The 72089-nt window shown below is 38.2% G+C and overlaps 1 long non-coding RNA gene across 1 annotated transcript; it reads right to left on the bottom strand.

Annotated features, from left to right (window-relative positions):
• Window positions 1-50590: 50590 nt before the first annotated feature.
• LOC107776923 (uncharacterized) lies at window positions 50591-53182 on the bottom strand. The gene is made up of 3 exons (XR_001646089.2): window positions 52916-53182; window positions 51968-52023; window positions 50591-51037 (listed from the first exon to the last, which is right to left on the bottom strand). It is a non-coding gene; the product is annotated as an uncharacterized LOC107776923 (long non-coding RNA).
• Window positions 53183-72089: the final 18907 nt, after the last annotated feature.

Genomic DNA, 72089 nt, shown 5'->3' with positions numbered 1-72089 from the left:
AGCTTTAAAGATGGGGATTTCCACCTAGCTAATTGAGGTAAGTAATTTCTATGCAATGTGAGTTTAATACATAGATTATGGGTAGAGTTTAACATGAAAATTGTTGAAAATTATGGGTTTAGATTAAAAAACTAGGTTTTGATAAAAATGGGGTTTAACCACGGAAATGGTTATAGAATTGAGTGAAAATTATATATTTGAGTTCGTGAGTTTATGGGTAGCAACTTTCTTTGAATAATTCCGGAATTCGAGCACGTGGGCCCGTGGACGAAATTTAGGAATCTTTCAATTGGGGTTGGGTAATAACTCTAATAGTTAAAATATGAACGTTTGAACATATATTGATTGATTGTTACAACATTTGACTAGTTTTGGATTGTTCGGCACCGAGTTGAGGCTTTGGAGTGAATTTGAGGCCGGAAAGTGAGCTTTGAGACGAGGTAAGTCTCTTGTCTAACCTTGTAAGAGGGAATCTACCCCATAGGTGCTTTAAATTTAATGTTTGCCTCTAATTATGGGGGCTACATACGTAAGAGGTGACGGGAGTCCGTGTATAGCTACTATTTATGCTATGTCCGGGTAGTTTAGGATCCAAATCATGAATTATTTCAAATGTCGCACCCTATTTGTAATTTAAGTGCCTAAATTATATTAGAACTTATAGAGGAATTGTTAAAGACTGTTAATGGAATTTGTACTACATTGTGTGTTAGCCTTTAATAACGTTTAAGTCAAATGCTTATAAAGTATTCTCTCTTCTTGTGGAGCGGGCCGAACGCCTCGGCAGTATATAGATGCATCTATGGTTCGTGCTGCTCGACCCTCGGCAGTGTACACATTATTATAGATCGGACCATACGACCTCGGCATAATCGTACGTGTTAACACTCAGAGTTTAATTATATATCTGATATCATTTCATGGCTTGAGAGGTTAAAAGTATACATGATGGAATTAATTTGGGACTTACCATGTGTGAAAGAATTCTTTACTTCCTGCTTGTTATTTAGTTATTATTTTGATTACATAACTCATGCTTATTTAGAACTTCTGTACTTTATTGGTAGCCCATAGTAAGTGTCGATGTCGACCCCTTGTCACTACTTCTTCGAGGTTAGACTTGATATTTATTGGGTATATGTTGTTTATGTACTCACGCTACACTTATGCACTAACTATGCAGGATCTGAGGCAAGTGCATCTGGTGGACATACCGGCGCACATCCTCATTACCCAGAGGCCTAGTGGTGAGCTGCATCCTGAGTCGTTCTGCAGCACCTAGAGCCTTTCTTTTGTTCTTATTTTTCTGTCGATGTTATTTCAGACAGTAGTTAGAGTTTTCTATATTCTTCTACTGCTCATACACTTGTGACACCTGATCTTGGCACACACTTTAGTAGACTTTATGGTTTTGGAGTATTTACATATTTATGTGTGCATTCAGATGCTTTCATTTTATCCATTTTACTCTCTATTTCATAAATTTCTAAATAAATGGAACTTAATTACTTGTAAGCCTATTAAAAGAAGTAATTACGTAGTAAATTCATTGTAGGCTTGCCTAGCGGCGACGTTAGGCGCCATCATGGCCTATAGGAGAAATTGGGTCGTGACAACTATGCTCACATCATCAATTCATAGTCACTCTCCACTACCATTACTTGAATCTACTGAAACCTTAAGGCTCAACGGCCACTATAAATAGGGGCCTTAAATGATATCACCTAACACACCAAGTATACCTAACATCTAAGAAATTAAGAGACGGTAAAGTATTATTTAGGAATTTTCTATTGAAGTTCAAGTTTTATTCAATCTCTACTTCTCCCTTTCTTTATGGTTCTGAGTTTGTTGATGATTGAAAGCTTGAGCTTTTGGCTTCCTAAACGGCTAATTTGAGTACTCGTTTGGTTTACTGCCCTAAAGGAGGTCAGTAAAACTTCAACCCCAATTTTCATTGTTCGTTTGAATTAGTAAGTATGAATTGTTCTGTTACTGAGTGATGTTGTTAATAAGTATTAATGTTCGACTGTTTATATGCTTGTTAATGACATATGGTTGTTAAATAGGTTCTGAGATTATGAATTTCGTTTAGTTATTGAAATTAGAGTTATGTATTGATTCCAATGAACATTTGATGACCTATCTCTATTGTTAAGTTTTGAAAACAACCTAATAACTCTCAAGTTATCTTGATATTTGGTTTCTTTTGGATTTCCATGATGTTCTGTTAGTATTATCATGACTGTTGTACAAGTCTGCCTTGGGTACTATTTGCATTCTATAATGATTCACCTGATAACCTAAACTTAAATGAAAACATGCACTTGCTAGTGATAAAACAAGAGTGTCATCTTAGTTTTGTAACATCAGTTCATGACATTGAACCTATCTCTTCTTTCTAGCATGCCTCTGTAATTTTGTTAACTCTTTGAAGGTTATTAGTCATCTAATTAGATTCATGGTTGTTTGAATCATACTATGTAAGTATGTTTTGAGCTGACTAGATTCCTACATCATCTTTATGTGTATTTTGAAGGCTATCATATGCTTGACTTAAGCCATGAGGTTTGTGTATGTTCTGACATTCTATTTGTTAAACTAAAGTGCTGAAACTAAGTTCTGACATTGTGCTGTGTTTGCGCTCATCAACAATCCCAAAGATCGGGTGTGTCAACGAGTACATGAGCACTACGAAATATCAAAATACAAGGACAAATACTCAATACAACTGTGTGAACAATAGAACAGTAAAAATAGGAATAAAAAGAGAACTTCAAGGTCAGCGAATGACATAGAATCTACCTCGTAGTCTCCCAAAAGCCGGTACCAACACAATTCTAGCATACACCGCGTCCGAAAGTACCTGGATCTGCACACGAAGTGTAGAGTATATTGTGAGTATAACCGACCCCATGTACTCAATAAGTAACAAACCTAACCTTGGGCAGAAAGCAGTGATAAGCTCGGAATGAGGGTCTCCAACATCAATAATCGATAACAACTCAGGATATAATGAAAACAATATAAGTAAATAACTCAAAGATATCACGTTCAGCTCGTTCACAAGTACCGAAAATTTAGACATGCTTTCCAAGTGTACTGTCAAAGACCAACACGAATAAAATATTTCATTTACCAATTAGCATGAAGAAAGTACATCTCTATGCCTACATGTCAAATATACATGTCAAGTCAATATCATCACGGTGAAATCATCAAGAGTAACCACACTCAGCACACTCACGGTGCCTGGCACAATGCCCCTCACCATCACGCATAATTACTCTCACCAATGTACGGGTGCCTGGCATAATGCCCCTCACCAAAGAACGTATATATCATTGTACCTCCGCTCACTGTAGTATCAGACTCTTGAAGGGCGGATCCTGGCCCAAGAGCTAATCAATATCATATAGCCCAATAGTGGGGCCTGATGCATGCATCGCCCCTAATCAGTACTAATTAGTCCAATATGAGCCTGGCGCATGCGTCACCTCAAAATCAATAACACATCGGCTCTATGGACTAACTCAGTCATCAAGCGCTCAAGTCTTAGTTAACCACATCTCACAGTACTCAATTCAACAGTGTTATACATATGAGACATCTACAACATGTGAGAAATCAAAATAAGAAAAATATTGAGACAGAGATATCATACATGGATATTGCATCACGACTGAGAGTATGTGTACAATTAAGACAAATAGCTCAAAACAACAAGACTAGACCTATCATGTCTCAAATAAATAAGCACATAGTCTAGACATGATTTCTAACATGAATCAGATCTAAAATAATCATACAGGTATAGAAAACATGAAAGTAACAAGGCATGATAGCAAAACAAGTCTCATGATAGATTAAAATCCACACATATCACGAATACCCCGGTTCACCCACACACGTGTGTCACCTCCAAAATATCTCAATTATATAGTTCTCAGGGATAATTACCCTCATATCCAAGTTTAGATATTTTACTTACCTCAAAACATGCGAATCAATACTCCATAAACATAGAGAAATAGTCTAAAACATATATGAAACACACCTGAGGCCCTCAGGACCCCGTCCAATCACACCAACCAATCCAAAAAAAAATACGGACCTAATCAAGGCCTCAAATCACATCAAACAAAAAAACCATGAATCACACCTCAATTCAAGGCTAAGGAACTAAACTAAATTTCCGAATTCAAATCTTACGTCGTACAAGTCTAAATAACTCGGAATTACCTTAAATTTTGCATGCAAGTCCAAAATGACGTAGCGGACCTATTCCAACTCCTGAAACCATAATCTGAACCCGATATCATCAAAGTGAACTCTCGGTCAAACCCATCAACCTTCCAAACCTTTAACTTTCCAACGTTTTCCAAAAAGTACCAAACCAACCTACAGACCTCCAAATCCGATTTCGTACACACACCTAAGTCCAAAATCACCATACAAAGATATTGGAACCATCAAAACATCGTTCCAGAGTTCTCTACACAAAAGCCAAACTTTAATCAACTCTTACAACTTAAGCTTCAATCTTGGCACTAAGTGTCCCAATTCACTCCAAAACCTCCCCGAAATCAAAACAATCCCCCCGACAAGTCACGTAACCACAAATACTCATATGTCAAGCATTAAATAAGGGAACCGGGGATAAAATATTCAAAACGACCGGCCAGGTCATTACATTCTCCCCCTCTTAAACAAACGTTCATCCTTGAACGGGTCTAGAATCATACCTGGAGTCTCAAAAAGGTGAGGATATCTACTTCGCACCTCTTGCTCGGTCTACCAAGTAGCCTACTCGACCGGCTGACCTCTCCAATGAACTTTCACAGATGCTATATTTTTCGACCTCAACTTTCGAACCTGCCAATCCAAAATGCCACCGGCTCCATATCATAAGTCAAATTCTTGTCTAGTTGTACCGTGCTGAAGTCCAGAACATGTGATGGATCACCATAATACTTCTAGAGCATAGAAACATGAAATATTTGATGAACCCTCGATAGAATAGGTGGCAAGGAAAGTCTGTAAGCCACCTCCCAACTCTATCAAGTACCTCAAAAGGACCAATATACCTAGGGCTCAACTTGCCCTTCTTCCCGAATCTCATCACACCCTTCATGGGCGAAACTCTGAGTAGAACCTTCTCACCCACCATATATGTAAAATTACGAGCCTTTTTGTCTGCATAACTCTTCCTCCTAGACTGTGCTTCAGCTTTACTTCTCTAAAGCATCACAGACCAAATCAGTGCCTAATAACCTAGCCTCCCCAAGCTCAAACCAACCAGCTAGAGAACGACATTGCCTTCCATATAAGTCCTCATAAGGAGCCATCTGGATACTTGATTGATAGATGTTGTTGTAGGAGAACTTTTCTAATGGAAGAAACTAATCCCATAAACCCCCGAAATTAATAACATAGGCACGTAACATGTCCTCCAAAATTGGGATAGTGTGCTCGGACTGCCCGTCCGTTTGGGAATGAAATATTGTACTCAGTTCAACCTATGTGCCCCACTCTCGCTGCACTACTCTCCAAAAATGTGATATAAATTATGTGCCTCGATCCGAGATAATAGACACGGGCACACCATAATGACGAACAATCTCACAAATGTAAATTCGAGCCAGCTGCTCTTAGAGTAGGTAGTCATGACTTGAATGAAGTGTGCAGACTTTGTTAGTTTGTCCACAATGACCCACACTGCATCAAATCTCCTCAAGGTTCGTGGAAGCCCAACTACAAAATAGTGATACGCTCCCATTTCCGTTCCAGAATATCAAGCCTCTGAAGCAAACCACATGGTCTCTGATGCCCGTACTTCCCCTGTTGATAGTTCAAATACCAAGCAAAATACTCAACAATATCCTTCTTCATCCTCCGCCACCAATAGTGCTGCCTCAAATCCCAGTACATCTTCGTGGCACCCGGATGACTGGAATACCGTGAACTATGGGCCTCCTCAAGAATCAACTCACGCAACCCATCCACATTCGGAACACATATCCGACCATGCATCCTTAACACCCCGTCATCACCAATAGTAACCTCCTTGGCATTACTATTTGCATCATGGCCTTTAGGACAAGCAAATGAGGATCATCATACCAACGCGCCCTGATGCGCTTAAACAAGGATGACTGTGATACAACACAAGCAAGAACTATGCTGGACTCCAAAATATCCAACCTCACAAACCGATTGGCCAAAGCCTGAACATCCAATGCTAATGGTCTCTCCCCAACTAGAATGTAAGCAAGACTCCCCATACTCTCAGCCTTCCTACTCAAGGCATTGGCCACCACATTGTCTTTCCCCAGATGATAAAGAATGGTGGTATCATAGTCCTTTAGTAGATATAACCACCTTTGTAGCCTCAAGTTCAGACCTTTTTTCTTGAATAAGTGTTGTAGACTCCTATGATCCGTGAACACCTCACATTTTATGCCATAAAGACTCCAAATCTTAAGTGCATGAACAATGGCTACCAAATCCAAATCATGTACATGGTAGTTCTTCTCATGGGGCTTCAACTGATGTGAAGCATAAGCAATAACTCTACCCTCCTGCATCAACATGCACCCAATGCCAATCTGAGAAGTATCACAATAGACCGTATAAGAACCCGATCCCGAAGGAAAAACAAGAACTGGAGATATAGTCAAGGCAGTCTTGAGCTTCTGAAAGCTCTCCTCACACTTATCAGACCACCTAAATGGGGCACCCTTCTGCGTCAATCTAGTCAATGGGGCTTCTATAAATGAAAACCCCTCCACAAAATGGCGATAATACCCAGCCAACCTAAGGAAACTTCGGATCTCAGTAGCAGAAGATGGTCTGGGCCAACTCTGAACTGCCTCAATCTTCTTCGGATCAACCTTAATCCCCTCATTGGATACTATATGACCCAAGAATGCCACTGAGTTAAGCCAAAACTCACACTTGGAGAATTTAGGATATATCTTTTTCTCCCTTAAAGTCTGGAGCACAATCCTCAAGTGCTGCTCATGATCTTCCCGGCTGCGATAATACACCAATATATCATTAATGAAAATTATGACAAAAGAATCAAGATAGGGATGGAATACCTTATTCATCAAGTTCATAAATGTTGTTGCGCATTAGTCAGCCCAAAAAACATCATTAGAAACTCACAGTGACCACAGCGAGTCCTAAAAGCCGTCTTCGGAATATCTGAAGCCCAAATCTTTAGCTGATTATACTTCGATCTCTGATCAATCTTCGAGAATACCCTAGAACCCTGAAGTTGATCAAACAAATCATCAATACGTGGTAGTGGGTACTTGTTCTTGACTGTAACCTTGTTCAGTTGCCTGTAGTCAATACATATCCTCACAGAACCATCTTTCTTCTTCACAAATAGAACCAGTGCACCCCAAGGAGGCATGCTAGGCCTAACGAAACCCTTATCGAGTAACTCCTGCAACTGTTCCTTGAACTCATTCAACTCTGCTGGTGCTATGTGATATGGTGGAATAGATATGCGTTGAATGCCCGAGCACCAAGTCACTACCAAAATCAATATCCTTGTCGGGTGGCATGCCCGGCACGTCTGCAGGAAGCACATTTGGGAAATCCCACACTACCAGAACTGACTCAACGGTATGAATATCAGCACTAATGTCCCTCACAAAGGCCAAATACGCTAAACACCCATTCTCAACCATCCATTGAGCCTTCAAATATGAGATCACCCTACTAGGAACATGATCTAGGGAACCTCTCCACTCTACCCCAGGCAACCCCGGTATCGCCAACATCATGGTCTTAGTGTGACAATCAAGGATAGCGTGACATGGTGACAACTAATCCATACCTAAAATTACATCAAAATCAACTATGCTAAGCAGTAAAATATCAACTCTAGTCTCATAACCCCCAATGGTGACCACAAAAGACCAATATACACGGTCTACCATAATAGAATCAATTACCGGTGTAGATACATGAACATGCATCTCTAAAGAATCATGAGGCGTATCTAGATATTGAGCAAAGTATGATGACACATATGAATAAGTTAAACTATGATCAAATAACACTAAATCATCTATGTGGCACACGAAAACAATACTTGTGATGACGGTGTCAGAAGCAATTGCCTCTGGCCTAGTAGGAAATGCATACAAACGAGCCTGACCACCGCCTGACTGACCCTCCCCCTCCGGGGGAACACGACCCATATGACCTCCACCCCGAACTGGCTGAGCTGGCGGTGTAGCAACTAGTGCGGGAGTCATAGTCTAGCCTCCTGGCTATACTGGACCTCTATAATCGCGGGGGCAATACTTCCCCACATACCCCAACTCCCCTCACACATAGAAACCTTGACTCAAAGATGGCCGTGAGGCCTGAATCAGATTTCGTGAAGTGGAATAACCACTGGAAGAAGCCGGTATTGACAAACTCTAAACTGATGGAGTACTATACGATATCTGAACTGGGAGTGCACTAAGTGATGACTGAACTAGATGAGCATTGTATGAACTGTTGTTAACTGACAAAACATGAGGAATCTGACAGGTTGCCTGAGCGGGCCTAAAAGGCCAACCCTTGTTGTGATGTGACTGACCTCCAAACGAGGTACAACCAAAACCACCTGAACCACAGGGCCTCTTGCCCTCCCGCTCCTCTTGCTCAAGCCTACAAACCTGCTCCAGGCGCCTAGCAATCTCAACCACGTGGTCAAACCTAGCATCCATCTCGGCCTCTCGAGCCAAACTGTAACGAGGCCATCAGTGAACCTCCTGATCCTCTCTGTTTCACTGGGAACCAACCATCTCATACTGAGTCACATTCATATCTCTCTGGTGTAGCTACGCACACTCCCTATGCAACCCCTCTCTGCGAGTTTGTGGAACAAATATTTTGAAGAAGAGAACTAAGAACTCCTTCCATGTAAGCGGTGCCTGCCTGACTCATAGGTCTGCCACCATCTGTAGGCTGCCCCTGTTAGCTGAAAGGTAGTAAAGGCAACTCCACTGGTGTCCTCAATACGCGTTGTGCGAAGAATTCAATAACACCTATCAAGAAAACCCTGGGCATCCTCTGACTCTGCTCCATTAAACTCATGAGGGTTAAGCCTCTTAAACCGCTCCAACCTCTTCTGCTCCTCATCAGACATATGTGGACCAACCTCGACCCAAGCAGCAATAACTGGCTGAAATGGTAACACCCCTGGTGTCTGATAACCCTAAGTTGGCTGCTCCGATATACGGGCAGCGGGAGTCTTGGCTCCTCGGGCCTGTGAGGTAGCTGGTGTAATTGGTATCGTGCCCGCCTGAGCGAAGCCCGTGCACACACTCAAGATCTGAGCCAATGTCTCTTGAAAACCAGGTATAACAATAGGTACCGCTGGTGTCTGAGCTAAATCCACTGGCTCAACTGTATCTAGAACTTGCTCCTCAACTGGAGCAACTGGTGGCTCCACAGTTACTGCTCTAGCTGTAGTACGAGTCTCACCTCGACCTCTACCTCGGCCCCAACCTTTAGCAGCCCTGACTGGTGGTATTGGTGCCTGCCCACCTGACCCAGCTGCACCGGTCCTCACCATCTGAGAGAGAATAGAAGAGCAAAGGTTCAAACTCCTAAAATAACAAATTCTCATGACAAGAATGCAACAAAGTGAAATTTCCTCGTAGTTCGGTAGCCTCTCGAAGATAAGTACAGACTTGTCCGTAGCGATCCGCAAAACTCTACTAAACTTGGTCATGACTCGTGAGACCTAGGCAACCTAGAGCTCTGATATCAACTTGTCACGATCCAACTCCCACCGGAGCCACGACGGCGCCTAACACTACTTGCTAGGCAAGCTAACAGTTTCACAAAAATAATGAGCTCAATAAAACAGAACTTAATAAATCTCAACAACAAAAATAACATGAAATAACTGAGAAAGAGCATTGTAATACTACTACAACCATCCTAAAGATCTAGTGTCAATGAGTACATGAGCACTACGAAATATAAAATTACAAGGCCAAAAGTACTACAACCATCAAGGTCTGCGAACAACATAGCAGCTACTTCGTAGTTTACCAAAAGCTGGTACCAACAAAACTCTAGCAATCACTACGTCCGAAAGTACCTTGATCTGCACATGAAGTGCAGAATGTAGTATAAGTACAATCAACCCCATGTACTGAATAAGTAACAAACCTAATCGTGGGCTGAAAGCAGTGATGAGCTCGGAAGAAAGGTCAGTGTCTAACATCAATAACATAGATAAGACATTTTATTTACCAATAAGCATGAGGAAAGTATATATCTATGCCTATATGTCAAATATACATGTCAAGTCAATATCATCACAGTGAAACCATCATGAGTAACCACACTCAACACGCTCATGGTGGTTGGCATAATGCCCTTCACCATCATAGACAACTATTCTCGACACTGTACGGGTGCCTGGCATAATGCCCCTCACCAAAGCACGTATATATCACTTTATTTGCGCTCATTGTAGTATCAGACTTCGGAGGGGCGGATGCTGGCCCATGTGCTAATCAATATCATATAACTCAATAGTGGGGTCCGGTGCACGCGTTGCCCCTAATCAGTAATAATGAGCCCAATATAAGCCTGATGTATGCGTCACCTCAAAATCAATACCAAATTATCTCTATGGCCCAAGCTCAGTCATCAACCGCTCAAGTCTCAGTTAACCACATCTCACAGTAGTCAATTCAACAGTGTTATACATATGAGGCATCTACAACATGTGAGAAATCAAAATAAGAAAAACACTGAAAAGGAGATATCGTACACAGATATAGCATCATGACTGAGAGTATGTGTACAATTAATGCAAATAGCTCAAAACAAAAAGAATAGCCCTATCATGTCTCAAACAAATAAGCACATAGCCTAGACATGATTTCTAACATGAATCATATCTCAAGGTATAGAAAACACGAGTGTAACGAGGCATGAGAGCAAAACAAGTCTCATGATAGACAAACATCCACCCATATTACGAATACCCCGGTGTACGCATACGCACTTGTCACCTAGCATGTGCGTTACCCCCTAGAACATCTCCATTGTATAGTTCTCAGGGATAATTACCCTCAAATCCAAGTTTAGATATGTTACTACCTCAAAATGCGCGGATCAATACTCCAAAAAGCCCTTCCCACGTGAATGGACCCCAAATAACTCGAATCTAGTAATAATGCCGTAGAAAATAACCCCAAACAGTAAAGCTTTGATCTTTATCAATATATAAAAGTCAACCCAAAAAATTAACCTCAGTCCCGCACCCCGAAACATGACAAAACTCACAAATTCTGAACACTCAACAAATACGAGTTCAACCATATAATTTTCATCCAATTCCGACCTCAAATTGACCTTCAAATCATCAAATTTCATTTAGAAAAGTTTTTACTAAAATCCCCAACTTCTTCACTTAAATTCATCAATTAAATGCTAAAAATAAGGGTGGAATCATGGATAATGGACAAATCTGAGTTAAAAATACTTACCCCAATCTAAATTGTAAAACTTTCCTCCAAGATCACCCAAATCCGAGTTCTCTAACTCAAAATGTGATAAAATAACCAAAACCCTCGAAACAGAGTACTTAAAATTCTGCTCAGGCATATGCATCGCGATCGCAGAACTATCCCTGCGATCGCGAAGAACAAACTTCCAGCTCCTCCAAAGACCCAACGTGAATGCGAGGCCAAGGACGTGAACATGAAGCATAACTTACTCCTGACCCTATGCAAACATGGGAAACACATAGCGATCGCGAAGGCTTACAACCAGACGCCCCAACCGGCCTCGCTTCTACGTGAACGCATCGACCCCTGCGCGATCGCGAAAGCCACTGCCCCCAAAGCATAAAAAATTACCCTACGCGATCACGACTACATTTCCTCGATTGCGAAGAAGCAAACCAGACATCAGAAATCAGCAATGCCAAAACATGAAGAACTGGATCTACACCCATATGAAACACATCCGAGGCCCCTGGGACCCTGTCCAATCACACCAACCAGTTCCAAATATAACAGGGACCTACTCGATGTCTTAAATCACAACAAACAACAGCAAAACCACGAATCATACCTCAATTCAAGCCTAAGGAACTAAACCAAAATTTTGAATTCAAAACGTATGACCTTAATTTTGCATGCAAGTCCCTAATGAAGTAGCGGACCTATTCCAACACCCGAAACCACAATCTAAACCCGATATCATCAAAGACAACTCTCGGTCTAACCTATCAACCTCCCAAACCTTCAACTTCCCAACTTTTGCCAAAAAGCACAAAACCAACCTACGGGCCTCCAAATCCAATTCTGGACACACGCCTAAGTCCAAAATTATCATACGAAGCTATTGGAATCATCAAAACACTATTCCGGAGTCATCTGTACAAAAGTCAAACTCTGGTCAACTCTTACAACTTAAGCTTCCAACCTTGGGACTAAGTGTCCCAATTCACTCCAAAACCTCTTCGAAACCAAACCAATCCCCACGGAAAGTCACGCAACCACAAATACACATGTGTAAAGCATCAAATAGGGAAAACATGGCCAAAATACTCAAAACGATCTGTTGGGTGATTACATAATGTTAATTCAAAAAAATAAAATGTATCTCATTAAATCTAAACAAAAGAAAGTACTAATCAAAAACATTAATGTCGTAGTAACTTAAAAAATAAACTTATATTGTTTGAACTAAATGAGTAATGTCATTATATAACTAATGCAGACGAATGATGGTCTTCAAATAATTTTCGCAAATTTTCATTATTTTGAAATCTTTCACCCGCTAAATTATCGAAACACCATTCCGGAGTCGTCTGCTCAAAAGTCAAACTCTGGTCAACTCTCTGTTAGCCAACTCCATCCACTAACATCTATAAACAGAAACAACCAGAACTCAAAAGCAGTAAATAGAAAACCCAACAGATAGAAGTAAGTTACCATCCAATACGTTAGGAGGAACTGAGACATGCCATTACAATTAGCATGTAATGACCCCGCCGATTGTTATGAGTATTACAACCTTGTTCCCCCATTTACTGCTCAATTTATGCTTTACAGTTGTTATGTGACTTGCCGGGGTGATTAGTTTGGATCCGGTGAGGTTTTGGAATGACTTGGAACACTTCGTTCCAAGATTTAGAACTTAAGTTGAAAAGGTTAACCGGATGTTGACTTATTTATAACGACTCTAGAGAATTGTTGCTAAGAAAATTAAGGTTTAATGGTGCCGAGGTAGATCAATTAGTACAAAGGTTGTAAAAAAGCACCAAACCAACCTATGGGCCTCCAAATTCAATTCTGGACACACTCCTAAGTCCAAAATTACCATACGAAGCTACTGGAATCATCAAAACTGCATTCTAGAGTCGTTTGCACAAAAGTCAAACTCTGGTCAACTCTTACAACTTAAGATTCCAACCTTGGAACTAAGTGTCTCAATTCACTCCAAAACCTCCTCGAAACCAAACCAATCCCCACGGAAAGTCACGCAACCACAAATACATATATGTAAACCATCAAATAGGGGAAACATGGCTAAAATACTCAAAATGATCCGTCAGGTCATTACATAATATTAATTCAAAAAAACATAAGGTATCTCATTAAATCTTAACAAAAAAAGTACTAAATCAAAAATATTAATGTCATAGTAACTTAAAAAATAAACTTATATTTTTTGAACTAAATGAGTAATGTCATTATATAACTAATGCAGACGAATGATGGACTTCAAATAAGTTTCGCAACTTTTTATTATTTTGAAATCATTCACCTGCTAAATTATCTAACATTAGACTGTATGATCTGAAGTTATAAAATAACTATGTCAAAAGATAGAATGTAATATGAAAAAATATTCTTTGTCAGCCAACTCCCTCACCTAACATCTATAAGCAGAAACAACCAGAACTCAAAAGCAGTACATAGAAAACCCAACAGATAGAAGTAAGTTACCATCCAATAAGTTAGGAGGAACTGAGACATGCCATTACATTTAGCCTGTAATGACCCGGCCGGTTGTTTTGAGTAATACAACCTCGTTCCCCCATTTACTGCTCAATTTATGCTTTATAGTTATTATGTAACTTGGCGGGGTGATTAGTTCGGGTCCGGTGAGGTTTTGGAATGACTTGCAACACTTAGTTCCAAGGTTTAGAACTTAAGTTGAAAAGGTTGACAAGATGTTAACTTATGTGTAACGACTCCGGAGAATTTTTGCTAAGAAAATTAAGGTTTTGTGGTGACGAGGTAGATCAATTAGTACAAAGGTTGTAGAAAAGCACCAAACCAACCTACGGGCCTCGAAATCCAATTCCGGACACACGCCTAAGTCCAAAATTACCAAACAAAACTATTGAAATCATCAAAATACCATTCCGAAGTTGTCTGCCAAAAGTCAAACTCTGGTCAACTCTTAGAACTTAAGCTTCCAACCTTGGGACTAAGTGTCCCAATTCACTCCAAAACCTCCTCGAAACTAAACCAATCCCCACGGAAAGTCGCGCAACTACAAATACACATATGTAAATCATCAAATAGGGGAAACATGGCTAAAATAGTCAAAATGATCGGTTGGGTCATTACATAATATTAATTCAAAAAATATATAATGTATCTCGTTAAATCTTAACAATAGAAAGTACTAATTAAAAATATTAATGTCGTAGTAACTTAAAAAATAAACCTATATTGTTTGAACTAAATGGGTAATGTCATTATATAACTAATGCATACGAATGATGGTCTTCAAATAATTTTTGCAACTTTTCATTATTTTGAATCTTTCACCCGCTACATTATCGAATATTAGACTGTATAACCTGAAATTATAAAATAAGTATGTCAAAAGATGGAATATAATATGAAAAAACATTCTTTGTCAGCCAACTCCCTCACTTAACATCTATAAGGAGAAACAACCAGAACTCAAAAGCAGTATATAGAAAACCCAACAGATAGAAGTAAGTTACCATCCAATACGTTAGGAGGAACTGAGACATGCCATTACAATTAGCATGTAACGAACCCGCCGATCGTTATGAGTATTACAACCTTGTTCCCCCATTTACTTCTCAATTTATGCTTTACAGTTGTTATATGACTTGCCGGGGTGATTAGTTTGGGTCCGGTGAGGTTTTTGGAATGATTTGGAACACTTCGTTCCAAGATTTAGAACTTAAGTTGAAAAGGTTAACCAGATGTTAACTTATGTATAATGACTCTAGAAAATTTTTGCTAAGAAAATTAAGGTTTTATGGTGCCAAGGTAGATCAATTAGTACAAAGGTTGTAAAAAATCACCAAACCAACCTATGGGCCTCCAAATCCAATTCTGGACACACGCCTAAGTCCAAAATTACCACACGAAGCTACTGAAATGATCAAAAATCCATTCTGGAGTCGTCTGCACAAAAGTCAAACTCTGGTCAACACTTACAACTTAAGATTCCAACCTTGGAACTAAGTGTCCCAATTCACTCCAAAACCTCCTCGAAACCAAACCAATCCCCACGGAAAGTCACGCAACCACAAATACACATATATAAACCATCAAATAGGGGAAACATGGCTAAAATACTCAAAACGATCGGTCGGGTCATTACATAATATTAATTCAAAAAAACATAATGTATCTCATTAAATCTTAACAAAAAAAAGTACTAAATCAAAATTATTAATGTCATAGTAACATAAAAAATAAACTTATATTTTTTGAACTATATGAGTAATGTCATTATATAACTAATGCAGACGAATGATGGTCTTCAAATAATTTTTGCAACTTTTCATTATTTTGAAATCATTCACCCGCTAAATTATCTAATATTAGGCTGTATGATCTGAAGTTATAAAATAACTATGTCAAAAGATAGAATATAATATGAAAAAATATTCTTTGTCAGCCAACTCCCTCACCTAACATCTATAAGCAGAAACAACCAGAACTCAAAAGCAGTAAATAGAAAACCCAACAGATAGAAGTAAGTTACCATCCAATAAGTTAGGAGGAACTGAGACATGCCATTACAATTAGCCTGTAATGATCCAACTGGTCGTTTTGAGTATTACAACCTCGTTCTCCCATTTACTGCTCAATTTATGCTTTACAGTTGTTATGTGACTTGCCGGGGTGATTAGTTTGGGTCCGGTGAGGTTTTGGAATGATTTGGAACACTTAGTTCCAAGGTTTAGAACTTAAGTTGAAAAGGTTGACCGGATGTTGACTTATATGTAACGACTCCGGAGAATTTTGCTAAGGAAATTAAGGTTTTGTGGTGTCGAGATAGACCAATTAGTACAAACGTTGTAGAAAAGCACCAAATCAACCTACGGGCCTCCAAATCCAATTCCAGACACACGCCTAAGTCCAAAATTACCATACAAAACTATTGGAATCATCAAAATACCATCCCGAAGTTGTCTGCACAAAAGTCAAACTCTGGTCAACTCTTACAACTTAAGCTTCCAACCTTGGGACTAAGTGTCCCAATTCACTTCAAAACCTCCTCGAAACCAAACCAATCCCCACAGAAAGTCACGCAACTACAAATACACATGTGTAAATCATCTAATAGGGGAAACATGGCTAAAATAGTCAAAACGATTTGTCGGGTCATTACATAATATTAATTCAAAGAAAAGATAATATATCTCGTTAAATTTTAACAATAAAAAGTACTAATTAAAAATATTAATGTCGTAGTAACTTAAAAAATAAACTTATATTATTTGAACTAAATGAGTAATGTCATTATATAACTAATGCATACGAATGATGGTCTTCAAATAATTTTTGCAACTTTTCATTATTTTGAAATCATTCACCCGCTAAATTATCTAATATTAGACTGTATGATCTGAAATTATAAAATAACTATGTCAAAAGATGGAATATAAAATGAAAAAACATTCTTTGTTAGCAACTCCCTCACTTAACATCTATAAGCAGAAACAACTAGAACTCAAAAGCAGTTAGTAGAAAACCAAACAAATAGAAGTAAGTTACCATCCAATATGTTAGGAGGAACTGAGACATGCCATTACATTTAGCCTGTAACGACCCGGCCGGTTGTTTTGAGTATTACAACCTCGTTCCCCCATTTACTGCTCAATTTATGATTTATAGTTATTATATAACTTGGCGGGGTGATTAGTTCGGGTCCGGTGAGGTTTTAGAATAATTTGAAACACTTAGTTCCAAGGTTTAGAACTTAAGTTGAAAAGGTTGACCGGATGTTAACTTATATGTAACGACTCCGGAGAATTGTTGCTAAGAAAATTAAGGTTTTGTGGTGCCGAGGTTAATCAATTAGTACAAAGGTTGTAGAAAAGCACCAAACCAACCTAGGGGCCTCCAAATCCAATTCTGGACACATGCCTAAGTCCAAAATTACCATACTGTAACGACCCAACCGATTGTTTTGAGCATTTGCACTTCGCTCGGTAGTTTATGGGTATGAGTAGCTCCGTATGAATGGATTTCATTATTGAATCGAATTATAAGAATGGATTTCATTGTTGAATCTTTAAATTGGGAGAGTTGACCAAGTTTGAATTTTTTGTGAATTTGAACCCGGAACGGAGTTTTGATGGTTCAGGTAGGTTCGTTGGGTGATTTTGGACTTAGGAGTGTGTCCAAAAAAGTATTTGGAGATCCGTAGTGGAATTAAGCATGAAATGGCGAAAGTTAAATTTTTGGGAAGCTTGACCGGGGGGTTGACTTTTGATATCGTGGTCGAAATTTGATTCTGGAAATTGAAATAGGTCTATAATGTGAAATGTGATGTGTGTGCAAAATTTAAGGTCAATTGGACGCAATTTGGTAGGTTTCGGCATTGGTTGTGGAAGTTGAAGTTTCAAAGTTCATTGATTTTGAATTTAGGTGTGATTTTTCATTTTGATGTTGTTAGGTGGGATTTGAGGCCTCGAGAAGGTCTGTATTATGTTATGGGACTTGTTAGTATATTTGGCTGATGTCCCGGGGGCCTCGGGTGAGTTTCCGACGAGGTTCGGATCAATTTCGTTGCATATTGCATTGTTGAAGGCTGTTGGTTCTGGTGTTTTCGCACATGCAGAAATGGGCTCGCGGGTGCAAAGGTCGTAGAAGCGGCTGGAGAGGAAAAAGGCAGAGGTCGCAGGTGCGATGTTATTTTTCCGCAACTGATTGATCGCAAATACGAAGATTTAGGTGCAGAAGCAAGATGGCTGGAAGCTGAGGATTTTCTCATCTGCGATGTCTTTCCCACAGATGCGGCCTCGCAAATGCGATGGTGTCCTCGCAGATGCACAAACTGGGCAGGCAAGTAAAGTACGCAAATACAACGTTTTGCTCGCACAAGCGAAGGCGCAGGTGCGCAAATATTGTCCGTACATGCGGAAGACCTGGGCAGAACCTATAATTCGAGTTCTTTGGTTTCTATCTTAATTTTCGGATTTTGGAGCTTGGATTGGGCGACTTTGGAGAGGAAAGTTTCCACACAACTTGGGGTAAGTGTTCTCTACTCATTTTTTATCTTATATCACGAATCTACCTTCGTTTTTGATAATTGAATTGTGAATTTTGTAGAGGAAATTGGGGGTTTTGCCCTAAAGTTTCATAATGTGAATTTTTGAGTTTTGAACATCAAATTAGAGTCGGATTTGAGTGAAACTAGTATGGTTGGACTCGTAATTGAATGGATTGTTGGATTTTGTAATATTTTTTCGGGTTCTGAGGTGCGGTCCCGAGTTGGGCTTTTGGCCGATTTTGGGCTTTTGATTCAAGATTTGATCTTTTTCGATCGGGATTGGTTCCTTTAGCATTGTTTGATGTACTTGAGTTGTTTTTGGTTAGTTTCGGGCCGTTCGGAGACCAGAACGTGCGGGATGGCATCTTTGAAGCATCATTTGGCTTGCTCGGCATTTGTATTGGCTTGTTCGAGGTAAGTAACATCTCTAATCTTGGAGATGAGAGTATGAATCCTGATTATACGTATTATGTGAATTGTTTGTAGGTGAAGCACATGCTAGGTGACGGGCGTGTGGGCGTGCACCGTAGAAATTAAGACTTGGTTGATTCCGTTGAGTTGTATAGTCAATTAACTTGTATTTTTCCATGTATTTTTATGTGTTGGAGAAACTGAGTTGTGACCCGTGTTAGAAATCATGCTTAGGCAAATGTTGGTATTATTGGGACCCACTGAGGTCATTTCTATTGTCGAATTATATGTTTAAACTGTAATTTCATACTCAGTCATATTCATTCATTGCATATCATATCTCACTCTCTGTTGTTATCTATTGATACATCATATCATTATTTTGTGCTAATTTCATGACATTGTGAGCCCAAGAGACTGGAAAGATTGATAACTGAGTGAGGCCGACGGCCTGATTGTGAGGATAATTATGTGATCGGGATGCACGCCGTAGCAGGCCAGATTGCGTTATTATAGCACGTGAGTTATCCATGCAGCACGTGAGTTGTCCGTGAGGATCTAGATATTGATACTATAGCATGTGAGTTATCTGTAAAACACGTGAGTTGTCCGTGCGGATCCAGATATTCATACTATAGCACTTGAGTTGTCCATGCGGATCCAGATATTGATACTATAGCACGTTGTTGTCCCTGAAATATGTGAGTTGTCCATGCATATTATAGTGCTTGGGCTGAAGGAGCCCCTCCGGAGTTTATACACACCCCCAGTGAGCACAGGTACCTACTGAGTGTGAGTGTCGAATGCTGAGTCACTGTAAGGACTGAGTGACTAGGAGGACCGAGTGAAATGATACTATAAGAGTATGCATATGGTTTTATTACTGAGTTGCATCGCAATTACATGCATACTTGACATACAAGCATAGAGATGCATTTTTCCTCATGCTATACGATATTGCGTCATTAATGACTTCACATACTCATGGACATGTAGGCATAGAGATGTATTTTTCTCATGCCATTTGAAAATGAAACATCCTATCTGTTGTTGAAAAGGTTTTGGGAAAAATCATAGTTTTACAAAACGTACTCATATTTTGGTAATTTCGGTAAAAGATTTGGATTTTCGCTGATATACTTAAAAAGAAGGCCTATTTTTCTGGAACTGTGAACGAGCTGAGCATTTTATCTCTGAGCTACTTTTTTTATTACGTCCATTATGTTATTATGAACTGTTGTTGGCTATTGGTGTTGGACCCCGACTTGTGTTCCAGCTCATCACTACTTTCAACCTAAGGTTAGGTTTGTTACTTATTGAGTACATGGGGTAGGTTGTACTCATACTACACTTTTGCACCTTGCGTGCAGATATTGGATGTTGATGTTGTTGTGATAGACGGGAGCTGGATTTTAAGGCATACCTATGTTCCGGTCGTAGCTTCCTCTTGTTCATGGTAGCCTTAGATTTATAAAAATATGTTTATGTACATTTTGAACGGATGATGTATTTATTTTATACCGGCTTTGTAAATTCCAATCTTAGAAGCTCATGATTTGTACTACTAGCCCTTGGGAAATTTTTGTATAAAAGCAGTGTATTATCATTTCTTATCTAAATAAATCTCATTAAATTGGATAGTTGTTAATTGGCTTACTTGACGGGTTGGGTTAGGTACCATCACGGTTAGGTGGATTTTGGGTCATGACAAGTTGGTATCAGAGCTCTAGATTCATAGGTTTTACAAGTCATGAGCAAGTGTCTAGTAGAGTCTTGCGGATCAATATGATGACGTCCATACCTATCTTCGAGAGGCTACAGGACATTTAGGATATACTTTCCATCTTTCTTTCCTTATCGTGCGGCATTGATTCAGCTTGAAGCGTAACTCTTTGAATTCCTTCCATGCATCCGTATGCGCATGTGAGCGCTCGGTATCAGATGTGCATCACCGGCTTGTGATTCTATGAACGAGGTTCGAGATGTGTATTCTGTGTTTTGTTGATGGGCCAGTCTGGAGGACTTGGGGCCATGGTTAGACCACAGCTTATGCTCCATAGCTTCAGTTGTAACTTTTACATTTGGATTCATATGTCCGGTAATGTCCCTACAAGTGGAATTTGTGACTCGATGAGCGATGGAATGGCTTTGTGATGAGTATGATGTGACTGCGGGATGTGTTAAGACGATTTGAATGCGACGAGAAGTGTTTCCTTGAAATGTAAATGAGGGGCCATTGGGTGTTTGATTTTCGTTTTGATGTGACGTACAGTCTGAAGTATGAGTGCATTGAAGGTTCCTTTATGTTGCTTAATGCTGGAATGAAGTAGGTTCTCATGTATTATTGTCGAGATCAGACTAAGGGAGATTAAGTGATTGCTTAGTAGTTGTGGCTATGAAAGGGTATAAAGAGATGTCAGTTTGAGGTAATCTATGGATGTATGGTCTTTATAACGTTGTGTGGGGGCTTTCTTTCAGTGGGGTATATTTGTGCGATTTGAGTTTGGATCGGTTGTAACAGTTGACCTGATTATCACGAGGATGAATGCGAGATTTGCAGATGATTTGAGGTATTATATGGTTTGTGTTACATGAGCTTACGAAGGATTTAGTTGAATTTCAGTGCGGGATTCTGGCAGTAATAGTGTATGGGTATTGTGATGTAATCAGATGTTTTATTCCATGGCTTTGAGCCAAGTGGAGGAGTCTTCTATCGACGAGTTGATTGCACGATTATGTGTTGTATTGGTTTTGGTTCGGGGTATATTAGTGAATCAGTTATGACTTGTAGAGGTTGAGATCGAGGATGACTCAGGTAAAGGAAATTCGAGATACAAGTAATATTACACTCTATGGGTATATGGGAATCATAAAATAATTGAGTGGTTATTCATGAAGGGTGTAGTGTACATGGAGTAGGAATCTACTCAGTTGCTTAGGAGTGTGGGTTACTCCCTTGGGTGTTGGTATGCTAATGGGGCACGGATCGTTCGGTCCGTTTGGTCGGTTTAATTGAGATTTGAGTAGAGTGGATGACTCTCGAGAATGGTTCTGATGGATTCAAGATTTATATGTAGCGATTTGGAATTTTCAAGATTTGTATATGGCTAGAAACTGAGAGTTACATTGGATGATGTAGGGACTTGTGGCATTTTTATACCATTGTGGATTATGCATTTCAACATCAAGAAGGTGAAGGAAACAGTTTTCGGTTCACATAAGGTCTCCTCAGAGTGGGTGCCGCGGTTGTGGTGATTTGGGGTGCTTAAGAGGGAAGTCAGCGGCTTATGGGCCTTAGGGCATTGTGGTTTTATACTAGGGTCTCTTGTGTGGTGAATTTTTGTTAAGGATCGTGGTGTTCCAGCAAGGAGAAGTATCAATTTGAAGGCAATTTGGAAGGGACTTGAAGAAATTGGACAACGTGGTAGTAGGTTGGATCAACACAGTAATGGATATAATTGGTCCTTTAGGTACCTATGATGTGGCTAGTCTCCACAGGTGTTTCGTGGCAATGCTCTTGGGTTTTGGCAACTTGCGTGACTATGTTGAGTTAGAGAGAATCGGTTCTGATAGCTTGGTTATGTGCAAATGGATTTCAAAGAGTTCTCAATGGTTTTTACCACGGTTTGAGGAGTATATTTTCTACCGGCGTGAGGAATATGTTGCGTATTGGGATTTTCTCCGGGGTGAGATCAAATGGAAGGTTTATGACTGATCGGGTATGTATTCTGCTTGGGACTCAGAGTTGATTATGAGATTCTTGTACTCTTCACAGGATGGCATGGTAGATATGGTATTGTGTGGGATTGAGATTTGCATGTGCAAGGTAACATGTCAGTTTGGAAAGGAAGGGCATAGATTCGTAGGCAGCATGGACGGTTTCAGATGAATAGGTAACTGATATTACTAATCGGCATGGCTTGATGAGAGTATACATTTTAGAAGGGAAAATGTATTTTGATTTATGGATACTTCACTGGTACTGCGGCACTCTTTTGGTTGATCGACTGTTGATATTCAAATTCTGCTATGCGGCACGGAAGAATTTTAGAAGTATTTCTTGTGGGATGATCGTGTATGAGAAATGTGTTAGACCTTCTGGCGATAGAGTTGGGATCAAATATGGTAATTTGTGTGTTCTATGGATTTGGAGACTAGAAGTTCTCATGAGCGGATTGTTTCATGGTTGCGGACTGTGAAGTCATGACCGAAGCTAGCCAGATGATAGTATGTTCTATGATTCAGTCATTGTGGGCATTCGGAGGTTTATTTATCTATTTGTGGGTGCCCGAAGTTGATTTGGGGGGTCCATTGGTAGGCCAAATTAGGATATGTATTCTACACCGAGCTGGATTGGTTGGCTCCATACTGCTACTGTTGAGGGATGTGTCATTCGGTTGTTGTTGATCTTATTCGTGTTCTGGAATGATCTGTGAGTTACTCTTCTATGCTACGAGGAGTTGTGATTCGTTGGTTGTATGCACACATGGTGCAGTTCTATTGGGGATTTATAGTGGAATTTGCGCGAGATGGGTATTTGGGTGATGCATGATTGATTGTGCATTGGTTATGTTTCTTTCGGGTTTGTGTGGCATTGTGTCATTTGATTCTCCATGGTTATGGTAATGCACTTTGAGTACTTGATGTCGGATTGCGCGTGGTTATTGATTGTGAGCATGGTGGCTGAGGTATTTCATATGGATCAGTGTTTGGATGGGGTCGCGCATGGCGGAAGAGTCATGTTGAGATATGATCCTTTGTGTTAGATTCCTGTGTTATGGTTCTACAGTGTGATGGGTTCTTAGCATTGCGTTGGGGTGGCACCCGTCGAGCTTGCGGGACGGTTCTCTTGTTTGAGTCACTTTTGCGATTGAGTACATTTGGAATGTTTCTTATTGGTACACGGATTGCACGGGTTATGGCTTTATATAGTATTGGTGTGGCATGTCAGTAGAGTATCTGGTATTTGATAAGATGATTTCGTCGGATCTAGGATGGTGCTATCATATTTGATTGTGGTATATTTGGAAGGATAATATCGAAAGTCGGCTTAGAAATTTGCTATAGTTTTTGTCAAAGGAGAGAGAGTTCCATGACTGGTTGATCTGATGAATGGTCATGAGTTTCTGCGTGTTCCTTTCATCATCGGTAGTGAACGAAGGTTTCATAATGAAGTCTTGTTTGATATAAGGTTTATTGCCCGCGTTAGGTTGTTTCGAGCAACTACTGTGATTAGAAATCATTTCTTCGAGTATCTATGTTATGTGATATATCATGCGATTGTATATTGTGTTATGGTTGCGGCCTAGTACAGCTTGTTCAAACTTACATAGGGTGAAGGTTGCGAGATTCAGATCTTATAAGAAATTCCGGATGTTGGAAATTGGATTCTAAGGCTTGTGGGCTAGGTTGAATTGAGAAATCTCAGTTATGTTGTATTATCGGACCTGTATGGGATAGGGTGATGTAGGATCACCCCTGGGTATGTTCCTGGTAAGGTTATATGGCGGTTTGATGGTTTTGGGAACAACTTTTGGCACGTTCGAGGACGAACATATGTTTAAGTAGGGGAGAATGTAACGACCCAACCGGTCATTTTGAGTATTTGCACTTCGCTCGGTAGTTTACGGGCATGAGTAGCTCCATATGATGTATTATGACTTATGTGAATCATCGGTTTTGATTTTCAAGTTATTCGGAATCGAATTGGAAGAATGGATTTCATTGTTGAAGCTTTAAATTGGAAGAGTTGACCAAATTTGACTTTTTGTGAATTTGAACCCGGAAGGGAGTTTTGATGATTCCGGTAGGTCAGTTGGATGATTTTGGACTTAGGAGCGTGTCCGAAAAATTATTTGGAGGTAAGTAGTGGAATTAGGCTTGAAATGGCGAAAGTAGAATTTTTGGGAAGCTTGACCGGGAGGTTGACTTTTGATATCGAGGTCGAAATCTGATTCTGGAAATTAAAATAGGTCCGTAATGTGAAATGTGACATGTGTGAAAAATTTGAGGTCAATCGGACGTAATTTGATATGTTTCGGCATCGGTTGTGGAAGTTGAAGTTTCAAAGTTCATTGATTTTGAATTTAGGTGTGATTCGTCGTTTTGATGTTGTTAGGTGGGATTTAAGGCCTCGATAAGGTCTGTATTATGTTATGGGACTTGTTGGTATATTTGGTTGAGGTCCCGAGGGCCTCGAGTGAGTTTCGGACGAGGTTCGGATCACTTTTGTTGCATATTGCATTGTTGAAGGTTGTTGGTTCTGGTGTTTTCGCACCTACGGAAATGGGCTCGCATGTGCGACAAGGCAGCGGTCGCAGAAGCGGCTGGATAGGAACAAGGTAGAGGTCGCAGGTGCGATTCTATTTTTCCGCAGCTACGTGATCGAAATGCGAAGATTTAGGCGCAGAAGCGAGATGGCTGGAAGCTGAGGATTTTCGCATCTGCAATGTTATTCCCGCAGATGCGTCCTTGCAAATACGATTGTGTCCCCACAGATGCGCAAACTTGGCAGGTGCGCAAATATTTTTCGCACATGCGGAAGACCTGGGCAGAACCTATAATTCGAGGTCTTTGGTTTCTATCATAATTTTCGGATTTTGGAGCTCGGATTGGGCGACTTTGGAGAGGAAAGTTTCCACACAACTTGGGGTAAGTGTTCTCTACTCATTTTTGATCTTATATCACGAATCTACCTTCGTTTTTGATAATCGGATTGTGAATTTTGTAGAGGAAATTGGGGGTTTTGGCCTAAAGTTTCATAATGTGAATTTTTGAGTTCTGAACATCGAATTGGAGTCGGATTTGAGTGAAACTAGTATGGTTGGACTAGTAATTGAATGGGTTGTTAGATTTTGTAAATTTTATCGGGTTCCGAGGTGCGGGTCCGGGTTGGGATTTCTGCCGGTTTTGGGCTTTTGATTCAAGATTTGATCTTTTTTTATTGGGATTGGTTCCTTTAGCATTGTTTGATGTACTTGAGTTGTTTTTGGTTAGTTTCGGGCCGTTCGGAGGTCGGAACGCGCGGGATGGCATCTTTGGAGCATCGTTTGGCTTGCTCGGCATTGGTATTGGTTTTTTCGAGGTAAGTAACATCTCTAATTTTGGAGCTGATGGTATGAAGCCTGATTCTACGTATTATGTGAATTGTTTAGAGGTGACACACATGCTAGGTGATGGGCGTGTGGGCGTGCACCGTAGAAATTGAGACTTGATTGATTCTGTTGAGTTGCATAGTCAATTAACATGTATATTCCATGTATTTATATGTGTTGGAGAAACTGAGTTGTGACCCATGCTAAAAATCATGCTTAGGCAAATGTTGGTATTATTGGAACCCACTGAGGTCATTTCTACTGTCGAATTATATATTTAAACTGTAATTTCATACTCAGTCATATTCATTCATTGCATATTATATCTCAGTCTCTGTTGTTATCAATTGATACATCATATCATTATTTTGGGCTAATTTCATGACATTATGAGCCCGAGAGACTGGAGAGATTAAAGACTGAGTGAGGCCGATGGCCTGATTGTGAGGATAATTATAGGATCGTGATGTACACTGTAGCAGGCCAGATTGCCTTATTATAGCACGTGAGTTGTCCGTGCAATACGTGAGTTGTCCGTGAGGATCCAGATATTGATACTACAACATGTGAGTTATCCGTGCAGCACATGAGTTGTCCGTGCGGATCCAGATATTGATACTATAGCACGTGAGTTGTCCATGCGGATCTATATATTTATACTATAGCACGTGAGTTTTCCATGCAACACGTAACTTGTCCATGCAGAATATAGCGCTTGGGTTAAAGGATCCCCTCCGGAGTCTGTACACATCCCCAGTGAGCGCAGGTACCTACTGAGCGCGAGTGCCGAGTGCTGAATGACTGTGACGATTGAGTGACTATGAGGACTAAGTGACTGGGAAGACTGAGTGAAATGATACTTTGAGAGTATGCATATGGTTTTATTACTGAGTTGTATCGCATTGACATGCACACTTGACATACAGGCATAGAAATGCATTTTTCCTCATGTTGTACGATATTGCGTCATTCATGACTTCACATACTCATGGACATGTAGGCATAGAGATGTTTTTTCCTCACGCCATTTGAAAATGAAACATCCTATCTGTTGTTGAAAAGATTTTTAGAAAAATCACAGTTTTACAAAACGTACTCATATTTTGGTAATTTCGGTAAAAGATTTGAATTTTCGCTGATATACTCTAAAAGCGGGTCTAATTTTCTGGAACTGTGAAACAGCTGAGCATTTTATCTCAGAGCTACTTTTTTTATTACTTACATTATGTTGCTATGAACTATTGTTGGCTATTGGTGTTGAACCCCGACTTGTGTTCCAGCTCGTCACTACTTTCAACTTAAGGTTAGGTTTGTTACTTATTGAGTACATGGGGTCGGTTGTACTCATACTACACTTTTGCACCTTGCGTGCATATATTGGATGTTGATGTTGCTTTGATAGATGGGAGCTAGACTTTAAGACATACCTACGTTACGGTCGTAGCTGCCTCTTGTTCATGGTAGCCTTAGATTTATAAAAATCTGTTTATGTACATTTCGAGTAGATGATGTATTTATTTTCTACCGGTTTTGTAAATTCCAATCTTAGAAGCTCATGATTTGTACTATCAGTCCTTGGAAAATATTTTTAAAAAAGCGGTGTATTATCATTTCTTATCTAAATAAATCTCATTAAATTGGATAGTTGTTAATTGGCTTACCTGATGGGTTGGGTTAGGGGCCATCACCACTAGGTGGAATTTGGGTCGTGACACATACGGAGCTATTGGAATCATCAAAACACTATTCCGGAGTCATCTGTACAAAAGTCAAACTCTGGTCAACTCTTACAACTTAAGCTTCCAACCTTGGGACTAATAGTCCCAATTCACTCCAAAACCTCCTCGAAACCAAACCAAGCCCCACGGAAAGTCGCGCAACCACAAATACATATGTATAAAGCATCAAATAGGGAAAAAATAGCTAAATTACTTAAAACGATCGGTCAGGTCATTACATAATATTAATTCAAAAATAACATAATGTATCTCATTAAATCTTAACAAAAGAAAGTACTAATCAAACATATTAATGTCCTGGTACCTTAAAAAATAAACTTATATTGTTTGAACTAAATGAGTAATGTCATTATATAACTAATACACACGAATGATGGTCTTCAAATAAGTTTTGCAACTTTTCATTATTTTGAAATCTTTCACCCGCTAAATTATCGAATATTAGACTGTATGACCTAAAGTTATAAAATAGCTATGTCAAAAGATGGAATATAATATGAAAAAATATTCTTTATCAGCCAATTCCCTCACCTAACATCTATAAGTAGAAACAACCAGAACCCAAAAGCAATAAATAGAAAACCCGGCAGATAGAAGTAAGTTAGCATCCAATAAGTTAGGAGGAACTGAGACATGCCATTACAATTAGCCTGTAATGATCCAACTGGTCGTTTTGAGTATTACAACCTCGTTCCCCCATTTATTGCTCAATTTATGCTTTGCAGTTGTTATGTGACTTGCCGGGGTGATTAGTTCGGGTCCGGTGAGGTTTTGGAATGATTTGGAACACTTAGTTCCAAGGTTTAGAACTTAAGTTGAAAAGGTTGACCGGATGTTGACTTATCTGTAATGACTCCGGAGAATTTGTGCTAAGGAAATTAAAGTTTTGTGGTGCGGAGGTAGATCAATTAGTACAAAGCTTGTAGAAAAGCACCAAACCAACCTACTGGCCTCCAATTCCAATTCTGGACATACGCCCAAGTACAAAGTTACCATACGAAGCTATTGGAATAATCAAAATACTATTGCGGAGTCCTTTGCATAAAAGTCAAACTCTAGTCAACTCTTACAACTAAGCTTCCAACCATGGGACTAAGTGTCCCAATTCACTCCAAAACCTGCTCGAAACCAAACCAATCCCCACAGAAAGTCATGAAACCGCAAATACACATGTGTAAAGCATCAAATAGGGGATACATGGATAAAATATTCAAAATGACCGGTCGGGTCATTACATAATATTAATTCAAAAAAAACATAATGTATCTCATTAAATCTTAACAAAAGAAAGTAATAATAAAAAATATTAATATCGTAGTAACTTAAAAAATAAACTTATATTGTTTGAACTAAATGAGTAATGTCATTATATAACTAATGTAGACGAATGATAGTCTTCAAATAATTTTCGCAACTTTTCATTATTTGGAAATCTTTCACCCGCTAAATTATCGAATATTAGACTGTATGACCTGAAGTTATAAAATAAATATGTCAAAAGATGGAATATAATATGAAGAAACATTCTTTGTCAAGCAACTCCCTCACCTAACATCTATGAGCAGAAACAACCAGAACTCAAAAGTAGTAAATAGAAAACCCAACAGATAGAAGTAATTTATCATCTCCAATAAGTTAGGAGGAACTGAGACATGCCATTACAATTAGCATGTAATGACCCGGCCAGTCGTTCTGAGTATTACAACCCTGTTCCCCCACTTACTGCTCAATTTATGCTTTACCGTTGTTATGTGATTTGCCGGGGTGATTAGTTTGGGTCCGGTGAGGTTTTGGAATGATTTGGAATACATAGTTCCAAGGATTAGAACTTAAGTTTAAAAGGTTGACCGGATGTTGACTTATCTGTAACGACTCCGCATAATTTGTGCCAAGGAAATTATGGTTTTGTGGTGCCGAGGTAGATCAATTAGTACAAAGGTTGTAGAAAAGCACCAAACGAACTTACAGGCCTCCAAATCTAAATCCGGACACACGCTTAAGTCCAAAATTACCATACGAAGCTATTGGAATAATCAAAACACCATTCCGGAGTCGTCTGCACAAAAGTTAAACTTTGGTCAACTCTAACAACTTAAGCTTCCAACCTTGAGACTAAGTGTCCCAATTCACTCCAAAACCTCCTCGAAACCAAACCAATCCCCACGGAAAGTTACGCAACCACAAATACACATGTGTAAAGAATCAATGATGGAAAACATGGCTAAAATACTCAAAACGATCAGTCGGCTCATTACATAATATTAATTCCAAAAAAACATAATGTATCTCATTAAATCTTAACAAAAGAAAGTACTAATCAAACATATTAATGTCGTAGTAAATTAAAAAATAAACTTATATTGTTTGAACTAAATGAGTAATGTCATTATATAACTAATCCAGATGAATGAGGGTCTTCAAATAATTTTCGCAACTTTTCATTATTTTGAAATCTTTCACCCGCTAAATTATCGAATATTAGACTGCATGACTTGAAGTTATAAAATAACTATGTAAAAAGATGGAATATAATATGAAGAAACATTCTTTGTCAGCCAACTCCCTCACCTAACATCTATGAGCAAAAACAACCAGAACTCATAAGCAGTAAATAGAAAACCCAACAGATAGAAGTAAGTTATCTTCCAATAAGTTAGGAGGAACTGAGACATGCCATTACAATTAGCCTGTAATGACCCGGCCGGTCGTTTTGAGTATTACAACCTCGTTCCCCCATTTACTGTTCAATTTATGCTTTACCATTGTTATGTGACTTGCCGGGGTGATTAGTTCGGGTCCTGTGAGGTTTTGGAATGATTTGGAACACTTAGTTCCAAGGTTTAGAACTTAAGTTGAAAAGGTTGACTGGATGTTGACTTATCTATAATGACTCCGGAGAATTTGTGCAAAGGAAATTATGGTTTTGTGGTGCCGAGGTAGATCAATTAGTACAAAGATTGTAGAAAAGCACCAAATGAACCTACGGGCCTCCAAATCCAAATCCGGACACACGCTTAAGTCCAAAATTACAATACAAAGCTATTGGAATAATCAAAACACTATTCTGGAGTCGTCTGCACAAAAGTTAAACTCTGGTCAACTCTAACAACTTAAGCTTCCAACTTGAGATTAAGTGTCCCAATTCACTCCAAAACCTCCTCCAAACCAAAACAATCCTCACGGAAAGTTACGCAACCACAAATGCACATGTGTAATGAATCAAAGAGGGGAAACATGGCTAAAATACTCAAAACAATCAGTCGAGTCATTACATAATATTAATTCAAAAAAAACATAATGTATCTCATTAAATCTTAACAAAAGAAAGTACTAATTAAAAATATTTATGTCGTAATAACTTAAAAAATAAACCTATATTGTTTGAACTAAATGAGTAATGTCATTATATAACTAATGCAGGCGAATGATGGTCTTCAAATAATTTTCGCAACTTTTCATTATTTTGAAATCTTTCACCTGCTAAATTATCGAATATTAGACTGTATGAACTAAAGTTATAAAATAACTATATCAAAAGATGAAATATAATATGAAAAAACATTCTTTGTCAGCCAACTCCCTCACCTAACATCTATGAGCAGAAACAACAAGAACTCAAAAGTAGTAAATAAAAAACCCAACAGATAGAAGTAAGTTACCATCCAAAACATTAGGAGGAATGGAGACATGCCATTACAATTAGCATGTGACGACCCGGCCGGTCGTTTTGAGTATAACAATCTCGTTCCCCCATTTATTGCTCAATTTATGCCTTACAGTTGTTATGTGACTTGCCGGGGTGATTAGTTCGGGTCCGGTGAGGTTTTGGAATGATTTGGAACACTAAGTTCCAAGGTTTAGAACTTAAGTGGAAAAGGTTGACCGGATGTTGACTTATGTGTAACGACTCCGGAGAATTTTTGCTACGAAAATTAAGGTTTTGTGGTGCGGAGGTAGATCAATAAGTACAAAGATTGTAAAAAAGCACCAAACCAACCTACGGTCCTCCAATTCCAATTCTGGACACATGTCTAAGTCCAAAATTACCATATGAAGCTTTTGGAATCATCAAAATACCATTCCGGAGTCGTCTGCACAAATGTTAAACTCTGGTCAACTCTTACAACTTAAACTTCCAACATTGGGACTAAGTATCCCAATTCACTCCATAACCTACTCGGAACCAAACCAATCCCCACGGAAAGTCACGCAACCATAAATACACATGTGTAAAGCATCAAATAGGGGAGACATAGCTAAAATACTCAAAACGACCAGTCGGGTCATTACATAATATTAATTCAAAAAGAACATAATGTATCTCATTAAATCTTAAAAAAAAAAGTAATAATAAAAAATATTAATGTCGTAGTAACTTAAAAAATAAACTTATATTGTTTGAACTAAATGAGTAATGTCATTATATAACTAATGCAGACGAATGATGGTCTTCAAATAATTTTTGAAACTTTTCATTATTTTGAACTCTTTCACACGCAAAATCATCGAATATTAGACTGTATGACCTGAAGTTATATAATAACTAGGTCAAAATATGGAATATAATATGAAAACACATTCTTTATCAACCAACTCCGTCACCTAACATCTATGAGCAGAAACAACCAGAACTCAAAATAGTAAATAGAAAACCCAACAGATAGAAGTAAGTTACCATCCAATAAGTTAGGAGGAACTGAGACATGTCATTACAAATAGCATGTAACGACCCGGCCGGTCGTTTTGAGTAGTACAATCTCGTTCCCCCATTTATTGCTCAATTTATTCTTTACAGTTGTTATGTGACTTACCGGGTTGATTAGTTCGTGTCATGTGAGGGTTTGGAATGATTTGGAACTTAGGTAGAAAAGGTTGACCGGATGTAGACTTACCTGTAATGACTCTAGAGAATTTTTACTAAGGAAATTAAGGTTTTGTGGTGCCGAGATAGATCAATTAGTACAAAGGTTGTAGAAAAGCACGAACCCAACCTACGGGCCTCCAAATCCAATTAGGGACACACGCCTAAGTCCAAATTTAACATACGAAACTATTGAAATCATCAAAACACCATTCAGGAGTCGTCCGCACAAAAGTCAAACTTTGGTCAACTCTTACAACTTAAGCTTCCAACCTTGGGACTAAGTGTCCCAATTCACTCCAAAACCTCCTCGAAACCAAACCAATCCCCACGAAAAGTCACGCAACCACAAATACACATCGGTAAAGTATCAAATAAGGGAAACATGGCTAAAATACTCAAAACGATCGGTCGGCTCATTATATAATATTAATTCAAAAAAACATAATGTATCTCATTAAATCTTAACAAAAGAAAGTACTAATCAAAAATATAAATGTCGTAGTAACTTAAAAAATAAACTTATATTGTTTGAATTAAATGAATAATGTCATTATATAACTAATGCAGACGAATGATGATCTTCAAATAATTTTCACAACTTTTTATTATTTTGAAATCTTTCACCCGCTAAATTATCGAATATTAGACTGCATGACCTGAAGTTATAAAATAACAATGTCAAACTATGGAATATAATATGTAAAAACATTCTTTGTCAGCCAACTCCCTCACCTAACATCTATGAGCAGAAACAACCAGAACTCAAAAGAAGTAAATAGAAAACCCAACAGATAGAAGTAAGTTACCATCCAATAAGTTAGGAGGAACTGAGACATGCCATTACAATTATCTTGTAACGACCCGATCGGTCATTTTGAGTATTACAACCCCGTTCCCTCATTTACTGCTCAATTTATGCTTTACAGTTATTATGTGACTTGTCGGGGTGATTAGTTCGGGTCCGGCGAGGGTTTGAAATGATTTGGAACACTTAGTTCCAAGGTTTAGAACTTAAGTTGAAAAGGTTGACCGGATATTGACTTACCTGTAACGACTCCGGAGAATTTTTGCTAAGGAAATTAAGGTTTTTTGGTGCCGAGGTAGATCAATTAGTACAAAGGTTGTAGAAAAGCACCAAACCAACCTACGGGGCTTCAAATCCAATTCCGGACACACGCCTAAGTCCAAAAATTAACATACGAAGCTATTGGAATCATCAAACTACCATTCCGGAGTCTTCTGCACAAAAGTCAAACTCTGATCAATTCTTACAACTTAAGCTTCCAACCTTGGGACTAAGTGTCCCAATTCACAACAAAACCTCCTCGAAACCAAATCAATAACCACAGAAAGTCATGCAACCACAAATACACATGCGTAAAGCAACAAATAGGGAAAACATGGCTAAAATACTCAAAACGATCGGTCGGGTCATTACATAATATTAATGCAAAAACAACATAATGTATCTTATTAAATCTTAACAAAAGAAAGTGCAAATCAAAATAGTAATGTCGTAGTAACTTAAAAATAAACTTATATTGTTTGAACTTAATGAGTAATTTCATTATATAACTAATGCAAATGAATGATGGTCTTCAAATAATTTTCGCAACTTTTCATTCTTTTGATATCTTTCACCCGCTAAATTATCGAATATTAGACTGTATGACCTGATCTTATAAAATAACTATGTCAAAAGATGGAATATAATATGAAAAAACATTCTTTGTCAGCCAACTCCCTCACCCAACATCTATAAGCAGAAACAACCAGAACTCAAAAGCAGTAAATAGAAAACCCAGCAGATAGAAGTATGTTACTATCCAATAAGTTAGGAGGAACTGAGACATGCCATTACAATTAACATGTAATGACCCGGTCGTTTGTAGTATTACAATCTCGTTCCCCCATTTACTGCTCAATTTATGCTTTACATTTGTTATGTGACTTGTCGGGGTGATTAGTTCGGGTCCGGTGAGGTTTTGGAATGATTTGGAACACTTAGTTCCAAGATTTAGAACTTAAGTTGAAAAGGTTGACCGGATGTTGACTTATGTGTAACGACTCCGGAGAATTTTGTCTAAGGAAATTAAGGTTTTGTGGTGCGGAGGTAGATCAATTAGTACAAAGGTTGTAGAAAAACACGAAACCAACCTACGGGCCTCCAAATCCAATTAGGGACACATGCCTAAGTCGAAGTTTAACATACGAAACTATTGGAATCATCAAAACACCATTTAGGAGTCGTCCGCACAAAAGTCAAACTTTGGTCAACTCTTACAACTTAAGCTTCCAACCTTGGGACTAAGTGTCCCAATTCACTCCAAAACCATCTCGAAATCAAACCAATCCCCACGGAAAGTCACGCAACCACAAATACACATCGGTAAAGCATCAAATAAGGGAAACATGGCTAAAATACTCAAAACGATCGGTCGGCTCATTATATAATATTAATTCAAAAAAACATAATGTATCTCATTAAATCTTAACAAAATAAAGTACTAATCAAAAATATAAATGTCCTAGTAAATTAAAAAATAAACTTATATTGTTTGAATTAAATGAGTAATGTCATTATATAACTAATGCGGACGAATAATGGTCTTCAAATAATTTTCGCAACTTTTCATTATTTTTAAATCTTTCACCCGCTAAATTATCAAATATTAGACTGTATAAATTGAAGTTATAAAATAACTATGTCAAACTATGGAATATAATATGAAAAAACATTCTTTGTCAGCCAACTCTGTCACCTAACATCTACGAGCAGAAACAACCAGAACTCAAAAGCAGTAAATAGAAAACCCAACAGATAGAAGTAAGTTACCATCCAATAATTTTTTTTTTTTTTTTTTTTTAGGAGGAACTGATACATGCCATTAGAATTAGCCTGTAACGACCCGATTGGTCATTTTGAGTATTACAACCCTGTTCCCCTATTTACTGCTCAATTTATGCTTTACAGTTGTTATGTGACTTGTCGGGGTGATTAGTTCGGGTCCGACGAGGGTTTGAAATGATTTGGAACACTTAGTTCCAAGGTTTAGAACTTAAGTTGAAAATGTTGACCGTATGTTGACTTACCTGTAACGACTCCGGAGAATTTTTGCTAAGGAAATTAAGGTTTTGTGGTGCCGAGGTAGATCAAATAGTACAAAGGTTGTAGAAAAGCACCAAACCAACCTACGGGCCTCCAAATCAGATTTTGAACGCACGCCTAAGTCCAAAACTTACCATACGAAGCTATTGGAATCATCAAAATACCATTCAGGAGTCTTCTGAACAAAAGTCAAACTCTGGTCAATTCTTACAACTTAAGCTTCCAACCTTGGGACTAAGTGTCCCAATTCACTCCAAAACCTCCTCGAAACCAAATCAATAACCACGGAAAGTCACGCAACCACAAATACACATGCGTAAAGCAACAAAGAGGGAAAACATTGCTAAAATAATCAAAACGATCGGTCGGGTCATTACATAATATTAATGCAAAAACAACATAATGTATCTTATTAAATCTTAACAAAAGAAAGTAGAAATCAAAAATAGTAATGTCGTAGTAACTTAAAAATAAACTTATATTGTTTGAACTTAATGAGTAATTTCATTATATAACTAATGCAGATAAATGATGGTCTTCAAATAATTATCGCAACTTTTCATTATTTTGAAATCTTTCACCTGCTAAATTATCGAATATTAGACTGTATGACCTGAAGTTATAAAATAACTATGTCAAAAGATGGAATATAATATGAAAAAATATTCTTTGTCAGCCAACTCCCTCACCTAACATCTATAAGCAGAAACAACCAGAACTCAAAAGCAGTAAATAGAAAACCCAAAAGATAGAAGCATGTTACCATCCAATAAGTTAGGAGGAACTGAGACATGCCATTACAATTAACATGTAATGACCCGGTCGTTTTGAGTATTACAACCTCGTTCCCCTATTTACTACTCAATTTATGCTTTACATTTGTTATGTGACTTGCCGGGGTGATTAGTTCGGGTCCGGTGAGGTTTTGGAATGATTTGGAACACTTAGTTCCAAGATTTAGAACTTAAGTTGAAAAGGTTGACCGGATGTTGACTTATGTGTAACGACTCCGGAGAATTTTGTCTAAGGAAATTAAGGTTTTGTGGTGCGGAGGTAGATCAATTAGTACAAAGCTTGTAGAAAAGCACCAAACCAACCTACTGGCCTCCAATTCCAATTCTGGACATACGCCCAAGTACAAAGTTACCATACGAAGCTATTGGAATAATCAAAATACTATTGCGGAGTCCTTTGCATAAAAGTCAAACTCTAGTCAACTCTTACAACTAAGCTTCCAACCATGGGACTAAGTGTCCCAATTCACTCCAAAACCTGCTCGAAACCAAACCAATCCCCACAGAAAGTCATGAAACCGCAAATACACATGTGTAAAGCATCAAATAGGGGATACATGGATAAAATATTCAAAATGACCGGTCGGGTCATTACATAATATTAATTCAAAAAAAACATAATGTATCTCATTAAATCTTAACAAAAGAAAGTAATAATAAAAAATATTAATATCGTAGTAACTTAAAAAATAAACTTATATTGTTTGAACTAAATGAGTAATGTCATTATATAACTAATGTAGACGAATGATAGTCTTCAAATAATTTTCGCAACTTTTCATTATTTTGAAATCTTTCACCCGCTAAATTATCGAATATTAGACTGTATGACCTGAAGTTATAAAATAACTGTGTCAAAAGATGGAATATAATATGAAAAAACATTCTTTGTCAGCCAACTCCCTCAACTAACATCTATAAGCAGAAACAACCAGAACTCAAAAGCAGTAAATAGAAAACCCAAAAGATAGAAGCATGTTACCATCCAATAAGTTAGGAGGAACTGAGACATGCCATTACAATTAACATGTAATGACCCGGTCGTTTTGAGTATTACAACCTCGTTCCCCTATTTACTACTCAATTTATGCTTTACATTTGTTATGTGACTTGCCGGGGTGATTAGTTCGGGTCCGGTGAGGTTTTGGAATGATTTAAAACACTTAGTTCCAAGGTTTAGAACTTAAGTTAAAAAGGTTGACCGTATGTTGACTTATGTGTAACAACTCTGGAGAATATTTGCTAAGGAAATTAAGGTTTTGTGGTGTCAAGGTAGATCAATTAGTACAAAGGTTGTAGAAAAGCACCAAACCAACCTCCAAATCCAATTTCGGACGCACGCCTAAGTCCAAAAATTATCATACGAAGCTATTGGAATCATCAAAATACCATTCTGGAGTCTTCTGCACAAAAGTCAAACTCTGGTCAATTCTTACAACTTAAGCTTCCAATCTTGGGACTAAGTGTCCCAATTCACTCCAAAACCTCATCGAAACCAAATCAATAACCACGGAAAGTCATGCAACCACAAATACACATGCGTAAAGCAACAAATAGGGAAAACATGGCTAAAATACTCAAAACGTTCGGTCGGGTCATTACATAATATTAATGCAAAAATAACATAATGTATCTTATTAAATCTTAACAAAAGAAATTACAAATCAAAAATAGTAATGTCGTAGTAACTTAAAAATAAACTTATATTGTTTGAACTTAATGAGTAATTTCATTATATAACTAATGCAGATGAATGATGGTCTTCAAATAATTTTTGCAACTTTTCATTATTTTGAAATCTTTCACCCGCTAAATTATCAAATATTAGACTGTATGACCAGAAGTTATAAAATAACTATGTCAAAAGATGGAATATAATATGAAAAAAAATTCTTTGTCAGTCAACTCCCTCACCTAACATCTATAAGCAGAAACAACCAGAACTCAAAAGTAGTAAATAGAAAACCCAACAGATAGAAGTATGTTACCATCCAATAAGTTAGGAGGAACTGAGACATGCCGTTACAATTAACCTGTAATGACCCGGCCGGTCGTTTTGAGTATTACAACATCGTTTCCCCATTTACTACTCAATTTATGCTTTACATTTGTTATGTGACTTGTCGGAGTGATTAGTTCTGGTCCTGTGAGGTTTTGGAATGATTTGGAATACTTAGTTCCAAGGTTTAGAACTTAAGTTGAAAAGGTTGACCGGATGTTAACTTATGTGTAATGACTCCGGAGAATTTTGGCTAAGGAAATTAAGGTTTTGTGGTGCGGAGGTAGATCAATTAGAACAAAGGTTGTAGAAAAGCACCAAATCAACCTACGGGCCTCCAATTCCAATTCTGGACACACATCCAAGTCCAAAATTATCATACGAAGCTATTGGAATAATTAAAATACTATTCCGAAGTCGTTTGAACAAAAGTCAAACTCTGGTCAATTGTTACAACTTAAGCTTCCAACCTTGGGACTAAGTGTCCCAATTCACTCCAAAACCTGCTCGAAACCAACCCAATCCCCACAGAAAGTCACGCAACCACAAATACACATGTGTAAAGCATCAAATAGGGGAGACATGGCTAAAACTTAAAATGACCGGTCGGGTAATTACATAATATTAATTCCAAAAAAAAATGCATCTCATTAAATCTTAACAAAAGAAAGTACTAATAAAAAATATTAATGTCGTAGTAACTTAAAAAATAAACTTATATTGTTTGAACTAAATGAGTAATGTCATTATATAACTAATGTAGACGAATGATAGTCTCCAAATAATTTTTGCAACTTTTCATTATTTTGAAATCTTTCACCCGCTAAATTATCGAATATTAAACTGTATGACCTGAAGTTACAAAATAACTATGTCAAAAGATGGAATATAATATGAAAAAGCTTTCTTTGTTAGCCAACTCCCTTACCTAACATCTATAAGCATAAACAACCAGAACTCAAAAGCAGTAAATAGAAAACCCAACAGATAGAAGTAAGTTACCATCCAATAAGTTAGGAGGAATTTCTACATGCCATTACAATTAGCCTATAACGATCCGGCCCGTCGTTTTGAGTATTACAACTTTGTTCCCCCATTTACTGCTCAATTTATGCTTTACCGTTGTTATGTGACTTGCCGGGGTGATTAGTTCGGGTCCGGTGACGTTTTGGAATGATTAGAAACACTTAGTTACAAGGTTTAGAACTTAAGTTAAAAAGGTTGACCGGATGTTGACTTATGTGTAACGACTCCGGAGAATATTTGCTAAGGAAATTAAGGTTTTGTGGTGCCGAGGTAGATCAATTAGTACAAATGTTGTAGAAAAACACCAAACCAACCTACGGGCCTCCAAATCCCATTTTGTACACACGCCTAAGTACAAAATTACCATACGAAGTATTGGAATCATCAAAACACCATTTCGGAGTCGTCTGCCCAAAAGTTATACTCTTGTCAACTCTTACAACTTAAGCTTCTAACCTTGGGACTAAGTGTCCCAATTTACTCCAAAACCTCCCCGAAACCAAACCAATCCCCACAGAAAGTCACGCAACCACAAGTACACATGTGTAAAGCATCAAATAGGGGAAACATGGCTAAAATATTCAAAACGATCGGTCGGGTCATTACATAATATTAATTCAAAAAAAATAATGTATCTCATTAAATTTTAACAAAAGAAAGTACTAATAAAAAATATTAATGTCGTAGTAACTTAAAAAATAAACTTATATTGTTTGACCCATATGAGTAATGTCATTATATAACTAATGCTTGGACTTTTTGGGTTGAACAAGGCAGTGAGGAGTAAAGGAAAAGTTTCGGCAGAAGAAGACATTTCTGCGGCCCACTATGCGGTCGCAGAACCACTTTGCAGACCACATAATGGTCGCAAAATGAATTAGAGGCGGGGCAAGATTGGAGGAAGTTTGTGGTACATTATGCGACCACAGACCAGTTTTGCGGTCTTTATGCGATTGTAGAACAGGTTTGCAGGCTGCATAATCACCGCAAATCCAACTAGGCGACCCCCATTTTTGGAGCTTCAGTTATGCGGTCGATTGCGGTCCGCAAACGTGTTAACGGTCGCATATGCGACCATAGTTCTACGTCGGGCGGCAATTTCTTTCTAATTTTTGGCCCGACCTTATTTCGATATATTGAAGCAAAGGGGCTCTTTTGGAGCAAAAATCCGATATCTTAGAGAGTGGTTAGAGCATCTTAGAGAGAGAAAGCAAAGACCTAGTCAATTGTTCATCAATTCCTGTTCAAGGCTTGACGATTTGACAAGGATCTTGCTAGGGCTTCAAAGAGGTAAGAATTTCTTCCCCCAATTCTTCAATTTCGAGTTTGGGGTAAAAGATGGAGGATTAAGAGTATGATTCTTGGGTGTAAGAGTATCATTTATACATACACATCCCAATAAGGTTGTGGAAAGATTATTGAGTTCAAATGGGTAAAGATTGGGTTGAAAATGGTAGAAATCTTCATAGACTTTAATCGAAGATTTGAGGGTCGAGTTGATGTGAAAATTTGGTGAAATTTGTATGGTTGCACTCGTGGTTGGATAGGCGTTCATATTTTATAACTTTTATCGAGTTCCGAGACATGGGCCCCACGAGCAATATTTGGGTGCAATTTTGGATTTGGTTGGAAAAATTAGTATTTTCATATGGAATTAATTCATATAATTTGCGTTGACCGAATTGAATTAATTATGACTAGATTCGAGGCGTTTGGAGACCGATTCGCGAGGCAAAGGCATAGCAGAGTAAGGAATTACACGTCTTGAGGTAAGTAACATTTCTAAACATGGTTCTGAGGGTATGAATCCCCGAATTTGGTGTTATATAAATTGTTTGGAGGTGATGCACATGATAGTTGACGAGCGTGTGGACGTGCACCATAGAAATTGTGACTTGAACAAATTCTGTGAAGTTGTAAAATTAAAGAATCATGTTATTATCTGAACATTTCCCACGTGTTAGAGAAATTAAGGTGAGGCTCTTATTAAAGATCGTGTTTAGGCTATGTGCCGATATTTTGGGACTCATGGGGTCGTGTTGCTGTTAAATTAATTGTTTTAAAAATGTACATTTCACACTCCGTCATATTCATCCATTGTGAGGATATTTATTGGATCAAGCTGCGTGCCGCAGCAGGACATATTGGCTATATATATATATTATTATTATTATGGATCGGGGTTGCCCGCCTGCAGCAGGCCTTATAGGCTTTATTATTATACGGATAGGGACTGCCCACCTGCAGTAGGCCATATCGGCTTTATATTACGCTTGGGCTGAAGGAGCCCCTCCAGAGTCTGTACACACCCCCAATGAGCGTAGATGATTATATATATATTCGAGATGGACTTCCTAGGGCATGGACTTGCCTTATTTATTTATATTGTGATGAATGTTCCCTGGACATGGATTTTGTCGGTATCATTTACATGTGGGGATAAATTATTCCAGGGCTGGATTGGCCTTATACGGTATTGAGAAATAGACTGTCAGTCAATGTGAATATATATATACGGGATGGAATATCCCTGGGCTGGATTGGCCATAAACAGTACCGATTGACCGAATGATTAGTGATGAGTAGTACAGGAGGTCTTTCCACTGAGATGTCACATTCCTCATATCATGCAATATTGATCTATTTTGCTTGTACTGAGTTTGACTGTTGAACTTGAAAGCATGCCTACATTCCTGTACCACCATTATTTATACTGGACTGTACCTGCGGAGCTCGTCACTACTTTCAGCCCAGAGGTTAGTCTTGTTACTTATTGAGTTGGTTATACTCATACTACACTCTGCACCTCGTGTGCAGATCCAAGTGCTTCCGGACATGGCGACTGTTAGAACTCAGTGTGTTACCAGTTGGAGACTATCAAGGTAGCTGCTCGGCGTCCGCTGACCTTGTCTCTCTTTCCTTCAGTTATTGTACTATTCTATACTTTCAGACAGTGTTTTATCAGTCAGATTTTGTATTCATATTAGATGCTCATATACTCAGTGATACCGGATTTTAGGAGTGTTTATATCTGTATTTGTGAGTTTTCTTCCGCTGAATTTAAATATTTTGTTTTCAAACTTCAAAGATATGGTAGTTTATTAAGATTGTCGGCTTGCCTAGTATTGAGATAGGCGCCATCACGACATGTGAGATTTTGGAACGTGACATAGCCATAGGCTACGCCTATGTTTTGGCATACAAAGTTCAGTTAAGATTTAGCTAAAGGTGAGGAATTATAACAAATCAAACAAAGGTAACAAGTGATTATAAACGAGCTAAGGTAAGTCAAAGCAGATACTAAAATCACCTCATACTTGTAAGCCCAAAAATTAATGTTTTTGTTATTCTTCACTGCTATGAGAAAACAAAATTTAGTTGATGTTCATCTACTTGATCAAATAACTTAGAAAAATTCTCCTTTTTCCTTTACTCTTTCTGTCCACTATAGTGCCTTCTGCAACCAAAGCTAATACAAGAACCCATGAGAATGTTTGCTACTTTATCCTTCATTTCCTAAACTTAGATTGTTTAAAAGCTTAAGAAGTTTCATACAACTACTGATACTTAAAGCCTCACTTTTGATATCTTCATCTAAATCTCTTTATGATATATTTTATTTAGTGAAAAAAGAGCGATTTTAATCTTCCTAAGAGTGTTTTTCTACTTCAAAAATTTTAATGTGCATCAGATTCAGTTAGTATATGATCCAAGCAGTAATTGTTGTTTTTCAATAAAAGTTATGTAACGACCCAGCCGGTCGTTTTGAGAATTTAAGTCTCGTTCGGCGGCATAAGGTCTTGAGAAGCTTCGCATTATGTGTATTAACTTGCGTGCGTGGTCGAGTTCAGTTACCGGATGATTCGGAGTCAAATCGGAAGAAGGACTCTAGTTTTGGAAGCTTAAGCGGTAAAAGTTGATTGAAATTTGACTTTTGTATAAATGACTTCGGAATGGGTTTTGGATGACTTCAACAGCTTCGTATGGTAATTTTGGACTTAGGCGTACGTCCGGATTTGGATTTGGAGGTCCGTAGGGTGATTTGAAGCATTTCGGCGAAAGTTGAAAAAGTTGAAGTTTGGAAGGTGGAGAGGTTTGACCAATAGTTTACTTCGGTGATATCGGGGTCGGAATGCAAATTCAAGAGTTGGAACAGATCCGTTATGTCATTTGGGACTTGCCTTCAAAATTTGACGTCATTCCGGGTTGATTTGATAGGTTTAGGCACGAGTTTTAGAAGTTGGAAGATTTGAAAGTTTATAAGATTGATTCTTGGTGCGATTCGTAGTTTCGACGTTGTTTGATGTGATTTGAGACCTTGAGTGAGCCCGTGTTAGGTTATGGAACTTGTTGGTGTGTTTAGACGGGGTCCCTGGGCCTCGGGTGAGTTTCGGATGGGCTACGGGCCATTTCTTCAGGTTTTGAATTGCTGGTTTCTGGTGTCTGATGTCCTTCTTCGCGTAGTGTTCTGCTGGCCTGCTACATTTTCCTTCTTCGCATTCGCGTAGTATGTCTCGCGACCACGTAGCTCTGCATATCCCCTTCTTCACGTTCGCATCCTCCTTACTGCGTTCGCGTAGTAGAAACCAAGCCCTGGGCACTGGTGGTCATTTACACTTCGCGTTCGCGTGTCCCCTTACGCGTTCACGTATTTTCCTGTCCCTTGTTCTTCGCGTTCGCGTCCCCTCACTCGCGTTCATGAAGGGTCTTCTTGGCAGCCCTCATTTTTCTTCTTTACGAACGCGATCCTTCTTCCGCATTCACGATGCATAATCACCTGGGCAGCAGAATATATTTTCCAAATCGAGGGTTAGGCCATTTTTATCATATCATGACTTGTAGAGTTTGGTTTTAAGCGATTCATTATGGGTTTTTTCAAGCAAATCGATTGGATAAGTATTCTTCACCTAGAATTTATTATATTCCATGATTTTATCTTTATTTTTAGCATTTAATTTGTTTTTTGAATTGAGGAAAATGGAGGTTTTTAAAGAAAAATTTCAAAATGAAAAATCATGATTTGAGGGACGAATTGGTATCGGAAATTGATAATTTCAGTATGATTGAACTCGTATCGGAATGGGTGTTCGGGTTTTGGGAATTGTAAATTTTATAGAGATTTCTATTTCAAACATTATTAGATGTTATTTAATTATTGTTGTTATTCAGTAAATGTTAGGCTTACCTAGTCCCTAAGACTAGGTTCCATCATGATACCCAACAGAGGGAAAATTGGGTCGTGACAAGTTGGTATCAGATCTCTAGGTTCATAGATGCAACGAGTCATAAGCGAGTTTAGTAGAGTCTTGTGGATCGGTACGGAAATGTTTGTACTTATCTTTGAGAGGCTACGGAACTATTAGGACAATTTCACTCCCTTCATTCCTATCATGCGAGTTCATTGATCTAGAAGTTTGAACTTTTATCACTCCATTCTCTCACAGATGGTGAGGACACGAGCTGCAGTTACTAATGACGTTACCCCTGGAGCAGATGTTGCTAGGGGCAGAGGCAGAGGCCGGAGAGGAGCACGTGCCGCAACTAGGGCACCTACCAGAGCAGGAATTGAGGAGCCGCCAGTAGTACCAGTTGGGAGGCAGGTAACGGAGGCACCCGCTGTTACCCCCGGACTTCAGGAGACATTAGCACAGTTCCTAAGTATGTTTGGTACATTGGCTCAGGCGAGGTTGATTCCGGTTGCACCAGCTATTTCACAGACCGGGGAGGAGCTCAGACTCCTACCGCCCACACTCCAAAGCAGCGAGTCCATGTTGGTCAGGTTCCAGGTGTCATGGCGACACAGCCTGTGGTCCCAGTTCAACCCGTGGTTAGGGCAGCAGCATCTGAGGAAGAACAGCTTAGACTTGAGAGGTACAAGAAGTACCACCCTCCTACCTTCAGTGGATTGGCAACAGACGATGCCCAGGGTTTCCTGAAGGAGTGTCACCGCATTCTTTGTACTATGGGTATTGTGGAGACGAGCGGGGTTGCTTTTGTTATGTTCCAGCTCAGGGGAGTGGCTTATCAGTGGTGGCGGGAGTATGAGTTGGGTAGCCTGGCCGAGTCAGCTTCACTTACATGGGTTCAGTTTTCAAAGATGTTCCTGAGAGAGTTTGTACCTCAGTCCATTCTAGATGCATGGCACGCGGAGTTTGAGCAGTTGTGTTAGGGCACTATGTCAGTGTCAGAGTATGCCGTTTGATTCAGAGATTTGGCCAGACATGCACCTGCTTTGGTCGCTACAGTTAGAGAGCATGTCCGTATATTCATTGAGGGGCTCAGGCATGATATTCGATTCAGCATGGCTCAAGAGTTAGAGTCAGATGTTTCATTTTAGCAGGTGGTAGGGATCGCTCGCCGAGTAGAGGGCATGTTGGATCAGGAGAGAGATAACAGGCGGGGCCATGAGAGAGAGGACATGCGAGGTCAGGAGAGAGAGGATAGGGAGGCTAGGAAGCCGCATAGACTGGAGAGATCTACTGGTCCTTATTTTGGAGGCAGGGTACGGCATGGTAGAGGTTTTGTGGGTCAGCCAGTTCAGTTTGCACTTTAGGCTTCGCACGGTGTTTCAGGTACTCATGGGTCTCAGAGTACTCGTACCGCAAAGTTCCTACAGTCATGTCAGCAGAGGGGTTGCTTTGAGTGTGGAGATACCAGCCACATGGTGAGAGATTATCCCAAACTCCAGACAGATGTGTCACAGCGGGGTATTCATGCGAGTAGAGGGCGCGCAAGAGGGAAAGGCCTGGCCCGTTGATATGTTTAATATAGTAGGCTTGAGGCTGCTGCGCCAGATGATGTCATACAGGTATGCTATTGATTTGTTACCGAGAGGCACCATTAGTATTTTGTTTCAGTTCTGCTTATCGGGGTGAGTCTCCACCTATGGGTGAGTTCATGACTTAGTATTCTGTATTTGTGTTTGCCCCTGTTGGAAGATTCTGTGAGTGGTAGCCTTTGTCTATCATTTGTTTTTATCCATTATTGAGAGTTTTGAGGCTAGAAGTGAATTCTTGTTGTCCATTATGGTAGGCTTGATGTGATTCCTGAGTAATTTGGTTAAGATTGTGATTTGATACTCTACCGGAGTGAGAGTTTAGTAAGTGTTGTGATTTTATTGGCAGAATTGAGTTAGTGGAAGATTTCCATTAGTATGATGTGTATTCGACCTGTGATTCAGATTTGAGAGTGAGACCCTCGCGATTCCATGTGATTTGATATTTTTGAGACTGCATGCGTTCCGCGGTGGAAGTTATATCAGGATGAGATCTTTGTGATTTGTTCATATACTTTAATTTTTCCTTTTAAATTGATTCGTAGGATGGTACTGATAGAGAGTTGTGCCTGTCGGGCTTGTTTGATACTTCTCTTATGTGTTTCTCCTTATATGTTCAGTCATTTTCGTTCTGTGCTTCCTGAGTTTGAGCTTGCGGGGTATGTGCCCGGAGGCGTTAGTTGTGACTTGTTGATCTGGGCGTATAGTTATGAGGTCTTTGTGTTTCTTGTATCATTGTCAGCATTGTGGAAGTTTGAAACAGGGTTCTAACGGATAAGAGGCTAATTGTCGGTACTGGATTTGATTACGGGCAGCTATTGTGATCAGAATTGTTATTATGGGCCTATGTGTGATGTGTCATGTAGTGTGGTTATACTATGTGGGTGTAGGCATAAGTGGTTGCACCTAGTTGGGACTGATACCGGGTGTGGATTTAGAATCAGGTCTTTTGAAGACGAGCGGATGGTGGAAATGTTGACTCTAAGGCTTATTGATGTTAGTGGAAGGGATAAATTACAGTTAAGATGGTGTCGTCGGGCTTATGTGGATTGGGGTGACGTGGGGTCACCCGCGGGTGTATTTTGGATGTGTGCATTTAGTGATTTGACGTCTTCGAGGCGATTCTTGGCACGTTTGAGGACAAACGGTTGTTTAAGAATGGGAGGATGTAACGACCCGGCCGGTCGTTTTGAGAATTTAAGTCCCGTTTGGCGGCATAAAGTCTTGAGCAGTTTCATATTATGTGTATTGACTTACGTGCGTGGTCGAGTTCAGTTACCGGATGATTCGGAGTCAAATCGGTAAAAGGATTCTAGTTTTGGAAGTTTAAGCAGTAAGAGTTGACCAGAATTTGACTTTTGTATAAACGGCTCCGGAATGGGTTTTGGATTATTTCATCAGCCTCGTATGGCGATTTTGGACTTAGGCGTGCGTCCGGATTTGGATTTGGAGGTGCGTAGGGTGATTTGAAGCATTTCGGCGAAAGTTGGAAAAGTTGAAGTTTGGAAGGTAGAGAGGTTTGACCAATAGTTGACTTTGGTGATATCAGGGTCGGAATGCGATTCCGAGAGTTGGAACAGCTCCGTTATGTTATTTGATACTTGCCTACAAAATTTGACATTATTCCGAGTTGATTTGATAGGTTTCGGCACGAGTTTTAGAAGTTGGAAGATTTGAAAATTCATAAGTTTGATTCTTGGTGCGATTCGTAGTTTCGACGTTGTTTGATGTAATTTAAGACATCGAGCGAGTTCGTGTTAGGTTATAGAACGTGTTGGTGTCTTTATACGGGGTCCCGGGGGCCTCGGGTGAGTTTCGGATAGGCTACGGATCATTTCTTCAGGTTTTGAATTGCTAGTTTCTAGTGTCTGATGTCCTTCTTCGCGATCGCGAAGTGCCTTTCGCGTTCGCGTAGCGTTCTGCTGACCTGCCACATTTTCCTTCTTCGCGTTCGCGTAGTATGTCTCGCGATCGCGTAGCTCTGCACGTCCCCCTCTTCGCGTTCGCATCCTCTTTTCCGTGTTCACGTAGTAAAAACCAGGCTCTGTGCACTGGTGGTCATTTACACTTCGCGTTCGCGTAGTTTCCTGTCCCTTGTTCTTCGCGTTCGCGTTCCCTCACTCGCGTTCGCGAAGGGCCTTCTTGGCAGCCCTCATTTTTCTTCTTCGCGAACACGATCCTTCTTCCGCGTTCGCGATGTATAATCATCTGGGCAGCAGAATATATTTTTCAAATCGAGAGTTAGGCCATTTTTATCATATCTTGACTTGTGCAGCTCGGTTTTGAGCGATTCTTTGTGGGTTTTTTAAGAAAATCGATTGGGTAAGTGTTCTTTATCTAGAATCTATTATATTTCATGATTTTATTTTTATTTTTATCATTTAATTTGTGTTTTGAGTTGAGAAAAATGAAGGTTTTTGAAGAAAATTTTCAAAATGAAAAATCATGATTTGATGGACGAATTGGTATCGGAAATTGATAATTTTAGTATGGTTGAACTCGTATCGGAATGGGTTTTCGGGTTTAGGGAATTGTAAATTTTATAGAGATTATTATTTCAAAAATTGTTAGATGTTATTTAATTATTATTTTTATTCAGTAAATGTTAGGCTTACCTAGTCCCTAAGATTAGGTGCCATCACGATACCCAACGGAGAAAAAATTAGGTCATGACAAGTTCTCTTTTGATTATTGACTTTTATTTTCACCTCCTTTTGTGTTATGATTAATCAAACTTTCACACTTGCTTGGACTTCGTTTTATAAGTCTTTAATTGTTTGTGTACTTTTTTCCGTCAAATAACTAAGAAAAACTCTCCTTCACTCTTATGTTCCAATTATATAATATAACTTTTTTTTTAATTCAATAAAAGATACCCTCTTCCCGTCTTTACTCTTATGCATTAATTCCTTAGTATGGGTTTGTTAAGTATCATGAATCGTCTTTGGTTTCACCAAATTATTCTCTTTTCAGAACCCCCTTCAGTTTTATTTCCTAAAAACCAATGTCAAACAACTTTAATTCCACATGAAAAATTCTCACCAGTTGAATTAGAAAGCACTCTTCTACATGTAACAAATCCTCTCATAGTTAGGCTAGTATTCTCTATACCCCTAACCTTTTAGTGGTTGCTTGTGCTTTGTTTGGTTCACGAACAGCAGACAGAAGCATCACTCAACCAAAAAAACAATCCCTAGAAAGTCATGATTGTCATCAACAAGAAGATAGGTGCGTCGTGCAACAGCAACTACTACTAAATGTAAATAACAAATATATATAACTCCTTTAACTTGATTTAAGCTTAACAAATTTGAATGAGTTATTCATTCAAACAAAGGATTAAACTATAAAATCCACATCCGTATTATTTAGCAATGATAGAACTAACGGAGAAAAAGAACTGATTTTAGAAACGAGAATCTAACAACTAAAATTACAGGAAAAAAACAACTTGGTGTTTGGGAAGTATCTTGAAGCCAGCAAGAAGAAAAAGCAAGCATGGACTCTTAAAAGGTTCATTGGGACACATAAGCATGGTAGATGTCTTTGCATTAGAAGGATTTATAAAAATAAAACTTATTTTATCTTGCTACACGTGTATTTTGTTTCTCCCAAAACACACACGCAAGTATATGTGGTCGACAAGTAATATAAGATTGTAAGTCCAAATATCGTACCCACAGGGACTTGTGATTAACTATCAACTAAATTAAACCCAAACAATTAATCCATTCAAACGATTCCTAAGATGTGATTATTTAACTAAACAAATCTAGAGTAGTAAACTAAGCGATTAAAGAAAATAAGCTGGCAATATTAGAGACGAATTCAATGGGAGAAAATATTCCAGAATTATGGGTTAGCTAACAAACCCATTGAGTTTTTCACTTAAATCATCTTATTAATTTATCTGGTTTATTGATTGACATGATTAATATTGCTCGTAGCCTTCTTCCGAAGTACTACTCGCCTATTCAAGCTAACCTAACGCCTATATTCCTATGGAATTAGAATTAACAAGAACGCATTAATAATTCCCGTATAATAACCAAGCAAGGCGATTAGGTATATTCCTATCCTAACCGCAAATCCGTTTTCGATACTCAAGTTCAAGATCTCGCTCTACTCAATCTTATATATGCAATTTAGAATTCTCTCTCCCGAGTTCAATACTAGATTCGTAGATAATATTCAATTGGTGATCAAGCAATCAAATAATTAAGCGCAAGATTGAATAAATAAACCAATATGATAAAATAATAAGAACAATTTCAAATTCAAACTACAATGTTCATGTAGCACCCAAAACTCTAGAACTAAGAAACTATGAAATTAAAGGAAGAGAAGAGAAGAAAAACTAGTTAGGAATCTCCTCCAAGCGTGGTGTGTGTTCCTCCATATGAATTCTCTTTCAAAGTATATTAGATATCCTCCAAAATAGGTTTAGACTTGCTTTTATACAAGTTTGGGGGAGGGTCTCGGACCGAAATAACCTTGTCCCAAGCGAAGTAGGAGATGTTTCCCATCACCTGCACCCAGGGTAGCGTGGGGCACTAGCCCTGGCACTGAAAAAATAAACATTCTGGAAATTGGGGCCCTGGAAATCGACATTTTTAACTTTTCTCCTTTTTCGCTCTAATCTATCACATTTCGCCCCCTATTGCCTTTGGATGATTCCTACATATAAAAACACCATAAATAAGTATAAATCAATACATTTTACATTCGAAATTTACGAAACACGAGTAAAATATGAGGCGATATACATATAAATATATATACTTTAAGCCAAATATCATATTTCAATTAAATAAGAGTTTTCCTCAAGATTATGACTTGTAATTCATAAAGTGAGACACTTCAGGCTGCTAACTTAGGTTTGGCATTTTGGACATGAGATAGAATTCTAAACTTTAATTCAAAAACAACGACACAACCTATGAACATGCTACGTGAGACATAAGAAAACACAAATTAAATTAACATCTACATTACTGACTTACGGTAGGTGAACTTCACAAAAACTAACTTATTATTCCAGCTGGGAGAGTTTAATATTTAAACGACTAGATTTAAAATTGATCATTTCTTTTCTTAACAAGTAGCAAATCTTAAAAAAACATTCTCCTAGCATAGCAACTATTAAGTAACACTTTCGTGATTTAAAGTGCATAAGGCGAAACTAGAACTAACAGCAATTTAGAACAGAATCCAAGTCACAAATATATCTGGAAAAAAATTAACATAGTCGAATCAATGGAGCATTAACACGGAGATATCTCGAAAGCTAACGAACCGACTAGTTCACATCCACCTAATCCACAGTTCAAATAGAATTACTTTACACTTAAATTAACAGGATTTTGTTTAAGTATAATTTGCTATGAATAGCTTATAACAATCGAAAGTAAACATATAACATTAGGAAAAATAGAGGAATCAATCCAATCAGTTTTCCGCCAATTTCACAGCATCCAAAGATCACAAATCACAACATAGCTAACACAAAAAAAATTATCTCTACAAATCACAAACTGCCATAGTTGGACATCACAAATCACAAATCGGCTTAGGCTCAAGTGTTTGGGTATCTGGTAAGTAGAATACTTTGACGATGAAGATAAGAAAGTGAAGGAGAATGATGCCAGTAACAATCTCGAAACCTACATAAAAAGAGATGATGGAGAGTTAAACAATAACGATGTCTCAATAACTTTGTTAAGCAACAGTAAAGAAAATTAGACATTTGACTAGTTTCCTCTTTGTATGCTTAAATCTTTACCTTATAAAAAATATATGTTATGAGAAGAATGTCAAACAAATATTTTTAATAGAAGATATACTCTCCAGAAACCCGATATAGAAAAAAGTTGTAGATATGCTCAAACTGATCATCTAAAAACCTTTCCTTCAAACAGTAAAGCTAAAACCAACATATTATTTTAGTAGAATGCAACATTTTTCTATTCGAAGATTGCTAAATTTAAAAGTAGGATCACTGCTTATACAGAAATATAAGAAAATCTCTTATACCAGGATTTAGCAATATATGTCATAGAGGTTTCTAACTTGTAATTAACTGAATCTAAAATTTCAAGAAATTGCAATCCCAGTTTCTCAGCACAAAAATGTTAAGAGCTAGATATGAAGCACATCAGATGTGCTAAGTATAGTTTAAACTTTAAAGTGAATAAGCAGTTGAAAACTTTGCACATCAAATAAACGACAGGGACTATCAAGAACGGAAAAATTTCCCTAATGCATATCCGTAATCCATATCAAGCACTCACTCGGATGATTTCAACAAATCAAAAAGAAACAAAATGACAGAATCATCAAATAGATTTAACAAAATGTCTTAATATATATTTGTATTTTGAGCAGCAACGACCCAAAAAATTAGTATTGCAGCGACTTGGAATAAAACTTAGCAGCGATTGAGATGGTGCTGGCGATTATACTTCGATAATCGAAACCCTAGACCCAGCCAATAGTAATTTTTCATCAACTCCTAACCCACCCAATCGAACCTTAAAAATAGAGACAGAAACTGACCGGCGATTGTGAAGGTGTCTGCGACTGTGATAGAGCCGACGATTTTAGTTTCCGGTTGAGATATAGGGAGATAGAGATTCTTGGTGCCGATTTCAAGCATACACTGTTTGACCGATTTCAAGGGTATACTATTTGGCCAATTTAGCGTATTTCGTTGAAGGTAGCGGGAGAGAATTTAGAGGGAAAAATAAAACTGGAAGCAATACCAAAAAGAAAAATATGTTATAAAATAAAGAAAGTAAAATAAAGACAAGTATAGACAGAAACTGATATATTATTCAAACTTCAAACTTATGTACATAATGAACTGAATTCTCCTCTTTTTATAAAAGAAAGGAAGCTATTGTGTAAGCTGCTACTTCAAGCTGCTGTGTAAGCTGCTTGTAAGCTGCTGCTTCAAGCTGCTGAATAAGCTGCTGCTCTAAACTGTTGTGTCAGATATAGATAATCTTCTATCATGGGTAATATTTATTCATAACGGAGTACCGAAAGGATAAGCTTCTTCAGGAGGCTTATTTCCAATAGAGTACTAAATAGATAAATGTATTTATGGCGGAGTCTCATATGGATAAACTTCTTCAGGAAGCTTATTTACAACGGAGTACTAAATGAACATCCATAATATAATATATTCATAACACTCCCCCTTGGATGTTCATTAAAAGATAATGTGCCTCGTTAAAACCTTACTAGGAAAAACCCCGTGGGAAAAAATCCTAGTGAAGGAAAAAGAGTACACATATTTAGTAATACGCATTGCTAGCTGCCTCATTAAAAACCTTATAAGGAAAACCCTGTGGGAAAAAACCTTAATAAGGAAAAAAGAGTACATCGCGTATTTTACTCCCCCTGATAAAAACCTTATTTCAAATATTTAAGTCTCCGCATTCCAATCTTGTATACCATCTTCTCAAAAGTTGAAGTTGGTAAAGATTTGGTGAATAAATCTGCCGGATTGTCACTTGAACGGATTTGTTGCACATCAATGTCACCATTTTTCTGAAGATCGTGTGTGTAGAATAATTTTGGTGAAATGTGCTTCGTTCTATCTCCTTTTATAAATCCTCCCTTCAATTGGGCTATGCATGCAGCATTGTCTTCGTATAAAATTGTGGGTCTTTTCTCACATTCCAAACCATATTTTTCTCGAATAAAATGAATTATTGATCTCAACCATACGCATTCCCTACTTGCTTCATGAATAGCTATTATTTCAGTATGATTTGAAGAAGTAGCAACAATAGATTGTTTTTAGAGCGTCGTGATATAATAGTACCTCCACATGTAAACACGTACCATGTTTGAGATCTAGCTTTATGGGGATCAGATAAATAACCTGCATCTGCATAACCAACAAGATCTGCACTATCTTTGTTAGCATAAAACAAACCCATATCAAGAGTTCCCTTTAAATATCACAATATATGCTTAATCCCATTCCAATGTCTCCGTATAGGAGAAGAGCTATATCTTGCTAGTAAATTAACAAAAAATGCTATGTCAGGCCTTGTAGCATTAGCAAGATACATAAGTGCACCAATTGCACTGAGATAGGGTGTTTCAGGACCCAGTAGTTCCTCATCCTCTTCTGGAGGCCGGAACGGGTCCTTATTCACTTCAAGTGATCGAACAACCATTGGTGTACTCAATGGGTGAGCTTTGTCCATGTAAAAGCGTTTTAAGACCCTTTCTGGATAGGCAGATTGATGCATAAAGATCCCATTTGCTAAATATTCAATTTGCAGACCAAGACAAAGTTTTGTCTTTCCAAGATCTTTCATCTCAAATTCTTTCTTAAGATATTCAATTGCCTTTTGGAGCTCTTCTGGAGTTCCAACAAGATTTATGTCATCAACATAAACAGCAAGTATAACAAATTCTAATGCCATTTTCTTTATAAAAATACATGGACAAATAACATCATTTATGTAACCCTCTTTCAACAAATATTCACTGAGGCGATTATACCACATGCGCCCAGATTGTTTTAAACCGTACAAAAATCTTTGTAATCTGATTGAGTACATTTCCCGAGATTTTGAATATGCTTCAGGCATTTTAAATCCTTCAGGAATTTTCATGTAAATCTCATTATCAAGTGACCCGTACAGATAAGCCGTAACCACATCCATCATATGTATTTCAAGCCTTTCACGTAAGGCTAAACTGATGAGATATCGAAATGTTATAGCATCCATAACGGGTGAATATGTTTCTTCATAATCGACTCCAGGTCGTTGTGAGAATCCTTGTGCGACAAGGCGAGCCTTGTATCTTTCAACTTCATTTTGCTCATTCATTTTTCGCACAAAAACCCATTTATGACCAACTGGTTTTATACCAGCAGGTGTTTGGACTACTGGTCCAAAGACATTTCTTTTAGCAAGTGCGTTCAATTCTGATTGAATTGCCCCTTGCCATTTTGGCCAATCAGATCTTTGTTGACATTCTTCGACAGATCGGGGTTCAAAATCCTCACTATCTTGCATAATGTTAAGTGCAACATTATATGCAAAAATATTATCCACCACTATTTCAGATCGATTTAAATTAATCCCATCACCAGTAGAACTTATTAAAAGTTCTTCGCTCACTTGAGTCTCGGGTTTATTGATTTCTTCAGGAATCTCATAACTAATCAGATCTTGGGTCTCTTTAGGAGATCCCTTCATAATATCATTTTGATCATTTGTCGATTTTCTTTTTCTAGGATTTCGATCCTTAGAACCCATAGGCCTACCACGCTTCAGGCGTGCTTTAGGTTCACTAGCTCCCATGCTAATAGATGGTCCTGCTGGGACATCAATTCGGATAGGCACATTCTCTGCAGGGATATGTGACTTAGTTATCCTTTTCAAATCAGTAAATGTGTCTGGCATTTGATTTGCTATATTCTGTAAATGAATGATCTTCTCGACCTCCTGATTACATATAGGGGTACGTGGATCAAAGTGAGATAATGATGAAACTTTTCACATAATTTCTCTTTTGATTTCCTTTTTCTCTCCCCCTAATTGTGGGAAATTTGTTTCATCAAATCGACAATCTGCAAATCGAGCAGTAAATAAATCTTCCGTCAATGGTTCAAGATAGCGAATAATAGAGGGTGATTCAAACCCAATATATATTCCTAACCTTCTTTGGGGGCCCATCTTACTGCGCTGTGGTGGTGCTACTGGCACATATACAGCACATCCAAAAATTCATAGATGGGCAATATTTGATTCATGACCAAAAACTAATTTTGACGGAGAATATTTATTATAATGTGTTGGTCTGAGACGGATAAGTGATGTTGCGTGCAAGATAGCATGGCCCTAAACAGTAGTGGGCAATTTTGTTTTCATAAGTAGTGGTCTTGCTATCAATTGCAGTCGTTTAATAAATGACTCTGCAAGGCCATTTTGAGTATGAACATAAGCTACCGGATGTTCAACTTTTATCCCAACTGATAGACAGTAATCATCAAAAGCTTGAGATGAGAATTCTCCAGCATTATCAAGGCGAATAGCCTTTATAGGATAATCTGGGAATTGTGCCCTTAATCGAATTATTTGGGCTAATAACTTTGCAAACGCCAGGTTGCGAGATGATAATAGGCACACATGATACCATCTTGAAGATGCATCTATTAGGACCATAAAATATCTAAACAACCCACTTGGTGAGTGAATAGGTCCACATATATCCCCATGTATACGTTCTAAGAAGGTAGGGGACTCAATGCCAACCTTCATTGGTGATGGTCTAGTGATCATTTTGCCTTGATAACAAGCATCACAAGAAAATTCATTATTTGTAAGAATCTTCAGGTTCTTTAATGGATGCCCACTCGAATTTTCAGTAATTCGTCTCATCATTATTGATCCAGGATGGCCCAAACGGCCATGCCAAAGCACAAAAGTATTTGAATCAGTAAACTTCTGGTTTACGATAGAGTGTGCTTCAACTGTACTAATCTTTGAATAATATAAGCCAGAAGATAAAGTTGGTAACTTATCTACAATGCATTTCTGGCCAGAAATATTCTTTGTAATACAAAGATATTCCACATTCATTTCATCTATTGTCTCAACATGATACCCATTTCAGCGGATATCTATAAAACTCAACAAGTTTCTTCGTGACTTGGAGGAGTACAATGCATTGTCGATAATAAGTTTTGTTCCCTTAGACAGAAATACAATAGCTCTTCCGGAGCCTTCAATCAAACTTATATTACCAGAAATTGTAGAAACATTTGCTTTTTTCTTATGCAAATAAGAAAAGTATTTCTGATCTTTGAATATGGCATGAGTTGTTCCACTATCAACTACACAAATATCTTCATGATTGGTCTTTGATCCAAATATAATTTGAGGATTATCCATATTCTTCAAAATGACATAAACAAAATAAATATGATAGTAAACATTATAACTTTTATTTATGTACAACAATTACATAACTATACTATAAATAACAGAAATTAAAATATTTACATCTCTACAGATTCACTACCGATCACATGACTTGTTTCTCCTTCTGGGAGTGCAAAGTAATCAGCTACATCCAAATGCATAAAGTCTAAATTATCTTCAGAAATAAAATTTGCTTCAGCATTTTTCTCTGTCTTCTTCAGGGAGGCTTGATACAGCTCAACCAGGTGCTTTGGCATACGACATGTACGTGACCAGTGCCCTTTTCTTCCACATCTATAGCATGTATTTTCTGGCTTTGCTGCTTGCACCGCTTCATGCTTTTGTTCCTTCCTTTTCCACTGCTGGTGGTGAGGAGGGTTCTTTGGTGCATTATTATTACCACAATTAGAGTTTCCTACCTGACCACGGTCATGACCACGACTGGGGCCACGTCCTCTTCCACGTTTAGCTTGGTGGAAGTTCGTCTCATTCACTTCAGGGAATGGAAAAGAACTAGTAGGTCGTCTTTTATGGTTTTTCATTAATAGCCCATTATGTTGCTCGGCTACAAGAAGATGTGAGATAAGTTCAGAATACTTTTTGAATCCCATCTCTCGATATTGCTGCTGCAGGAGCATATTCGAGGCATGAAAAGTGATGAAAGTTTTCTCCAACATATCATGATCAGTAATATTATCACCACATAGTTTCAATTGGGAAATAATTCTGAACATAGCAGAATTATACTCACTGATAAATTTTAAATCTTGTAGCCTTAGATGAGTCCAATCATAACGTGCCTGCGGAAGAACGACCATCTTCAGGTGGTCATATCTATCTTTTAAATTACTCCACAGTATGACTGGATCTTTAACAGTAAGATATTCCATTTTCAGGCCCTCATCAAGGTGATGGCATAGGAAAATCATTGCTTTGGCACGGTCTTGGTTTGATGCCTGATTTTTATCTTTGATGGTGTCTGCCAGACCCATCGCATCAAGATGAATTTCGGCATCAAGCACCCAAGACATGTAGCTTTTGCCTGATATATCCAGGTCTACAAACTCAAGTTTAGAAAGATTTGACATTATTTAGAAAAAGAAAGTTCGTACCTCTGATACTTTCAAAGTATTTTCTCGAGATGGCAGAGTCTCGTGCTGATAACGTGTTATAAAATAAGACTGTAAAGTAAAGACAAGTATAGAGAGAAACTGATATATTATTCAAACTTAAAACTTATGTACATAATGAACTGAATTCTCCTCTATTTATAAAAGAAAGGAAGTTGCTGTGTAAGCTGCTACTGCAAGCTGCTGTGTAAGCTACTGCTCTAAACTGTTGTGCCAGATATAGATAATCTTCTATCATGGGTAATATTTATCCATAACGGAGTACCGAAAGGATAAGCTTCTTCAGGAGGCTTATTTCCAATAGAGTACTAAATAGATAAATGTATTTATGGCGGAGTCTCATATGGATAAACTTCTTCAGGAAGCGTATTTACAACGGAGTACTAAATAAACATCCATAATATAATATATTCATAACAAAACAATAATTTTACCTTATATTCTCTTAAATGGCCAATAAAAATATACTAATTACGGGTAAATATTTATTAGCCGGTAATATTTGCGTTTCCTGAATAAATTAGCAGCAATTACTTTATTACCGATAAATAATTGCCACTAAAGTCCATTTTTGTTGTAGTGGACTCACTCTACGCACTAGTTTAGTAGAATATAATTCTGAATATTTTTCCGTTTACGATGCCGACTCTTCCTATATGCCACGATCCAAAATCCAACTATCCGTGAGGGCACCTAACATCACCCGCTAGGTAAGCCAAATAACAACAATCCGATTCAATTAATATTTAACTGACTCTGATACACTTCCAAGAACTGATGGTACAAATTATGAGCTTCTAAGATTAGAATTTACAAAGCCGGTGTGAAATAAAAATATATCATCTATTTGAAATATATCTGAATAGATTAATAATTCTAGAGATACGAAGAACAAGAGGCAACTATGATCGGATCACAGGTACATATTCCATGCCAGCTCCCTCCATACACAGCAACATCAACATCAGAAATATGCACACAAGCTGCAAATGTGTAGTATGAGTACAACCGACCCCATGTACTCAATAAGTAACAATCCTAACCTTAGGTTGAAAGTAGTGACGAGCTGGAACAAAGGTCAGAGTCTAACTCCAATAACTAATAACATCTCATAACAATATAATTTAAAGCAGCACAAGTAATAACTCAATAATAAAATGCTCAACTCGTATAAAATTCCTGAAAAAAAATATTTTCTTTTCAATATAACAGTAAAACTCGAATCTTTTGCTGAAAGTCACCGAAAATAAGAGTAAGTCTGAAATCTGTGATTTTTCTCAAAAACTTTAACGACATATAAGAAATCTCATTATCAGATGGCATGAGGAAAAATACTTCTCTATGCCTACATATCAAGTATGCATGTCTAATGCAATGCAGCACAATGATGAACTCATGTACTCACACTCTCAGAGTACTCAATCTCACAGTACTGTATATGCCAATCCAGCCCAGGGAAGATCCATCCCTAATATATATACATAATAACTGACATTCATTCACTCAGTACTATACAAGGTCAATCCAGCCCAGGGAACCCCATCCCAAATATAAATGTATAGGGCAACACCATGCCCACGGAACTCCATCCCAAATATAATGTATAGTGAAACTCCATGCCCAGGGAACTCCATCCTAAAAGTGAATATATATATAGAAACTCCATGCCTAGGGAACTCCATCCCAAATATAATATTCCCTGCACTCCCTGTGTGGGGTGCAAACTCCGGAGAGGCTCCTTCAGCCCAAGCGCTATAATAAGCCAGATCCAGGCATAAATAAATAATAAAAAAATATGCTACGGCGTGCAGCCCGATCCTATGATAATAAAATATATAAAGCCAATATGGTCTGCTGCGGCGTGCAGTCCGATCCCATAAATATCCTCACAATCAGGCCCTCGGCCTCACTCATTCATCAATCTCTCCAGTCTCTCGGGCTAACAATGTCGTGAAAATCAACCCAAAAATGATGATATGACGTATCAATAAATAGCACCAGAGACTGAGATGTGATATAAAATGAATGTAATGACCCGACCGGTCATTTTGAGCTCTAGCGCGTCATTCAGCTATTTGAGGCCTTGAGAAGCTTCACTTAAGGTATTGTGACTTGCACGTGTGGTCGGAATTTAATTTCTAAAAGTTCGGAGTTGATTTGAAAAGAAAATCCTCATTTCGAAAGCTTTAAGTTGAAAGAGTTTACTAAGGTTTGACTTTTGAGTAAACGACATCGGAATCGGGATTTGAAGGTTCCAATAGGTTCGTATGATGATTGTAGACTTGGGCGTATGTCCGGATTGGGTTTTGGATGACCTGGGAGCGTTACAATGCTTATTGTGGAAAGTTGGCATTTTGGAAAAATTTCTATAAATTTGGGTTGAAGTGTATTTTAATGTTATCAATATTCGTTTGGGATTCTGAGCCTGGGAATAGCTTTGTATGGTGATTCTGGTCTTAGAAGCGCGCCCGGATGTGGATTTGGAGGTCTGTATGTCATTTCGGGGTTATTTGGCGAAAGTTAGAAATTTGAAGGTTTTTGAAAAGTTTGACCGGGAGTGGACTTTTTGATATCGGGGTCGGATCTCGATTTCGAAAGTTGGAATAGGTTTGTGATCTCATTTGGGACGTGTGTGCAAAATTTAAAGTTGTTCCGGATTGATTTGGTATGTTTCGGCGCGAGTTGTAGAAGTTGAAAGTTCATAAGTTCATTAAGTTCGATTTGAGGTGCGATTCATAGTTTTGATGTTGTTTGAGGTCTCGAGTAGGTCCGCGTTATGTTTTGGGACTTATTGGTATGTTCGGACGTGGTCCCGAAGGGCTCGGGTGAGTTTCGAATAGGTTTGGGTTGTGTTGCGCTCGTTTTTTATGTTTTGACTTTGATTCTTCAAGCATAAATGGTACCACATTAAGAAAATGAGCTCCAATTTCTATTTTGATTAAATCATTATATCCATATCATAATTACGGAGTTATAGCAAAAAGAATCATCGAATTTAGACATCGTATGAGGAAGTTATGCTCATTTTAATGTCGGAGAAGAGAGCTGGTACTGTTGCTTCGCAGATACGAAGTTTGGTCCGCATCTGCGACCCTGCAGATGTGAAAATTGGTCCACAAAAGCATAAATTACAGCTGGAAATGCGCAGGTGCGGATTTTTTGTCGCAAAAGCGAAACTCCCTGAGTATATAAAAATCAGACCGCGTTATTTTAGTATTTTGGGCATATCTTGAATTCTAGAGCTCCGTTTTAGGTGATTTTTGCGGCGTTGTTCTCGTCTCAACAAGGGAATAAATATATTATCTTTATTTTGATGTTTCTTCATGATTATTTTCGTTGGTTATTATTTTTATCTGTATTTGAATTGTAGAAATTAGAATTTTAAGCCCCAAAGTTGAGAAATGGTAAATCCTTGATTTGAGGGTCGATTCATGGATGAAATTGGATGAGTTTATAGATATAGACCATATGAGTTATGGGTAATATTTATTTTCAAAAATTTTCGGAATCCAGGCATGTGGGCCTGAGGGTCGACTTTATTGACTTTTCGAGCGGAGTTGGGGATTGTTATAAATTGATATATTATGAGTATTAGAGTATATTTTTATTGGTTTGCACATTGTTTGACTAGTTTTGGAGCGATGTGCATCGATTTGAGGTGTTAGAGTGGTGTTGGAGTCGGTTATAGAACTTTAGAGCGAGGTAAGTCTTTTATCTAACCCTGTGAGGGAGAAACCACCCCTAGGTGATGTAATTATTATGTGCTACTAGTTATGGGTGCTACGTACGCACTAGGTGACGAGAGTCCGTTCGTAGCTAGATTCATGTTATTGTTCGGGTAAACTTAGGCTCACACCATGCTATAGCTGTACTATTTGAACAGTCTCTTACCTATTAAATTCTTTTATTGTTTTGTTACGACTTGAGACTAGACTTGTGTAGAGTGGTAGACTCGTTATTGTAGAGATCATGCGAACTTTATGAATTGCCACAGAATAATTATTCTCCTCCTACGAATTTCCCCCGCGTTACGCATTCTCATCGAAGGGCTTTCCCCAAAGCTTTCCTAAAACTCACTTGTCCCTTCGTGAGTGGGGTCAAGGACCCATCAAAACTTTCTTATTCTAATGGGATCAGGCCATTTGCCTCGGCAGGATAGATACATCTATGGTTCGTACCGTTTGACCCTCGACAGTGCACACACTTTATGGGATCGGGTCGTTCGCTTCGGCATGATTATGTACCACACTCTCATAGGAGCGAGTTGTTTGCCTCAGCAATATATATAATAGATGTATCTATGGTTATATACCAGATTATGATGGGATCGGGCCGTACGCCTCGGTATTTTTGTAAAATACTTCTATGGAATCGTGCGTATTAATTGTACAAAGGGTCAGTGTATCTGGGAGTTTTCCTTATTTGAATTATGGCGACCCATCTGGTGAAGTCCATTATATATTTATATATGTACTCCGTGGGAGGAGGTGACTGCTAATCGAGAGTTGAGTTTATTATTGAGAGGAAGATTGTACCACATATTTATATTTATTTAATTCGCGTATTTATTTTGCCCCATATCTGTTTTACTTCTTACTGTATTTGCCTTATTGGACCACTAGTAAGCGTCGATGTCGACCCCTCGTAACTACTTCTCTGGGGTTAGGCTAGATAGTTACTGGGTACGCGTTGATTTACGTACTCATGCTACACTTGCTGCATATTTTTTTGCAGGTACATATATGTCTGGCAGTCTTCTGGGCGCAGAGGCGCGGATGTTGCGGGGACTTACCGTGAGCTGCATTTTATGTTACAATCCGCAACCTGAGTCTCTATGAGAGTTATTTATACTCTCCTGTCTAATTTATATTCCAGATAGAGGTTGAATTGTATTATATTTCCTAGTTGATGCTCATGTACTTGTGACACCGGGTTTTGGGGGTGCTTATGGGTGGTTCATTGTTGTAGTCATGAACATATTATCAGTTACCATGTAAAATTCTATTTCTTACTACTTAATTGATGAAATTCTGATTTCAAAAAGACTAAAATGAGTAATTGAGTTAATCATCCACTGTTGGCTTGCCTAATAGCGGTGTTAGGTGCCATCACGAACTTTAGTGGATTTTGGGTCGTGACAATGAATGAATATGACTGAGTATAAAATTACAATTTAAACAAATAATTCAACAGTAATATAACCTATGTGAGTCTCAATAATACCGGCATATAGCCTCATCATGATTTTTAACATGATTCTTAGCTCAATTTCTTTAACACATGAAAGTACATGGACAATGCCAAGATTATTTGACTACACAATTCCATGGAATCAATTATATCACAGTTTCTACGGTGCACGCCCACACGCCCGTCACTTAGCATGTGCGTCACCCCCAAACAAATCATATAACACGTATTTTCGAGGTTTATACCATCAGCTCCAAGTTTAGAAATGTTACTTACCTCAAACCGTGCAATTCTTTATTCCAATAAGCCTTTTACTAGCGATTTGGCCTCCAAACGTCTTGAATCTAGTCACAAATAATTCAATATACTCAATACAAATTATAGGAATAAATTCCATACAAAATGCTAAGTTTCCGAATAAAATCTGAAAAAGTCAACTCAAATGTCAACAATGGGGCCCACATTTCGGAACCCAACGAAAGTTACAAAATCCAAACGCTCATTAAACCACGAGTCCAACCATACCAAATTTACCAAATTCCGACATCAATTCGACCTCCAAATCCCCAAATCTTATTTTCAAATCCCTTGGTCCAAATTCTCGAATTACACCTCAAAATTATGTAATCTAGTCAGAATATTCAATGATAATTCAATATTACGGAGTAAAAATAATTACAAGTGACTTATCTCAAGAAGTCCCGTGAATTCTCGCTCAGAAATCGCCCCAAACCGAATTCTTTCGTCCAAAAATGTTGAAATGAGGTTATAAAAAAATTGCTCAATAAAAAGGTGTGCACCAGAACATGTTGCACCATCGATTTATTTTTTACTAAAAAGGCTCTAACTTCATCATACGAACTCGGAATTCGACGATTCTTATTCCTATTAGTCACAAACAATAATACGAACCTAGTCGTTCAATCGAAACTCAATTCAGAGCTCATTTGCTCAATACGATACCAACTTTGCTCGTTAAATAATTAACTCATGCTTTGCTGTAAAAACGCAATCGCGACTTGATGAAATTAGACCAAACATTTCAGATCATTCCTATAATTCATTATCAAACTCCTGGAAGACTCGAAATCGAATTTCGATCTCAAGAACTAAAAATGGACCTTTGGATCATTACATGCTTATGCTCACAAAAAATGTCAAAACACCAAGCACGTTAAAAAAACACTCATCCAAAACTCATATGAGCCCCATAGGACCTCAACCAAGTATACTAACAAGTCCTAAAATATGATACGAACTTACTCTAAGCCTCAAATTGCCTCTAACAACACTAGAATCACGAATCGCAAATCGCGCATCAATTCAAGCCTAAGAAACTTATGAACTTCCGAATTTCAAAACTAATGCCGATTCATACCAAACCAACTCCGATTGACTTCAAATTTTGCACACAAGTCATAAATGACAGTACGGACCCATTCCAACTTTCGAAATCGGGATCTGAACCCGACATCAATAAAGTCAACTCCCGGTCAAACTTCCAAGCCTTTCATTTCATATTTTCTCCATTTCAAGCCAAATATCCGGACAACTTCTAAGTCCGAAATTACCATACGGAGCTATTATAACCATCAAAACTCCATTTAGGGGTAGTTTATATATAAGTCAATATTCGGTAAACCTTTTCAACTTAAGCTTCCAACCTTGAGATTCATTCTTTCGAACATATTCCGAAACACCTGAAATCCACAACCGACGATTCACACAAGTCATAATACATCATATGAAACTATTCAAGACTTCAAATAGTAGAAATAAACGTAAATGCCAAATACGACCGGGGTCGTTACATTCTCCCCCACTTAAACATACGTTTGTCCTGGAACATGCCAAGAGTTGTTCCTAAGCCTTTAAATCACTGTTCCACCTTACCACGCACATACCCGGGGGTGATCCCACGTCACCCTATTTCATATAGGCCTGACGACACAATATAATTGAGGATTAATAATTCAACCTTAGCCCATAAACCTTGGAATTCAATTTCCAACATTCAGAATTTCTTTTCAAAACCCGAATCTCACATCTACACACTGTATAAGTCTAAACAAACTATATCAAGCCATAGCCATAACCCAAGATGCAATCACATGATATACCACACAACTTGCATACTCGTAGCAATAATTTCTAATCACCATAGCTGCTTGAAAACGAACTCGATACCGGTGATAAACCTCATATTAAATAAAACCTCATTCAAAAACCTCCGTACACTACCGATAATGAAAGTAAAACTCATAACCACTCATAAGATCAACTACTCATGGAGCTCTTTCGCCCCAACCAGAACCATAATCACTTTCTAAGATGAATTTCGATATCATTCTCCCAAATATACCGTAATTAAATCTGATAGTACTCATTCTAGGTCCAATGACCTCATCTCATCAAACACAACCACTTTATTGACTTGCAACCCCAACACAACCTAATATTTGCAACCAACTCCTCAAAATTCACGAAGAGGATAATCGTAGGCGCATGTGCACAATTACTCAAATAATTTTTATCATAGAGGAAGGAAAACAATGAAATCAGATATATTATCAAAGAAATGAAATTCCCACACACTGCACGGACAACTCACGTGCGACAAGGACAACTCACGTGTCAATGATATCAATATATAGATCTGCACGAACAACTCATGTGCTGCAAGGACAACTCACGTGCTAATAATATAAATCGCCCGGCATGGTCACAGGCCTCCAGTCCAAGCATATCATACAAGAGCAATTAAACAAGTACACATGTATATGATAATGAAATAAGATTCTCATGCTCCTGGACTGGTATAAATAACATGCCATAGTGTAGGCATGTGCAAAGTGTGCTATCACAGCTCAAATCGGCAAGTTATCGCAGAAATAGTAACTACCAAGTTTATTCAGGGAATTAGCCTCTTTGTAACCTCATGTATGGCTCAGATAGCTCTCAATAAAGGTACGAATACAAGAATGTTATAACTTTAAGCTTAGTAGTTAACTCTAGGCATATCATAGCCTAAGCATTTTCCCGAATATGAATATTTGCCCCGATGCTCGCACATGGGTTCAAAACGCACACTCATAGCTTCTGAGAACAACACATAACAACACAATTTGAAGCAGAACAAGTAATAACTCAATAATAAAATGCTCAGCTCGTATAAAATTCCAAAAAATAAATATTTTCTTTTCAATATAATAGTAAAACTCGAATCTTTTGCCGAAAGTCACCGAAAATATGAGTAAGTCTGAAATCTGTGATTTTCCTCAAAAAACTTTAACGACAGATAAGAAATCTCATTATCAGATGGCATGAGAAAAAATACTTCTCTATGCCTATATATCAAGTATGCATGTCTAATGCAATGCAGCACAGTGATGAACTCATGTACTCACACTCTCACAGTACTCAATCTCACAGTACTGTATATGGCCAATCCAGCCCAGGGAAGATCCATCTCAAATATATATACATAATAACTGACATCGAGTCACTTAGTATTGTACATGGTTAATCTAGCCCAGGGAACTCCATCCCTAATATAAATGTATAGGGCAACTCCATGACGAGGGAACTCCATCCCAAATATAATATATAGGGCAACTCCATGCCCAGGGAACTCCATCCCAAATATAATGTATAGGGAAACTCCATGCCCAAGGAACTCCATCCCAAAAGTGAATATATATGGCACTCCATGCCCAGGGAGCTCCATCCCAAATATAATATGCAATGCACTCACTATGTGGGGATGCAGACTCCGGATGGGCTCCTTCAGCCCAAACGCTATAATAAGCCAATCTTGCCTGATGCGACGTACAACCCAGATCCAGCGTGCAACCCGATCCCATGATAATAACATATATAAAGACAATATGGCCTGCTACGGCGTGCAACCCAATCTCATAAATATCCTCACAATCAGGCCCTTGGCCTCACTCAGTCATCAATATCTCCAGTCTCTCGGGCTAAAAATGTCGTGCAAATCAGCCCAGAAATTATGATATGATGTATCAATAAATAGCAACAAAGACTGAGATGTGATATAAAATAAATGAACATGACTGGGTATGAAATAACAATTTAAACAAATAATTCAACAGTAACATGACCTCTGTGGGTCTTAATAATACCGGCATATAGCCTCAACATAATTTTTAATATGATTCTCAGCTCAATTTCTTTAACACATGAAAGTACATGGACAATGCCAGGATCATTTGACTACACAATTCCACATAATCAATTACGTCACAGTTTCTACGGTGCACGCCCACACGCCTATCACCTAGCATGTGCGTCACCCCCCAAATAAATCATATAACACGTATTTTCGAGGTTTATACCCTCAACTCCAAGTTTAGAAATGTTACTTACCTCAAACCGTGCAATTCTTTATTCTAATAAGCCTTTTCCTCGCGATTCGGCCTCCAAATGTCTCGAATCTAGTCACAAATAATTCAATATACTCAATACAAATTAAAGGAATAGATTCCATACAAAATGCTAAGTTTCCGAATAAAATCTAAAAAAGTCAACTCAAAAGAAAATAGTGGGGCCCACGTCTCGGAACCCAATGAAAGTTATAAAATCTGAACGCTCATTCAACCACAAGTCCAACCATACTAAATTTACCAAATTCCGACATCAACTCGACCTCCAAATCCCCAAATCTTATTTTCAAATCCGTTGGCCCAAATTCTCGAATTATACCTCAAAATCATGTAATCTAGTCGGAATATTCAATGATAATTCAATATTATGGAGTAAAAATGATCACAAGTGACTTACCTCAAGAAGTCCTGTGAATTCTCGCTCAGAAATCGCCCCAAACCGAATTCTTTCGTCCAATAATGTTGAAATAAGGTTATAAAAAAACTGCTCAATAAAAACACTAATCTGGTAGCTAAAAGCCCAATTCTCGTCGCCAAAAGTGTCACACCTGGTCCCTAAAGGTGCGCACCAGAACCTGTTGCACCATCAATTTATTTTTCACTAAAAATGCTCTAACTTCATCATACGAACTCGGAATTCGACGATTCTTGTTCCTATGAGTCATAAATAATAATACGAACCTGGTCGTTCAATCGAAACTCAATTCAGAACTCATTTTCTCAATACGATACCAACTTCACTCGTTTAATAATTAACTCATGCTTCGCTGTAAAAACCCAATCGCGACTTGATGAAATTAGACCAAACATTTCAGATCATTCCTATAATTCATTATCAAACTCCCGGAAGATTGAAATCGAATTTCGATCTCTAGAACTAAAAATGTACCTTTGGATCATTACATGCTTATGCTCATAAAAAATGTCAAAACACCAAACACGTTAAAAAAAACCTCATCCAAAACTCATCTGAGCCCCATGGAACCCCAATCAAGTATACTAACAAGTTCCAAAACATGGTACGAACTAATTCGAAGCCTCAAATTGCCTCTAATAACACTAGAATCGTGAATCATACATCGATTCAAGCCTAAGAAACTTATGAACTTCCGAATTTCAAAACTAATATCGATTCATACCAAAGCAACTCCGATTGAATTCAAAATTTGCACACAAGTCATAAATAATAGTACGAACCTATTCCAACTTCTAGAACCGGGATCCAAATCCGACATCAATAAAGTCAACTCCCGTTCAAACTTCCAACCCTTTCATTTCCTATTTTTGCCATTTCAAGCCAAAATTAACTGCGGACTTCAAAATAAATATATGAACACACTTTTAAGCCCGAAATCACCATACGGAGCTATTGAAACCATCAAAATTCTATTCTGGGGTCGTTTATAAATAAGTCAATATCCGATCAACCTTTTCAACTTAAGCTTCTAACCTTGAGATTCATTCTTTCGAACATATTCCGAAACACCTGAAATCCACAACCGACGATTCACACAAGTCATAATACATCATATGAACCTATTCTAGACTTCAAATAGTAGAAAGGATCGTAAATTTCTAACACGACCGGTCGGGTCATTACACCATAGCAGTATTTCTGGGTTCTCTGCGAAACGTCTAAAATGTTAGGTGTCTCTTTAGGGTTTTTTACCTTTGTTTATATCATTAAATAGCATGTTTAGATGAATCAAAGGGGAAAAAAAGTAAATTAACTTTTTAAATTAGGGGTCCCCACTTTTAATATGGTATAGATTTACATATATTCTGATAGCAATGTTGTTATTTATATTGATAAGGGTTAATTCAAGTCAATAAGATGTTAGACATGTATTTGTATTATATTACTTTAATTTTATTGTAAAAATATTAATTACAAATATGAAGATTTGATTGAGTAATTGAAACACCTAAAACATTTCTATTATTAAAAAGAAGGCAGACTTTCTTTCTTATAGAGATTTTGTACTTATTTGTCACGACCCAATTTCTCCCTCCGTGAACCGTCGTGACGGCACCTAGTCTATATGACTAGGTAAGCCTAACACTTTTGCGGAAGTGAAACTAAAGCATGAACATTAACTACTAACAGTAACAATATCTAATAAGCAACTGAATGCCACTCAGCATATACAATTATCACCTCTGAAAATGTACAAAACAATTTTCCAAACCCCGGAATACCGTAAGTCACAAGCTACTAAGAAGTCTTAACCGTTTTATACATCATTTCTACAGAAAGAAGGAAAAATGAACATAGGGGGGATAGAGGGGGACTTCGAGGATCTGCGGGTGCGGGTGAATGTACCTTGAAGTCTCCAATAAGCAGCAGCGACTACAACTAGTGATGAGACTGGTAAGATGAACCCGGATCTGCACACGAAAAATATGTGCAGGAAAGGGAGTGAGTACACCACAACGGTACTCAGTAAGTGCCAAGCCTAACCTCAGTCGAGTAGTGATGAGATCAGGTCAGGGCCCTACTGGTATAAATATAATGAAATAAGACAGAATGAAATATCGCAGTAAAATAAATACGGAAATCTAACAAGAATAGAATCAACGAAAGACAATAGCTCAGAACACAGTGACAACAACAGGGGATCTCCCAAGATACCGTCTTGAAGTACCAAACATAAATGTGCAGGGGGATCTCCCGGAGTACCGTTCCATAGTCACAAAATAATTATGCAAAATAGGGGAATCTCCCGGAATACCGTTCTGTAGTTCCAAAGTAAATATGCAGTACAGGGGGATCTCCCGGAATACCGTTCCGTAGTCCCAAAGTAAATATGCAGTACAGGAGGATCTCCCGGAATAACGTTCCGTAGTCCCAAAGTAAATATGCAGCGCAACCAACCGAAATAACAATTACAACAAGAAATTCTATAGTTTAGACTAAGTTCAAGTCAAGGAAAGCCGGAAATTTCACTAAACATGCTGCACAGAGTTCAAATAGGCAGTTAAACAAGTAGGCATGCTATTCTAGTCTAAACAGAATAGTTACAGATGCTAGTGTATTTCAAATAAGGAGAAAATAAGTTATTACTTAGTGAAAAATGAAGTTTTACAACAAATAGCCGGTGTACGTACTCGTCACCTCGTGTACACGGCGCTCACGTATCAAATAGAACTAAATCCTAAGGGGAGTTTCCCCTCCCCCCACAAGGATAGGTAAGCCACTTACCTCGAACCAAGCTCAAATCAAATCTGAAAATCACGCTCTTGCCACGAGTATCCAACTACGAGTGGCCCAAATCTAATCAAATCAATTACATAACGTAAATATGGCTACAAGTAACTAATCTAGCTAATGAAATCAAAGCTAAGGCAAGAAAATAAAAAAACGCCCAAAAAGCCTCCCCGGGCCCACATCTCGGAATCGGGTAAAAGTCCCAAATCATGAACACCAATTCACTCACGAGCCTAACCATACCAAATTCACTCAAATTCGATACCAAATCGATCAAAATTCCAAAATTCGGCCTAAGAACTTTTCTCAATTTTTCCCTTATTTCCACCCCAAATTCGAAATTAAATGATGAAATCAAGCATAGATTAGTGGGATTTAATCATAAAGGAGTTAGGAATCATTACCCAATAACTTCCTCTGAAAATCTCTTCAAATTTCGCCTTCTACCGAGCTCTCAATCAAATTTCATGATATGAACTTAAACCCTTGTTTTTGAACTTTAACACTGCCGAGTGATTCCTTTATCGCGGTCGCGAAAATAGCCTCGCGATGGCGAAGCACAACTTTGCTGCCCCGGAAATTAACTCTATACGATCGCGTAAAACACCACGCGAATGCGATGCTCTAGCTTGTATACTCACGCAATCACGAACGTCCTCACGCGATCGCGATGAGCAAAGCATGTGGCCCAACTTTGGTCCACTTAACCCTACGCGAATGCGACCTTGTCTCTGCGTTCGTGTAGTACCACCTCATATCACTATGCGTTCGCATGCCCATGTCCATGAACGCGAAGAAAAATTCCATCCTCTGCCCAGATAAGCCTACACGATCGCAAAT

Source organism: Nicotiana tabacum, chromosome 15, assembly GCF_000715075.1.
Source record: "Nicotiana tabacum cultivar K326 chromosome 15, ASM71507v2, whole genome shotgun sequence".
Taxonomy (NCBI): domain Eukaryota; kingdom Viridiplantae; phylum Streptophyta; class Magnoliopsida; order Solanales; family Solanaceae; genus Nicotiana; species Nicotiana tabacum.
This window is presented reverse-complemented; position numbering and strand designations above follow the sequence as displayed.